The sequence below is a fragment of the Peromyscus eremicus genome, chromosome 1 (assembly GCF_949786415.1).
Source record: "Peromyscus eremicus chromosome 1, PerEre_H2_v1, whole genome shotgun sequence".
NCBI lineage: Eukaryota > Metazoa > Chordata > Mammalia > Rodentia > Cricetidae > Peromyscus > Peromyscus eremicus.
In genome coordinates this window covers 17,301,838-17,373,716 of record NC_081416.1, presented here as the reverse complement: position 1 = coordinate 17,373,716, position 71,879 = coordinate 17,301,838, and the positions used below count along the sequence as shown (strand labels likewise).

The 71,879-nt window shown below is 42.1% G+C and overlaps 1 protein-coding gene, 1 long non-coding RNA gene and 1 other non-coding gene across 3 annotated transcripts; 2 read left to right on the top strand and 1 right to left on the bottom strand.

Annotated features, from left to right (window-relative positions):
• Positions 1–12,225: 12,225 nt before the first annotated feature.
• Positions 12,226–65,736, top strand: Slf2 (SMC5-SMC6 complex localization factor 2). Its single transcript, XM_059257482.1, has 20 exons — positions 12,226–12,713; positions 15,569–15,612; positions 16,190–16,926; positions 18,439–18,493; positions 22,721–23,688; positions 24,672–24,742; positions 30,185–30,307; positions 30,897–31,064; positions 33,626–33,728; positions 39,549–39,624; positions 40,894–41,035; positions 48,030–48,132; positions 48,511–48,687; positions 50,592–50,689; positions 51,788–51,875; positions 53,671–53,802; positions 54,153–54,230; positions 56,900–56,986; positions 61,411–61,479; positions 63,318–65,736. Exons 1-20 carry the CDS (start codon positions 12,574–12,576, stop codon positions 63,351–63,353), a joined length of 3,495 nt encoding a protein of 1,164 aa, XP_059113465.1. The 5' UTR covers positions 12,226–12,573; the 3' UTR covers positions 63,354–65,736.
• Positions 26,588–26,690, top strand: LOC131902851 (U6 spliceosomal RNA). Its single transcript, XR_009377135.1, has one exon. It is a non-coding gene; the product is annotated as a U6 spliceosomal RNA (small nuclear RNA).
• LOC131906749 (uncharacterized) lies at positions 63,219–66,797 on the bottom strand. The gene is made up of 2 exons (XR_009378191.1): positions 66,698–66,797; positions 63,219–63,524 (listed from the first exon to the last, which is right to left on the bottom strand). It is a non-coding gene; the product is annotated as an uncharacterized LOC131906749 (long non-coding RNA).
• Positions 66,798–71,879: the final 5,082 nt, after the last annotated feature.

The following is a 71,879-nucleotide window of genomic DNA, read 5'->3' as shown; positions in this document are numbered from 1 at the left end:
CGGCACACCGTGCTTCCCCCCTCCCTTTATCTCAAGGTATCTTTTTTGTAACAGCACACTTATATCTTCTCCAGTGTTTAATGGTTGTATAGTATTCCACGAAAAAGTTGTTCTGTGGGGTACTTAATTGTCATTTGATGGATACTTGAATTATTTCCAGTTTTGAAGTTAAGAATAATAATGTGCTGGGAGGCGGTGGCACACGCCTTTAATCTCAGCACTAGGGAGGCAGAGGCAGGTGGATGGATCTCTGTGAGTTCGAGGCCAGCCTGGTCTACAGAGCGAGATCCAGGACAGGCACCAAAGCTACACAGAAAAACCCTGTCTCGAAAAACCAAAAAAAAAAAAAAAAAAAAAAAAAAGAATAATAATGCTATCGGCATTTTCTTCCACATGAACTTTGTGGCTGTCCACCTAGTCTTTTCAGCTGCCTTCTACAGTGACCCTCATCCAAACTTTCTTCTTTCCCTCTGCGGCAGACCCAGGTATTCTACCTGCTTCCTTCCCTTTGGTGGCTGCCATTTGTCCTTTGAGTTTGTCTGCCTCTAAGCCTCACTAAAGAGCAACCTTCTGTTCCTAAGCTCTCCCGCCTGGTGATCCACACGGGAACATTTCAGTTTTAAGTGGGTTTTGCCATCACTCCATAATGTAAGAGGGGATAGCAAAAACTCATCAAGTGTGATTTACTGGCTCTCACTCCTGTCCACCTTAGGCAAGAGGAAGGGAAATACCCATTTGACAGAGTTCTCCAACCCAATTCTAACTCCAGTACTGGGAGGTCAGATTAACCCTTCCTCCCATAGAACGCCTGCTTGTCAAACTTGAGAGTGCCATATTTTCAGAGAAATCTTAGCGACTCTGAGCCCCTAGGTTTGGGATCCCCATTCAATGGGCTGATGTCCTGTCATTTCTGTTGGTACTAACCATGTGCTCAAACCAACAAGTCCCTCTTAATTACTATGCAAGTAGACCACTGCTGTGTTCTATGACCAACAGCCTAAACATCTCAGAATGTCTAGCAGTAATCCTGAGGGAATCACACCTAACCTCAAAGTACCTGTAACCAAGGCTGGCAGAAGTCCTCAGCATGCAGAATTTCTAGAGCCCCATGGACAACCAGTGTGTGTTGGGGAGGGTGTCACAAAGGGACCGATTTCATGAGAATTCAATCTTGAAGTGAGCTGTGGTGCAGTGTCTTCCTGGGTCGGAGCATCTGCAGACACCTGTTGTTCCCCCATTTGCTCTGCTGAACCAGAGCCACTCCGAATTCCCCAGGCTGATCCCTTGACTTTCACACCTGTCCACATCTAAGTGCTTCACTGTGATCGAAGCCAGCAGCTGGGGCCTCTAGAAAATCAGGCGGAGCACTTCCTGGCTCTGCTCTATCACACAAAAACCCAGCTAATTTTTCTGCTCAGAAGGGCTGCTTTCTGCTTAGGTCCTAAGAAGAACACAAAGTAAATATTTTGTGCTTGGAAGAGTTCAGAAAGAGAACATGATGGTGAGGGACCTGTGAGCCCCGGACACGGGAAACTGGATTCTGGAGGAATTCTGGCCCAGAGGCTGGGAGCTTGCCACTTACTGAGAGCTCAGACTTGAAGCCTACCTACTTCAAGAGTGAAGGCAGACTTGGTGAGTGGGACGGGGAAGACTGGGGTGGTGGCAGCCCAGGGTTTGACAAATGGAAACAATGTTCCCAGGCTCCTTTGATACAATGTGCTTTTTTCTACCTCTAGCTGTTTCTGGTTAGAGTGACTGGGATGGAGGGTCAAGGGACATAGGCAAGAACAAAAACATCCCTGTCAGGGACCCCAGCCAGGAGTAAGTGACTGCTGGGTGACTCCTGGACCTTCAGCTGGGGATGTCCAGGTGTTACCTATGCTAGCACTGCTTCTGCCTTGGGTACATCTTCCTGCCAAGTGTCATCCATAATGATATAAATAAATGATAGCTATTAGTAACTAGTTAATAACAGTGATCATCAGAATGAAGATTTATTGAGCACTAACTAGATGCTGCCAGACACTATTACGAGCTCTTTATATGTATTAACTCAATTAATACAAACCAATTGAGACTAACACTACTGCTCTGTCCATTTCCCAAATGAGAACTCTGGAGCATGGAGGGGTTAAGTAACTTCCCTAAGAGTGAAAAAGGCAATTCAAACCCAGGTAGGCTGGCTTCAGAATGTACACTCCTAGATAACCTGCTGTTCTGCCTCTTGAGACCAGCAGTCAGAGCTCTGTCCACCTGAAGCTTTTAATCTAGAGAAAAGATAAAGACAAAGTAAGTTATTTCAGTGTAAGGCCACACATCACAGTGAACCCAGTGCTTGTGAGGCTTGAGCAAGGAGCAAGCAGGTCTCTTTAGGGACATCGGGGAAACGTTTACAAGGACAAGTTGCACCACAAATGCTTGTACAAAAGCCCAGAAGCAGGAGTGAGGCTGACATGCTCAAAGATGTTCACCGGCCATCCATTCCTATGACTGGCTCAGTCTAGGGAGCACCAGGAAGGATGACGGTGTTCACAGAAAATAGCGATGGGCCAGAGGTGTCACATCTGGCACGGCAAATCCTAAAAGTTGGTGGAGGGTGAAGGGGTGGGGGTGGTCATGTCTTACATGATACTTCATTTAGGTTTCTTGTATGTGATGAATTTAGGAATGGCATGGTCAGAGTGGCTTATTCGAGATAGTGGGGGCTTCGATGTGGAAATGGATTAAAGCAAAGCAAAGTGGAAGACAAGGAGGCCACCATGGAAGCAAGAAACTCTGAGGACTGCTGGCCTCTGTCAGGGTGCAGCTGAGAGACAGAAAGGATTTTGGGGTATTCAAAATATGGATTCTTCTAGCCTGGCAGTAATAGTACAGGCCTTTAATTCCAGCACTTGGGAGGCAGAGGCAGGCAGATCTTTATGCATTTGAGACCAGCCTGGTCTACAGAGCAAGTTCCAGGACAGCCAAGACTACACAGAGAAACCCCATGTTAAACCCCCTCACAAAAAAAGGAATATGGGTAAAATATAGAAATATGCAATTAACAAAAGATATTCAAGTTGCCCCTTAAATATAGAAATATATATTAAACCAAATAATTAGGGTTAATGTAAAATAAAACAATGAAATATTGGAGGCCACACTAGGAAAAGTGATATTCTCATATGTTGATGGGGGAAAGTAAATTAATTCAGCCATTTATGGAAGGTAATTTGGAAGCATACAGTAAACTTGATAATGAAACTATCCCATAGCCCAGTAATTTCTCTTCTGATTATACAACCCATAGAGGCTCTTGCACACAGACACAAAGACTTGTGGACAAAGATGTCCATGGCAGCATGGTCTGTCATGGGCAAATAAGAATGCAGACTATTAACACATAAATAAAATACACATGTGCATACTTTTAGAATATATGGTGGTGAAAAATATATATATATGGTGGTGATATTGTTTTTCCCCAAAATATTGTGCACCCTAATAAACTTATCTGGGGTCAGAGAACAGAACAGCTACTAGATATAGAGGCCAGAAAATGGTGGCACACACGCCTTTAATCCTCTCACTTGGGAGGCAGAGATCCATCTGGATCTCTGTGAGTTTAAAGCCACACTGGAAACACAGGCATGGTGACTCACTCCTTTAATCCCGGGAAGTGATGGCAGAAAGCAGAAAGGTATATAAGGTGTGAGGACCAGGAACTAGAGCTGGTTAAGCTTTTAGGCTTTTGAGCAGCAGTTCAGCTGAGAGCCATTTGGATGACTCAGAGGCTTCCAGTCTGAGGAAACAGAATCAGCTGAGGAACTGGTGAGGTGAGGTGGCTGTGGCTTGTTCTGCTTCTCTGATCTTCTAGCATTCACCCCAAAAACTGGCTCCAGGTTTGATTTTATTAATAAGAATTTTTAAGATTCATGCTACAATATATAGAATATATATTGACTAAATATGCATGAGAGAGACCCTTTCATTTGACTTCAAAACCACAATAATGGGAATTAGGAGGTGGTAGTTTCAAAAACAAACAAAAAGACCAGAAAAGAAGTAACTAGATAAGAGATTAAGAGTTGGGAATGTGCTGGGCGGTGGTGGCGCACGCCTTTAATCTCAGCACTCGGGAGGCAGAGCCAGGTGGATCTCTGTGAGTTCGAGGCCAGCCTGGGCTACCAAGTGAGTTCCAGGAGAGGCACAAAGCTACACAGAGAAACCCTGTCTCAAAAAAACCAAAAAAAAAAAAAAAAAAAAGAGTTGGGAATGCAAACTAGTGGATGTGTGCTTATATTATTCTTTGTATGCATCGCTATATTTTACATTTGTAAAAAATGAGAGGGGTTTACAAAGGTACTTGAGGCGCAAAACCAGTAAGATCTGCAACTGGTAACACAATATGGCTGAGGGTGAGCAAGGCAGGCCAGGCAGTCGGGTGGATGTTAACCACAGCACCCCCTGCCTGTATCACCCCCTGCCTGTATCAGCCTCTGCCTATATCAGTCTCTGCCTGTATCACCCCCTGCCTGTATCACCCTCTGCCTGTATCACCCCCTGCCTGTATCACCCTCTGCCTGTATCACCCCCTGCCTGTACCACCCTCTGTTGTATCACCCTCTGCCTGTACCACCCTCTGCCTGTATCACCATCTGCCTGTATCAGCCCCTGCCTAGTAGTGGACTGTGTGGTTCTATCACCATTTGTTTACCCAGTCAGTTCCCTTTCAATGTTTTGCCACTGATATTTTGGCAAGAAAGGCCTTCATACCTTTATGAATGTCCACGTCTGTCTGTAAGATGTGTAAGGACATGTACGTTTTACATTTTTCATAGATATTGGTCATTGGTTCCTGTAGATGACCATAGGTGTTGGTACTTGTGGTACTTTCTTGACGAACTAAAGAATGAGGATGTAGTCAGTTGGTAGAGTGCTTGCCTAGCACAGAGGAAACCCTGGATTTGATCCTGAGTACAAACCTGGTGTGGGGATACACCCTTATCACCTTGGCACTCCCTAAGTGGAGGCGGGAGAATCCAAACTTCAAGGTCACCTTTGGCTACGTACAGAGTTCAAGGCCAGACTGGGATATGCTAGAGCTTGTCTTAAAGAAAAATCATTCAGTAAGAATCTTGCCTACTCTCTGGAGTATTCCTCCAGGCACCGGTGCACTCATTACTTCTTTTGGCTCCAGGAGACATTTGGATGGACTGAGCTAAACAGTGGTGTATATGTTGGGGGCGGGGAGGATATGATCTCATAGTGCTGTAGAAATAAACAAGTGTTGGGGTATGGGAAACCATTGCTAACTGCCTGCTTTGACAGCAGGCCTGTCATGTCTCACTCACAGTTCCCAGGGGTTTGGTGCTGAGGGCAGAGGCAACAGACCCACATTCCCATATGGAAATTCTGGTCTCAAGACACTGCCCCCATTTAGTCAGGAATGTGCCCTCCCATGTTCCCAGTCCTACCCCCTTCCACACTGAGGCTGAGTACCAGGTACCATTTATCATCACGCTGATATGGACACTGGACCAGGCCACCTTTTCTAATTTGTAGGAATGTGGTGATTAAGTGGGTCAGAATCCAGAAACCGCTTAGAACAGGGTCTGACCCGCAACATGTCCAAGGAGTGCTTGTTGTGGACATCATTAGTGTTAAGAAATATTCTGTGACTTCATGTCTCTATAAGAGGTAGGAAAATGGAGCTGATTTTATTTTAATTTCATTTATTTATTTATTTATTGAGACAGGGTATAGTTCTGTATAGCTCTGTCTGTCCTAGAACTCTCTATGTAGACCAGGCTGGCCTCAAACTCACAAAGCACTGCCTGCCTCTGCCTCCCCAATACTGAGACTAAAGGTAGCTTCCTGGCTACTAAATATTTCTTTATTACCTACCTAGTCCCTGTAGGGTTAAGTGTGAGAACCTTGATTGTGCTACTTAAAACAAAACAAAAATATCTAGAAGTTTGTATAGAAACCCTTGAATTTTAAATATTGTTTTGTGCCTTTAAAAAAATTATTTGGGGCTTAATGTGATCATGAGTTTAAGGCCAGTCTGGTCTACATAATATGTTCCAGGTTAGCCAGGCTACATAAGCAAGACAGTATCTCACAAAATCTAAACAAAAGAATAAAACAAGCAAAAAGCCTCTTTGGGGCTAAAATGCACACCTTCCCAGGAGGCCATCTGATGAATGACAGAGACGCAGCACTATGGTGTTCCTGAAGTCTAAAGTTGATAAAGTTGAAGATAAAGGAATTCGTTAAAGAAAGATCGGGGGGGGGGGGGGGGTACTCAGTGGTAGCATGAATGTGCACGCACGTGTGTGTGTGTGTGTGTGTGTGTGTGTGTGTGTGTGTGTGTGTGCAAAATACCAAAATAAAAATAAGTCTAAACAGACACACACCACGGTATGTTGAATTCTGCTAGGAGTATTGCAAAGGTCTGAGATCAAATTATTACCCCAAAAGACTCTCTACAGTTCCAGGGAAGTCAAGTTCTTCATGAAGGGCAGTGTAAACAGGGGATATAAGATCTCTTTCTGTGTGTCATTATCCCTTCTCACACATAGCCTTCTTGGAGTCACCAGATTACTGAGGACCCAAGAGAGGTTACATCAGCCTCGTCTCTATCTAGAAGCTGTTACAGTACAGGAAGGAAAAGACACACTAATTTAAAAAATTAAAAAGACAATCAGTGTCTCCTACTATATTCAGTGAAATGTATAGTGATCTCTCCCTGTCAGCAAGTTAACATTCAAGTCTTCAGGAAAGACAACCTGTAATTCAAATCAGTTCTGAGCTCACATACCATGTGGACTGCACCAGTATTCTTTGTGCCCCCAACCTGGGGCAGTCTTTATTGTTTTAGTGTGGCTGTGACTCGTTACTCAGCTGCAAAACCTTCTAATGGCTCACTAACCATGTGTGAGAAATGCCTGGCTGCAGGCTGGAGTCTCTAAAACCAGTAATTCCCAAAACTTTCCTTCCATTTTTAGACAGGTAAGTCTACCACCCCTGTAGAAACTTGTACCTCAGCCTCTCCTCCTTCCTCCTGTTGTCTACACATCGACACAGGTGTATGTCACAAAGAAGAAAAGTCCACAGACAAATGTGTGTACTATCTATGTTTAACGTCAGCTGTGATGGCACATGCTTATAATCCCTGTTCTTAGGAGGCAGAGGCAGGAGAACTGTGGAGAAGATGAGCCTGAGCTACACAGTGAGGGCTTGTCTCAAAACAGCAAGGGTCAGGGATGTAGCTGGATGGCGGAACACTTGCCTAGCACGGACAAGGTTCTGGATTTGATCCCCAGCAAAGATGACAAAGAATGAAGAAACTAAGCAGTAGGATAGGAAATTGTTACCCATGTCAAAAAATCACATACATATTTCTAGTGTGTCCGTGTGGGAAACTGTCTTGAAACATTCCATGGGGAAATAACATGAAGTAGGTATCCTGAGCTGTGGTTTTTGCAGTTTTACTACTTACTCCTAGGCCACTTGGATTGCGTGACATTATATTAAACTTGGCATCTCACAGGCAGTCCTTGAAGCTAAACTGGTGCTTTTCCCAAGCATTTGCTCACTTAGCCCTGTTGAGTTCAACATCTGTTTGCAAAGGTAGTGTGTGTGTGTGTGTGTGTGTGTGTGTGTGTGTGTCTGCAAAGGTGGTGTGTGTGTGTGTGTGTCTGCAAAGGTGGTGTGTGTGTGTCTGCAAAGGTGGTGTGTGTGTGTGTGTGTGTGTCTGCAAAGGTGGTGTGTGTGTGTGTGTGTGTCTGCAAAGGTGGTGTGTGTGTGTGTGTGTGTGTGTGTGTCTGCAAAGGTGGTGTGTGTATCTGCAAAGGTGGTGTGTGTGTGTGTATCTGCAAAGGTGGTGTGTATGTGTGTGTCTGCAAAGGTGGTGTGTGTGTGTGTCTGCAAAGGTAGTGTGTGTGTCTGCAAATGTGGTGTGTGTGTGTGTGTGTGTGTGTGTGTCTGCAAAGGTGGTGTGTGTGTGTGTCTGCAAATGTGGTGTGTATGTGTGTGTGTGTGTATCTGCAAAGGTGGTGTGTGTGTGTGTGTGTATCTGCAAAGGTGGTGTGTGTGTGTCTGCAAAGGTGGTGTGTGTGTGTGTGTGTATCTGCAAAGGTGGTGTATATGTGTGTGTGTGTCTGCAAAGGTGGTGTGTGTGTGTGTGTCTGCAAAGGTGGTGTGTGTGTGTCTGGAAATGTGGTGTGTATGTGTGTGTGTGTGTCTGCAAAGGTGGTGTGTGTGTGTGTCTGGAAATGTGGGGTGTGTGTGTGTGTGTGTCTGCAAAGGTGGTGTGTGTGTGTCTGGAAATGTGGGGTGTGTGTGTGTGTGTGTGTCTGCAAAGGTGGTGTGTATGTGTGTATCTGCAAAGGTGGTGTGTGTGTGTGTGTGTGTGTGTGTGTGTGTCTGCAAAGGTGGTGTGTGCACACGTGTATGTGTGTGCACGCACATGCACGTGTACAAGTTCACCTTCCTTTCTTGAGACCCTCATGTGGTCTGTCTTTCTGTCAGGCTTTCAAGTTAATTGTTTCCTGTTTCTCTGAATCTGTTCCTTATCCCACCTCTCAGACCACCCTCTACACACTCCTACCCCCACTCTCTCCCCAGCCCTCGGACAACCTCGGAGAGGCTTGGAGTTAATTTCCAAGTAAAGCAATCTCAACCCCAAAACATGCCATTCTTGTAAAGCCAGAAGTTGCTTTCCAGGTCTCCGGCTTTTTAGTGAGTCTTTGTTATGTGCAGATAGTCTCTTGATTCTCTTAATACCAGAGTGCTGAGGCTCTCTGTGTGATCATTTGCCCACAATGTTTAGCAAGTCTTTGTGACTGCTTGGGATCTCTGGCGTCCCTTAGACAGTCACTCCTCCCAGGACTCCCACCCGGAGCTTGCCTTTCCTAGCAAACTTGCTCCATTGTTCACGTAATGGTTTTTCCCTAGCTATCTCTCCCATCCCTTCTCATCAGTATCAGAGCCTGTGGACTTCCTGAGTTGCTGCTAAAGTGGACTGAGTTTTATATATATTTTATATACAGAAGCCATGGGTGGGCTGGGCTAGAGACAGGGCTCAGTGGTTCAGAGCACTGGCTATTCTTCCAGAGGACCCAGAGTTTAATTCCGAGCACCCACATAGTGGCTAACAACTGTCTGTAACTCCAGTTCTGGGGTTATTCAGTGCTGCCTTCTGACCTCTGTGAGCAGCAGGCATGCAAATGGTGCACAGACATGCATGTAGACAGAATACTCACACACATTAAAAATAAATAATTTAGCCTTTAATCCCAGCAGTCAGGAGGCAGAGGCAGGTGAATATGTGAGTCCAAGACCAGCCTGGTCTACAGATCAAGTTTGAGGACAGCTGGGTACACAAAGAAACCCCATCTGGAAAATCAATAAATTTAATTAATAATCTGGAAAAACTAATAAATAATTAAGTAAACAAACAAACAATTTTTTAAAAGCCACTCCAGGTCCTGGGCCCTTGCTTCCTTATCCTCATGCTCAGAAATCTTACCAAACTAGCCATTTACAGTCCAGCCTTCCTTTCTCCAAATCTTTTGTCAACACTGCCTGGAGATTTGTTTTGACTCTCTTCCCTAGTCTCGCTGACATTGTTCATCATCATTCCCCATCCACACCTCAGTTTTCCTCCCCTGTCTTGTCACCCCATGAGAGCACACACATGAGAGCTTTTTTGACAGCTTTTACAGTCTGTAGTTCCCTGGCCATCTATTTTCAGTCCACTAGAAAGTAAAAGAGGAAAAAAATCAAAAAGCTCTCACAAAACTGGGAATAGCTTAGTGGCAGTGGCAGTGTGCTTGCCTCCTAAGCATGAGACCCTGAATTCCATCCTCAGTACCTCAAAGAGGTGGGAAGTCCTTAGGTTGGAATCTATATGTTTGTGCATGGTGTATGTGTACATATTTAAAGCAAAAAATGAGTATACACACGAGACAGAGGCTCAGTTCTCACTGGAGGAAAGGAGCCTCTCAGGCTCTAGACACTTGTTAGTATGTTGAATGCACCTCACTCTGCGACCGAAATCTGTTTCTTTTTCCTGTGCGGCTTAAACAAAGAAAAGCCTTGATGTTTATTGAGGGTTTAGGTAACTACTTCCCAGTTAAGGAGAGATTTTTTTAAATTGTGCTTTCATTATGACTCCATCTCCATTTATTGATCAAGGGATTTCTTGCCTCACTTAACTTCATAATCTGCTGATCAGATTAAGAAAATGTGAAAACTATTGTTTGGCAGCATGAGTAGACTTTAAAGTGATAGTTTGGAGGCTGGATGATTCAAATACTATAATCCAAGAAAAGCGGCTAATTGATCATGCAGAATGTGTTTTTATGCTTTATTCTTTTTATGGACTGAGCGTGCAATGAAACAAATCGGCTTAAAAGTTTAGTGGATGCGCTGTTCTAGAAGCGGGGACTTCCTAGTGTCGAAATAGCCAACAGAAAGTACTAAATCAAGGAAGGGACAGGAAATAATGCACAGAAAAAGGCATAAACAAACGAACGTCATTATTCAACATATTTTCAGCACCTATTGTGCTATTTTTTAATGTATGGATTAATACATATAAGCAGCACAGTAAATTCTCAGTCATAAGAAGCAGAAAAGGTGTTATTTAATGCCCTTGATTTTGGTATTTCTCCTCTTACACCTTTAGTACCTAGTCTATAGCTGCGCACTGGGAAGACCCGCGTTTACACTTTACCTCCTACTTTGCCCACTTACTGGTCACCTTATTCTCATTAATTCCCCCTCTTGAGGGCTACCAGGGAAGAGAAAAGAGGTGAACTTCAGGTCAGTCCAGTGTGCTTAGAAACAGAAGCAATTCAATCTCAGTACAATAAATTTAGAAGACCTGTTCAAATTTTTTTTGCGTGTGTCATTTAGGAATTTGTTCTAGCCAACTGAAGGAACATTCCTCTTAATTAAACCCTGGACATCTTTGAGATTGATATTTTGTTTATTAACAAGCATTATAATAGGAATTTTTTCAGTCTCTGGAAGATTTTATTTAGACCTTTTGAGACAGGATTTTGCTACATAGTTAAGACTAGCCTCAATCTCTCTCTCTCTTTTATTTCTTTTCAGACAAGGCTTCTTTGTGTAGCCCTGGCTGTCCTGGAACTAGCTCTGTAGACCAGGCTGGCCTTGAACTCACAGAGATCTGCCTGCCTCTGTCTCCTGGGTGCTGGGATTAAAGGCGTGGGCCACTAGCACCCTGCTATTTCCCTCTCTCTTAAAAAAAAAAAAAAAGTGTCTTTTATTACATTTCCTTCACGTGTGTGCATGCTGACAAGAGTCACAGGTTAACTCGCTGGAGGGAATCAGTCCTCTCCTTCTGCCATGTGGTCCTGGGTCATAAAAGCAAGTTCCTTTATGCCCTGAACTATCACCACAGCCATGGCCTCAATCTCTTGACCCTTCTACTTCAGTCTCCCAAGAGCTAGGATTCAGGCCTTCCCTACAGCTGGCCTGTTACTGCAGGAGTCTGTCTCAAGGACAAAGGAAAGGAAATCGTGTGTTTGTACCAATTACATGATACAATCTAAACCCGTTCACACTGCTGGGTTTTACTGCTTAAAATTACCCAGAGTGATTTTACCCAGAAGTAATGCGCCCATCCTATACACAGGGAAAGTGAGGCTCAGAAATACTGTCTGACCAGTCCCTCAGTTCGCAAAGAAAACCCAGCCTAACAGCCTTCAAAGCACAAGCCCTTTGCAGATGAGGACTGGTCCGTCCCCAAAAAAACCTCCATGGGAAACCCATTACAGACAAAACGCTTTTACAGAATAAAAAATGTCTAATTCAGTGGCTGGGTGTCCTCCCTACCCCGGCCCTTGCGCGGGTGGGGGGGTGGGAGGGAACCATATTACGGTCTACAAGACCCTTCACAGAACGGTCAACTCACAATGGACAGAGCAGACTGCTGAGGAAATGGTGACAGCATTCCGGCACGTTGGCCTAAGACGCTAAAATGACTGTGTAGTATTAGCGCAGCTGTGCACTTCTGTAGCACGATCGTGACAACTGCTGGCCGTCCCCGCTGCAGACAGCTGCAGGCTCGGTTTACTTCTGCACAGCTCACCCCCAGCCCTCGATCAGGGGGTGTCGCCAGCTGTCGGAGCACCCGCCACAGCCTCCGCTTTCCCACTCCCACGCACCCGCCAAGGCGGACGCGGCCCCGACGCGGAGGCGCGCGCCCCAGGCGCACGTGACGGGTCTGGGGAGGGCAGTTTTCATTCTCCCCTCCCCCTTCCAGAAACCCCCGCCTTCTCCTCACAGGCCGAGGCTTTCGATTGCGCCACCACCAGAGTGACCCCCAGGTCAGCCAATCGAGACGCGGCACCTCAAGTAAGGCCCGCCCCCTGGTGGTCCTCAGGTTCCTTCCCGCTCACACCGGAGTCACTTCCGAAGAGAGAACCGCCATGAAGAGAGTAGGGGGTGCCGCCCACCTCTGCACCGACAGCCTCCCCGAGTCCCAGCAGCAAGACGGCAACCACGCACCCAGCTTCTCCAGCCACAGCTCATGCCGCCGTCGTCAGCGGCGCCGACATGACAAGGCGCTGCATGCCCGCTAGGCCAGGTTTCCCCTCATCCCCAGCCCCGGGGTCGTCGCCCCCGCGCTGCCATCTGAGACCCGGTAGTACCGCCCCTGCTGCAGCGGGAAAAAGAACAGAGAGTCCTGGGGACAGGTACCGTGCAGAGGGCTTGAGAAGGGGCCGGGTCGCGGGGGCACGGGTAGAAGGGAGGACTGCGGACGGCTGCTCTTCAGTTCCCGCCATCCTCAGCGAGCTCAGGCCTTGATGTTCTGGGGCCTGCAAGCCCTTGCCCCGCCTCCGCGCGGGGGCTTCTGGGAGTTGGAGTCTCCTTTTCTGTAGTTGGGGTGTTGCTTTGGGTCTAGTGCTATGGAGAGCTCGCCTTAGGTAGAAGGTTATTTTTATTCTTTCGAGAGCTTGACCTGGGACCCTCCCTACTCGATGCATCTATTTAGATCGTTCGGATGCTGGTGGTTTCTACACTGTGAGTGAAATTATGTAAGATGTGATAAGGAAAACCCACTAATTACTCTATAGTACAGTGTACACGATCATTCATACTAACACCATTTTTGGAATGCGCCTATTTTCCCTGTGAGTAACTTTCTGCCTCTCCTTTTCCTTTTTCATTTTTTTTCTTTTTCTTTTTTTTTTTTTTTGTAAAGATTTTCTGGGAGCTATGTAATGATGGAGAATTTCATCAAATGACATCCTCTAACAATAAAACATGTTTAAATTATCTACGAACTTGGTACTGTCTTTTTTATTTTAATTTTTTAAAGTGGTAACATGTTTAAAAGTAGATTTATGCTTTAATATTGTGACACAGACTCGCAGTCCTTTATCTTAATTCAGAAAGCTATGAAAAGCAAACGTTCTCATTAAGTTTCCTACCACAGCTTATTTAGCAGCTGAGCCAGGCTGGCCAGAGCTAATACGAGGTTGTGGATGGTCTTTATTCTACTGAGTGTCATAAGCTTTGCTGGAGAAATATTAGTATATTTGACTTACAGATTACACCAGATCCTGCTGGGGACTGTGCATAATACATTCAAGTTATTTCCTTCCCAAAATCCAGAGTCCCTAAACTTTCAGATAAAGGTTTGTGAGGCTGTCATAATTTTTTAAAAACGAGTTATAGATAAGTAATGGGCATTTCTGTGCATTTGAACTTAGGAAGCAATTATTTTTACCTCTAGAAAGTTTCATTTATGGTTACATGGTTTACCCAAAGCCATTTTTTTTTGTTGTTGTTGTTGTCTTTCTGGTGCATTGAAGAGGAATATTAGGGTTAATACTTTAGGGAAGAGATGCGGTGTTGTATTTAACAAAGAGATATTAGTATATCTTGATTTGAATTAGCTGCTTCTGGGTTCTTTTGCACCAATAATAGGACATCATTTGCCTCCCCTTTGCAGACTTTAGAGTTAATTTACCTAATGTAAGTTACTTCTTGTAAACAAATGCATGTATTCTCCTTTAACCTGTCACTTGCTGTCACTCGGAGCCATTTAGGTTCTATCAGCATACCTGTAGAATCTAGATAAACCAGGAAAGATGTACATTACTCTTCTGATGTGACCAGTAAAATGTACAAACTAGAAAAGGAGATCAGCCTTGGGTTTGGATTGCTCAGGCTTTTCACTGAGTACTCCATCCTCAGAAGAGACATGTTTAGAGACACTGGTAGCTTACTGCTTACTCGCTTTCAGCAAAATGGATACATTTCAGTAAATTATTTTATTTACTCAGTTTTTCTCTACATATAACAGCTCCGCTTTCACAGCTGACAACTCAACATGCATTAACAAATCAGAGTATAGGTTCTGGTAATAATCATGCCCATGTTAGGGCACAGTAACCCATAAAATTTATTAAACCAATTTGTTTTTTTTTTTTAAACTTAACTTTTATATCAACATTTTTTCATTTTACTTGGGTAGTATGCTGCTTTTTAAAGATTTCTTAAGAGTTTGTTTTTGTAGTATTTTACTTATTTTTATTATATGTGTATGAGTGTTGTGGCTGCGTGTATGTCTGCACCGTGTGTGTGCCTGGTGCCTGAGACCAGAAGAGGGTATCACATATCCTGGAACTGGAGTTAGACATTGTGAACAGCCAAATCTACTTCTCTGCAAGAGCAGCAAGTGCTCTTAAACATGGAGCCTCTCTTCAGCCCCCTGAACGCTTTTTTGTAGTTTTCTTTCTTTTTTTTTGTGTGTGTGGTGTCCCCCCTGAGACAAGGTCTCACTATGTAGCCCTGACTGGCCTAGAATTCACTACATAGACCAGCCTAGTCTCAAACTCACACAGATCCACCTGCCTCTGTCTCCTGAGTGCTGGGATTAAAGATGTGTGCCACTGCTCCTGGCTAATCTTAAGGAATCTTAGATTAAAAAAAACATTTGAAACCCAAGTTGTGGCTCATTCTAGTTTTTGCTGTTACTTAGTTTAGCATCTTAGAAACATAAAGAGATACTGTGAGACTCATACATGATCCCTTCTGCTTTTGTGCACCTTCCTTTCAACTACCTCCCCAGATCAACCTGATTGTTCATCCTCCCGTCTGTCACTCTCCTCCTGTTGCAAGAGTCTGTTAAGGGTTGTGATCACCATTACTCATCAGGTTTCTATTGAATCACTGCCAGTCACTGGAGATAACAACAAACGGAATCAGAGACTTCTCCCCAAAGTCTTACCCTAGCATGTAGATGTGAGCATTCCCAAACTAAACAACACTCATCATTTCCCTAGATTCACACTTTAGTTTTGCCATTTAGTACTCTAGATTTCATTGTCTCAGTTGTATTTATAAACTTAGAGAAAATTGGTTATATTTTCAACTTTCTTGTGGCTTAGCAAAGTATGATTGCCATTGTCAGAACTTAGTTAAATCAGATAGTGGAATCCAGCCTGTATTATATAAATCTAACATTCACCACCTGATCTAAAATATGGAGGTTTTAATACTTGCTTTTGTGATGCTATATTAGTTGTGCTTTTATTTTCAGGAAACAGTCAATCATAGATTTCTTCAAGCCAGCTTCAAAACCAGGTATGCGTATTGTTAATGTATTTTTGATCGGTTGTTTTAGAGGTGAAGAGGGCCTCCAGAATTTGATTATACTGTTCAGAATTGAAAATTGTACAGTTAGAATGAAGATGTGGTAAACATTAAGCCATCTGTTCTACATTCTAACAATTAAAATAATATACAGTTGATAGTGCTGATTTTTTTCTTTCTTTTTTTCTAAGACAGGGTTACTCTGTGTAGCCCTGGCTGTCCTGGAACTCACTCTGTAGCCCTGGCTGGCCTCAAACTCAGAAATCTGCCTGCCTCTGCCTCCGAATGTTTATTTTACTTTCTAGCACAGTAGCTCACAAATATAGCCATAGGGAGGTTAGATGATGTAGTAGGAGGGAGTCATGAATATAAACTTCATAAAAGGTAAACAAACCCATTTCTTAATTTCTCTCTCTTCCAAAATGTATTTTATTACCCAAATATTAATTGGCTTGAATTCTTTAATAGCTTCAATATAGTTATAAATTGATAGTTACATAGGAATAGAAACATTAATTTATTTTTAATAACATACAATTTGTATGTGTTTTAATTGTGACTGTTTTAGACAAACATATGTTGGATTCTCCACAAAAATCAAACATCAAATATGGAGGAAATGGAGTATCCATCAGTGGGACAGAGCAATTTGAAAGGAAATTATCTTCACCAAAAAAACCTAAACCCAAAAGAATGTCATCAGAAGAAAGTCCTATTTTAGAAGCTTTCATGAAAGGTGGTAAAGAGCACCACAAAGATCATGGTGTACATGAGTCACGGCGGCCTTGTATGTCAGTAGGCTCTAAATATTTACTCAAAGGATCAGGTATCTATGCTCCTTCTTCTTATCGATTGCCCAAAGAGATGAAGACACGGAAGAAAAAACACCGGTCTCCAGAGAGAAGGAAGTCACTGTTCATTCATGAAAGTAACAGAGAGAAGAATGACAGAGATCGAGGCAAGACTAGTGAAGACTCCAGAAAGCAGGCCCCAGCGACAGAAGGTGATATCTTCAAGAACAGCTCCAGAAGTGTTAGTAGCAGAAGCAGCCTATCCCGGCACCACCCAGGAGAAAGCCCACTGGGAGCTAGGTTCAAGTTGTCATTAGCTTCTTACTGCCGAGAACGAGAACAGAAGAAGTTGAGAAAGGAACAAATGGAGCAGAGAATCAACTCGGAAAATTCTTTCTCAGAAACAAGCAATCTTTCCTTAAAATCCTCTAGTGTAGGGAAAAAATGTAAACCAAGGCATGAACACAGTAAACAGAATGATGCTATCCCTGGAAAGAGTAATCTTTCAAATCTGGTATGTACAAGAATTACTGGGTTAATTTTACCACTACTGTACCATGGTTAGAGCCTAAGTCTAAAGATATTATTAATCCATAACATTTCAGGAAATACGGGTGCATGATTTGGGCTGACACTGGTTTCATTAGGTTTCCTCCAACTACCCTTCATTGAATTCAGTAAATTTCTGTACCTTAATTTTTTCAGACCAGGATCAAAGATCTTTTCTAATGGAAAATAAACATTCTTTCAGGCAAGTAGAGTCATTTTTTTAAAGTTTTAGTTAAGTTTTCCAAAAAGAGGTACTTAAAGAATGGCAAATATAAAAGAACAGGAAACAACTTAGAGCAGTGGTTCTTAAAATGTCCTCAGAGCAGCAGGAGCATCTGCAGCACTTGGGAATTTGTCCGAAATGCAGTCTCTGCCTAGTGAGAAACAGTGGAGTTGGAGCTCAGCAGTCTTTGGTTGTAAGTCCTCTAGATAACTGATGCACTCCAAAAGTTCAGGAATCACTGTTTCAGATATATATAAATCTTTGACTTATTTATTTTATTTGAACTTGTATGTAGAGGTGTCTTTAGAGGCCAAAAGAAGCCATCAGATCTCCTGGAGTTGGAGTTACAGATGGCTGTGAGCTGCCTGATGTGGGTGCTAAGAACTCAAGTCCTCCAAGAGCACAAGAACTCTTAACTGCTGAGCTGTTTCTTCAGCCCATATATAAACCTTAGATAATTGATTGGGTATGGGTCTTAGAAACATACCTGATGACGTAGTCCTATCATTTTTCTTTTGAGAATACAGACTCAGGTTAACATCAAATCTTTTCCTCTTCCCTAGAAAGTCAGCTGTGCTGGTCTACATAACCTAATCCTGTCTCAGAAACAAAAAACAGTATAGAACTGGGAATGTAGCTCTGTGGTGGAATGCCTGACCATTGTGTGAGAAGCCCTGGGTTGAGACCCCAACACTGCAAAGAAATGCAGTGTTGATAAGCTACTGTGAAAAATTCAAATCAGATAAACCAAAAATAACTATAATGTTCTAGGAGTGAATGAAAAGAAATCTTGGCATTGTGTATTCCTAGAAGATATTTGTAAATTCAGAGGCCTCTTTGCAATAAGATTGTGCCTTTACTACTAATATTGCTAATGATCAATAGACATAATATTTGGTCCATAGAAAAATAGTCTTCAGCTATTATATTAGTTTTTGAGTTATGAATATAAATTACTGTTAGCTTATAAAACATGGACTTTATTTTGTGATTTTTATTTTTATTTTACATATTTTATGATACAGATGGCTGTGTGTGTGTTTCCCTAGTGCTAGGTATTGCATTCGGGCCTTGTGTGTCTGGACGAGCACTGTACCACTGAGCTACATCTCCAGCCCATATTCTTCATTTTAAGATATTTAAAGTTTTTTTTGTTTGTTTATTTGTTTAAAAACTACCTCTGAATATAGGTATTTGCTTTATTGGTCTAGAAGTCTATTCAAATGTAAGTTCATATTCTTTACTTCCTCATAGGAAAATGGACATCTCTCAAGAAAAAGATCGTCTTCAGACTCATGGGAACTTTCAGGTAGGTAGCATGAGACCTAAACATACAGTTTCTAAGTAAGTTTGCATCTTCATATCACTTTTTAAAATAAATTTATTCAAATATTTAGTTCCCTTCCTAGAATTAAATGTCTCAGATAATATGAGTTTGATAAAATTACATTTCTAAAGACTAATATTTAGAGCTAGGTACAATGGCACACATCTTTAATCTCAAATACTCAAGAGGCTGAGACAGGAGGATCTAGAGTTTGAAGTCAGCCTGAACTACATTGAATAAGACCTGACCTCAAAAAAAAGTGCTTGATAATCTGTTGTCTTGATAGTTCCTGATAGTGCGTTTTAACAGTGTTCTTTATATTGGTATTGAGTGTTTTCACTTCTGAATCCTTGGCTACATCAAGAAACATCATTTTGATGTTAGGCATGATGGTGCATACCTGTGATTCCAGCACTCAGTAGGCTGAGAGAAGAGGATACAAGTTTGGGACTGGCTTGGGCTACAGTGGGATGCTGTCCCAGAACAAATGAGCAGCAGCATACTCTTGTATTCCTGGTGTCCTATTAAAAAATGCTTTGTATGAAGTTAAAACAAGATCCAAATATTCCAAATACAAAGATGTCTTTCTAATGTAACATCTCAAGGACATCTACAAGATATTAATTAATACTTTAATTTCTGTTCATTGAGAAGATACATCACTACTGTTAACTCAGGAATTCTTTTGTTTGTTTATTTGTTTTTGTTTTGTTTTAGTTTTTGGTTTTTTTGAGACATGGTCTCTCTCTATAACCTTGGCTGTCCTGGAACCCTATGTAGACCAGGCTGGCCTCAAACTCACAGAGATGCACCTGCCTCTGCCTCTCCAGTTCTGGGATGAAAGGCATGCGCCACCACAACCACCTAACTCAGGAATTCTTTTAAGTATCATTTTTTAACAGTAGAAAAATTAGTACATGAAAATTTAAATACTGAAAGTGAGCCCGATAGAACCGTCTTAGTATTGGTCAGGGGTCTGGGAAGCATTCATGTTAAATCTCCTGCAGAAAGAGTTGAAGCAACTTGAGATGATACCATGTATACAAAGATTTAAAGTAGGGATCCAGAATTACAGTATTAAAAACTTTAACACTGCAAAAACTTATTACTGAGAAAATGAAAGGCCTGTAGAAATAATTTTACTCATCTTGTGTGTCAGCTTTTTCGGCTGTAACTTCAAACTTTGAAAAATGAACTGTATGGATTCTTCCTACATTCAGGAAGATATAGTTAACAGAAATAGCTTACATTTATTGAAAACTTACTGTGTTCCTTGTGTCATTGTATGTGATATTAAAAATGGAGCTGTACATGGTAATTCATGCCTATAATCACAGCACCTAGAATGTTGAAGCAGTTTATTTCAAGTTTTAGGCTGCGTAGCAAGGCCCTGTCTCAGAAAACCAAAACGAGGGGCTAGAGAGACGCTTACTTGATAAAGTGCTTGTTGCCCAAGGACCACAGTTCAGATCCCTAGTGTCTGTGTATAAAAGCCTGACATGCAGTGTTCACCTATAATCCCAGTGTTGGGAGGATCCCTGGGGCTTGCCAGCCAGCTAGTTTTGCTGAATTGAGGAGCTCCAGGTCCAGTGAGAGACCTTGTCCAAAAAAGAAAGTTAAGATTGATTGAGGACACCCAGTGTTGACCTGTGAGAGCCTCCACATACTTGGGCATATACATGCATACACATCCACAGAAAGACTTGTACTTGAGTGCATGCATAGTTTGCATATGCAGACATACACACATACAATGCAAATGGTAAGTCTGCTATCACACTCAAGTGTGATAATGAGATTTTATATATATATATATTATACTATACTATTATTGGTTGCTACAAGTTTAAGAATTTTTTAAATGTTGGTAGAGTAGACATATGGATTTGGCCTTCCAAAGCCGCCTTTTGGCTGCATCCTGAAGTCAAATTTAATTAGTCCTGGTACATTTTATAGTTTAATGACTAGTCTCCTTAATTAATCAACATTGGACATCTTTTACTTTTTTTCTTTTTTTTTTGACATTTTACAAGCTCAACCCATTTCTTATCTAAATATTTTATTTAATAAATAATCAAAGTACTGTGAAACAAACATCCAGCCTATAGACTAAGAAGTACAAAAAGAACTGAAAAATTTTCAATTTCTCTACTTCCTAGAAAGTTTAGAAAAGAGTGCTTCAGATTTGGGGAAGACAGCTACCTGGGTCTGCTATGTAGCCTTGCAAACATAGAAACTTGAGTCTGGATCCCCAGCACCGTGTAAAAGCTGAGGTCAGTGAGACAGGCCTGTGATCCATTGCTCAGGGCACAGAGAAAGATGTCCAGGAGCCCACTGGTCAGCCAGTCTAGTCAAAATGATGATCTCCAGCTTCAGGAAGACTGCCTTAGAAACAAGGTAGACAAACGGTACTGGTCCACCTCTGCTTCCACATGGACACACACACACAAAGGTGGGTCCTACCTAGACTGTCAACCAGTTCAGTCCCTCTCAATTCTAGATACTGTATAGTCTAGGCTGGCCTCAAATTCAAGATCTTTCTGCATTGCTTCCAGAGTATTCTGCTCATAGGCAGAAATAGTAAAAATTCTTAGTAATCTGACTTGTCCTAAACTATTTTTATAAACAATTTTTGTTTGTTTCTAGATGCTTCTGACCAAATCAAGACTTTGTCATTTCTGTCTGTATGTTAATGATCTGGCTTCCTAGTATACGGGAACAAAATCCAGCTCTGTAGTTATTATCTTTGTAACATCATACTTAAGATAATCTGCTTAACTCAACCTTGTCTTTAGTCATTTGATTTCTCTTCCTGCATTGTTTTTGTTGTTGTTTTGTTTTCTAGACAGGGTTTCTCTGTATAGTCCTGGATGTCCTGGAACATGCTATGTAGACCAGGCTGGCCTCAAACTTAGAGAGATCCGCCTGCCTCTGCCTCCTGAGTGCTGGGATTAAAGGTGTGCACCACCAACACTGGGCAAATATATAGTTATTAAAGTGTTTCTAGTTGTTAGTGAACACAGGCATCTATAACAAAGTACCCAAGCTAGAGTAGCTTAGAACAACAGAAATTATTACCTCATAGTTCTAGAAAGTTGGAAGTCCGAAATGAATACATTAGTAAGGCCCTCTGATTGCTACTCTAGGGGAGACTACTTCTTTACATCTTACAGCTTCTGGTGTTTGCTTGCGATCTTTAGCAGTCCTGGATTTTAACGGCGTCACTCAGTTGCATGATATCTTGTGTCTTCCTCTGGCATACCTTGTTTTAGTTTGGGTTTGTCTGTGAAGACCCTATTCCCAGTTAAGTTCTCATTCTGTAGTGATGACGGTCATGACCATATCTGGGGAGACACAGCACGGTGTTTCAACCTGTAATAGCTGAAAACTAGAAGGACATGCGAATTGGTGGTAATCACTAGGTGGAAATACTTGGATGCATCTATTTATTGGTTTAGTGTTTGTTTTGGTGTTTTGTTTTTGTTTTGTTTTATTGAGACAGGGTTTTCCAATTCCCCCACCCCATTCTAGCCCAGACTGGCCTTTTATATTCATGATCCTCTTGCCTCAGACTCCTGACTGCTGGGATTATAGGGATGCACCACAATGCAAGGTAGAATTTATTTCTTGCTTTTTTTTTTTTTTTTTTGAGACAGGGGGTCTCTGTGTAGCTTTGACTGTCCTGGAACTCTGTGTAGACCAAGCTGACCTCAAACTCACAGAGCTTCCCCCTTGCCTCTGCCTCCCAAGTGCTAGGATTAAAGATGTGTACCACAACACCCAGTCAAGTTTATTTTTAAATAAGTTACTTAGCTGCCTTTTTGTCCTGTAGTTGCTTATAATCTAAAACCACCACACCTTTAGATGTAGAAGTATTTCATTCTAGAACCAGGTGGGTGGGACTTGAAAAGAATATCCACTTTAAGCAGAAGTAGTCTAGAATCCCTCATTAGTGCCAATATACAAGGTCTTATGTTTTAGGGAGTGGTGCCTTTGGTAAGATAGTAACTTAATAGACTAGCAGTAAACATGAGCATATGTTGTTAGCTCTAAATCTTCGCTGCCAGTTCTCTTTCTTCGTTACATATATATATAGTGAATAATGTCAGCCTAAACTGAGAGTTTAAACATTTCATCAGTGTTCTGTGAATAAGCTTCAGCCAGACAGAACAGTATACTTTTCACTGATGTGACAAAAATTAATTTTAGGCTCTAAGCAGAATAAACTCTCGGAGAAAAGAAAAAGGAACTCTGTGGACTCTGATCTGAAAAGCACAAAAGAATCTATCATACCAAAAGCAAAAGAGTCCTTCCTAGAGAAGCGTCCAGACACATCACATCAGAGAGAAAAGTTTATAAGACACATTGCACTGAAGACACCAGGTGGCGTTCTGCGCTTGGAAGATATAGCCAAGGAACCTGATGATGAAACAGATCGTTCTTCTGCAGACTTGGCACCTTCAAATTCTGGCCACCATTCTTCCAGGAATAGTGACCAAGTCCACGCAGCAAGTACCAAAGAGACTAAAACACAGAAGCCCCACTTCCCTTTACCTCAGGAAAAATCTGCAATTAAAAGAGCCAGCAACCTTCAGAAAAGTAAAACGGCTGGCTCTGTGACATCAAAGGAGACGAAACTACCTTTGCTTTCCCATGTTCCAAGTGCTGTTTCCTCTCGAGTACCGTTAAATGCTAAAAATTGCACTCTTCCAGTTCCTAAAAAAGATAAAGAGCGTTCCTCCTCTAAAGAACGTTCTGGGCATTCTGCAGAATCCTCCAAACACAAGGAACACAAAGCAAAGACTATTAAGGCTGTTTCTAATGAATCTTCAGGGAAAAGTTCGGGGGGATCTTTGCATTCAGAGCACAGCCCTCCTACAGAGTCTCCCCCAGCTGCCTTGGAAGTTGTGCCGCGTGTCCCAAGCCCTGCAGCACCTTCAGATAAAGAGAGTTCAGGAAATTCCAATGCAGGTAGCAGTGCACTGAAAAGGAAATTCAGGGGTGATTTTGATAGTGATGAAGAAAGTTTAGGTTACAACTTAGAGAGTGATGAGGAAGAGGAAACATTAAAATCACTGGAAGAAATAATGGCTTTGAACTTCAACCAGACTTCTACAGCTTCAGGAAAGCCTCCTGCCTTTTCCAAGGGGCTTAGATCCCAGTCATCAGACTACATAGTAAGTAGTTCTGTGGTAATTTGTCTTCACTTGATGGGGAAAAGATGGATTAATTAAAGAAGATAGATTGTTAACTTACTTTAAAATTCAGTGTTTACTACTACATCTCATCATTAGACTGACATGGGTGTGAATTTCTCTTTTGGTAAATGAGTTCCCCGTATCTTCAATTTTATTATTGTAAATCAGTGGTCTCCAAAATTTTTTGATCACATGTACTTTTTTATTGAAAGGAAACTTTAAGCATGTTCCCCAATATATATGTACCTCATAGATTCTATATATGTACCACTATAATACTGTGTACTTTTGAAATAAAGTATATACAAAAGCAGAATTTAGAAGAAAAAAGAAAAGTATTTTCCTGTGGCAGTTACATAGAAGTTACTGTAGATTAAGTTCTACTGGAGTTTCTATAGAAGTTCCATATAAATAGAAGTTCTATTATTTTCTTCCTGCACCCCAATGGATCACCTTGCACACCCCCTGCTTTGGAGACCACTGCTGTAAATGAAGGTAGAGTGTAGAAATGTTGTTAATTGTGGTGTGCAATTTTATTTATAAAGTGCTTCATTCTATCTTGGGAGTAAACTGTATTAATTTTAAGGTTTCTGTAAAGTTTGGTGGGGAAGGTATAGTAGTCCATGGTAACACCTAAAACTTAGTGGTAGTGTGATTTCACTGAAGTAGAATGCAGAAGAAAAGATAGGGATGCCACAGAGCCCTTGGGTGTTGCATTCAGATCCTGAGGTTAGCAGGGTGTTACAGGCAGTGTCCCTCCTAATGGATGCTGGAATCCAGTTGCCTGCAGTATAGAATACTAGATTTAAAGCATGATGGTGAAATTTTTCCTTTAAGAAGGGTATCATCCAGACCCAGGTTACTGACAGAAAATAGTCATTAGTACTCTGAATAACTTAATATCCCAGTTCTTCTACTAAGATGAGTTATAAAGTATTTTTTAAACTTTCTTTTTGTTTTAGGAATATGCTCAGAGTGGAACTTATACAAATACTTTAGAGCGTCTTGTAAAGGAGATGGAAGACACACAAAGGTTGGTTAAAATTATAATCTGTTAAATTTAACAAACTGCTTTGCCTACGTGGTTGGCTTTTAATTTAACTTAGAGTGATAAATTAGTATATGTGGGGCTGGGGATTTAGCCCAGTGGTAAAAGGATTGCCAAGCAACTGCAAAGCCCTGACTTCAGTCTCCAGCACCATAAATCCCAAGGGAGCTAGAAATTAACATGCATTTTGTAGGAGTGCCATTGTTACAGTTCTCTTGTCAACTGTTGTGGAAATAAGATGTACTCTCTTATTAGTGAGATATCAAAAGATACAGGTTTTACAGTGTACTTTTATTGCATTATTATAAATTCCTTTTTGCTTGTTATAACAGTATCTTAACTGATATCCTTGAGGAAAAGCATGGGTAGAACTTACTTTAGTGTGTGTGCACAGTTCATGCATGAGAGTGCTAGTGCGTGTTTGCTGTAGCATGCATGTGAAGCTCTGAGGACAGCCTTGGGTGTCAGTCCCCACCTTCCGTCGTGTTGAAGCAGTCTCCTCAGTGTTGTGTATGCCAGGCTAGCTGACCCATGAGCTTCAGGGAGTCTCCTGGCTCTGCCTCCTGTCGCCCTGTAGGAGCACTGGGATCACAGGCACTTATGCTATGCTTCCATTGCCCTTTTTTTTGAGATAAGAGTCACTGTGTAGCCGTGGCTGGCCTCAGATTTAGACTTCTGCCTGCTGGGTTCTGGGTTTAAGTTAAGTGTGCACTACCACACCTGGCATACACATCCAGCTTTTATGTGGGTTCTGAGAATTGAAACTTGGGTCCTGAGGCTTGTGCAGTGAGGGCTTTTCCCAGAGCCATCACCACAGCCCTAGATTTTATTTTGAACAGTTCAGTTTAGGTTAGTACAGTAACATCCGTGTAGCTGTCATCACCACCACCTAGCTCCAGAACATTCTTCATCTTCTCAAACGAAACTCCACACCAGGTACCATTCTGCTCTTCCTCCCTGCCTTAGACAAACCACCATTTTTATTTTTCTTCCTGTTTCTATGAAGCTGACTACTCTGGATATGTCACGTGAGATCATTTAGTAGTTTATTTGTTAGATCAGGGGGGTTGTACGTAGCATAATGTCTTGTTTGTAGTGAAGATTGTGGAGAATTTCCTTTTGAAGGTTGACTATTCTGTCTTACATACATGCCGCATTTTGTTCATTTATCCATTAATGGCCACTTGGGCAGGGCCCACTTACTGACTATTCTGGAAAAAAACGATATGAAGATGTGTGTACATATATCTTCAGGCCCCTTTCGGGTATTCTGGGTATACGCCCACACACAGCCTTAGTGAGTCATGAAGTGATTGTTGCTTTGGGAGAACCACCACAGTCTCCTGCAGCAGCTACAGCATTTTCCATAACTCCCAGCAAGGAAAAAGGATTTCTTTTCTCCACATCTTCTCCAGCACTTGATATTTTCTCTCACACTTTTTTTTTCTTTTTGTAATAGCCATCTTAAAGGGCATGGAATGGTTCTCATCATGATTTTGATTGGCATCTTAAATATATTTTTGTGTGGTATTAGGCTTTTTCATAATTGTGTCTGTTCAGAGCCTTTGCCTGTTGTTTGTTTGTTTGTTTGTTTGTTTGTTTGTTTTTGGGACAGGGTTTCTCTGTGAAACAGTCCAGGCTGTCCTGGAACTCGCTCTGTAGACCAGGCTAGCCTCGAACTCACAGAGATCCGTCTGCCACTACCTCCCAAGTGCTGGATTAAAGGCGTGCGCCACCACTGCCCGGCTGTCTTTGCCTGCTTTTAATCAATGAGTTTTTATTATTGGCACAAAGATAGGGCCTTTTCTTAGAATATTTTTATGTTTGTACATGCTTCAGCAGCACATAGACTAAAATTGGAACACTACAGAGAAGATTAGCATGGTTCCTGTGCAAGGATGACATGCGGATTTATGAAGCTTTCCATATTTTCTTTAAATTAGCAACATTTAACCCTGAGAAAACTCAGTTTTCGTGTAATATGGATATAAACTACTCTGAGTAAGGAACCATTGTTATTTATTCTTTGTTATAAATAAATTTATTCTGCTTAGGAAAATAAGCATTTTATTTATATTTTTGGGTTTTTTGTTTTGTTTTGTTTTCATGAGACAGAGTTTCTCTGTAGCTCTGGCTGTCCTGAAACTCACTTTGTAGACCAAGCTGGTCTCAAACTCACAGAGATCCCCTGCCTCTGCTTCCTGAGTGCTGGGATTAATGGTGTGTGCCACCACCACATGGCAGAAATATTTTTAAAAACAAAAAAATTTTTCATGTTTACCAATTTCAAGCATTTTGTTACTGTTTTCTTGGGCTGGGGGAAGGGTGATTTGCTTAGTTAGGCATGATCTCACTATGTTGCCACGGCTGGCCACAAAGTTCAGATTCTTCTGCCCCTAGTGTCCCCAAATTCTGGGATTACAGGTGTGTACCACCATGCCCGACATCAAGTACAAGTTTTGAAACCAAGATGGACATACATGTATTCCTGTATCATGTTACTCTGTGGAAGAATAGTTCAAAATGATGATAAGCAGCCCGTTTTATACATGTCTAAAAATTTAGGGTCATAATTTCCCTAATGAAATGTATGTGACTCACTGAAAATAGTGGCAGTTGTTGTAATTCAGGAACTTGGGATACTGAGGCAGGAAGAGTGCCTTAAGTTCAGTGTCTATCTCAGTAAATAAATGGGGGGTGAGATGGTTCAGTGGGTAAAAGCACTTGCTGCCCAGCTTGACATCCAGAGTTCAATCGCTAAGACTCAGATGGGGAAAGTAGAACTGACTCTTGAGTTATCCTCCGACCTACACACACACCTAGTATGCATGCACACACACACATACACACATACAAATCAATGTAATTTTGTTTGTTTGGTTTTGGTTTTTTGAGATAGGGTCTCACTATGTAGCTCTGGCTATCCTGGAACTCACTATGTACATTAGGCTGGCCTCAAACTCACAAAGATCTGCCTGCCTCAGCCTCCTGAATGCTGGGATTAAAGACATGTACCTGGCTTAAATATAATTTTAAAAAGTAAAAAAATAAATAAAAATATTAAACAGTGGGGCCTGGAGACATGGCTCACTGGCTAAGAACACTTGCTGCTCTTCCAAAGGGTCTGATTTTGTTTCCCAAAACCTATGTCTGGTAGTTCACAACCACCTCCGGGAGCTTCAACACCCTCTTCTGGCCTTTGTGGAAACACACATACATGTATGTGGCACACACATATAAATTAAACTTTAAATTAAAAAATTATGTGACTGGTTACAGACTTATTACTAATGAGAACAGCATGCCTTATTTATTCAAAGACTACCCATGAAACTAGCCCAGAAAACTTCATTTAAAGTTTAGCTAACTGGAGTAGGTAAGATGCTCAGTGGCTTCAAACTCAGAGATCCAAGTGCTGGGATTAAGGGCAAGTGCCTCCACTCCCAGTTTCAAAATCAATTTTAAGTTACTTTAAAAGTAAGTTTAGCCGGGCGGTGGTGGCGCACGCCTTTAATCCCAGCACTCAGGAGGCAGAGCCAGGCGGATCTCTGTGAGTTCGAGGCCAGCCTGGGCTACCAAGTGAGTTCCAGGAAAAGGCGCAAAGCTACACAGAGAAACCCTGTCTCGAAAAAAACCAAAAAAAAAAAAAAAAAAAAAAGTAAGTTTAGCTGACTGGATTGTGGAAAAGTTAGTATATACAGGACTGGAGAGATAGCTCAGAGGTTAAGAGCACTGACTGCTCTTCCAGAGAGAGGTCCTGAGTTCAATTCCCAGCAACCACATGGTGACTCACAACCATCTGTAATGAGATCTGGTGCCCTCTTCTGGCCTGCAGTCATATATGCTGTATACATAATAAATAAATAAAACTAAAAAAAAAAGATGTTTATAAAAAAAAAGTTAGTATATACAAATCTCAAACTTGTTAAACATTACTAACTATAGGAAATTTTCAGACATTTACGTTAAAAGTTTTTCCCTATGAATTTAGTTAGAGAAATTGTTTTAAATTGAGCATTGTTACATGTGGTGATACGCATCAGTAATGTCAACACATAAGTGGAGGCAGGAAGATCTCAAGTGTGAGGCCAGCCTAGGATACATCACAAGAGCTATTTCAGTGCACGCGCGCACACACACACACACACACACACAAGCAAATGGTAATAGGAATAATATCTTTCTCAGACCAAAGACGGAAGTAACATTTGGTGTAATGATTGACCCATCAGTAGTAATAGAACAGTGAGATTATTGATGGCTTATTTTCCTCTAGTCTCACCAAGAGTTCATGGTTGGGTGTTCCATAGTAAGTGCTCAGTGTTAGGTGTGGTGATGATGATGATAATAATTGGATGACCATGATGAAAACAAAAACCTAATATTATCAGGATGTTGGTCTACAAGATGTCAATGAGTATTAAACATTAGAGAAGATAATCAAATTTGATCATTATTTCTGTTCTCTGGTTTGGACAGATCATTCTTAAATTTCTAGCTGTAAAGAAATATTCAAGGGGCTAGAAAGATGGCTCAGTGACTAAGAGTACTAGTACTGGTTGCTCTTCCAGAGGACCCAGGTTTGATTCCCAGCACCCACGTGTGACTTCATTGCTAGGAGATCCATCCCCTCTTCTGGCCTCTGGACACTGCATGCACATGGTTCACAGACATGCATGTAGGCAAAACACATACCCATAAAATAGATTTTTTTTTTAAGTAGTGTAATGTATTGTGGAGATATGATTTACCCTGTATTCTAACAGAATTTCTTTAAAATAGAGTATATAGTAAGAGTTTTGCTTGGGGCTGCTTTTAGATAACAGCTGAAGTTGTCTGGGTTTCTTTTGTTTGTTTGTGGGGGGATTATTTGTTTTTTGGTTGGTTGGTTGGTTGGTTTTTCAAGACAGGGTTTCTCTGTGTACCCTTGGCTGTCCTGGAACTCGCTCTGTAGAAAAAGCTCCTGGCTCTAGTTGTCTGTTTTTAAATAAATTACAAGCCTAGCCTGGTGTGCATGCTTTTACTCCCAACACTCGGGAGGCAGAGGCAGTTGGATCTGTGTTGAATTTGAGACCAGGCTGATCTACCTAGAGAGTTCTAAGACTACATGGAGAGAACCAGTCTCAAAAATAAATAAATAGGGGCTGGAGAGATGGCTCAGAGGTTAAGAGCACTGACTGCTCTTCCAAAGGTCCTGAGTTCAATTCCCAGCACCCACATGGTGGTTTACAACCATCTGTAATGACATCTGGTGCCCTCTTCTGGCCTGCAGTCATACATGCTGTATACGTAATAAATAAATCTTTTAAAAAAAAAAAAAAAAAAAAAAAAAAGAGCATACACACACACAAAAAAAAAAAAAAAAAATAAATAAATAAATAAATAAATAAATATCGATCATTTATTAGGAGTTCTTTCCATTTCCAGGCTAGATGAGCTACAGAAGCAGTTACAGGAAGACATACGACAAGGCCGAGGCATTAAATCTCCTATCAGAACTGGTGACCAGGACAGTACAGATGATGAGGATGGCCTCTTGGAAGAACACAGGTAGTGTCTTTTCACACCAGCTAGAAGCTTCTAGTACTGTTTACCATGTTTTCATGTTTCAGTCCACTGAGGACTGGCTGCCGAATGACTGGTTTCAACACTTGGGTTTTGTTCAAAGGCAAACATTAAAACCAAGGTATGCAGGGCAGTGGTGGCACAAGCCTTCGATCCCAGCACTGAGGAGGCAGAGGCAGGCAGATCTCTGAGTTCTAAGTTAGAGGTCTACAAATGGAGTTCCAGGACAGCCAGACATACACAGAGAAACCCTGTCTTGAAAAGAAAAAAAACAAGGTACATGATAAGTCTTCACACTGAGAGACTCAGTGGTTTTCACTACAAGCTTTAAGGAAGGCAAAACATTGTTTTCGAGACAGTGTTTCTTTCTCTGTGTTGCCTTGACTGTCCTGGAATTTGATTTGTAGGACAGGCTGGCCTTGAACTCACAAAGATTCACCTGTCTGTGCCTCTGCTTCCTGAATACTGGGGTCATAGGCCTGCGCCACCGCCTCCTGGATGACTGCCCTTGTCTTTTAAGTACAAAACCGTTTGTATCCTAATTCTTTGTTATTCAATGGTCTTTGTGTTTCAGAGAATTTCTAAAGAAGTTTTCAGTTACAATTGATGCTATTCCTGATCATCATCCAGGTGAAGAAATATTTAATTTCCTCAATTCTGGAAAAATTTTCAATCAATATACCTTAGATTTAAGAGACTCTGGTTTTATCGGAGAAAGTGCTGTGGAAAAGCTTATTCTCAAGTAAGTAAATCATAAATGTGGGTTTTTTCTGTATAAAAAATTGTTCTAAGGGCTGGAGAGATGGCTCATTGGTTAATTACATTTACTGTGGGGTGGAGTCAGTACATGTCTTTAATCCCAGCACTCAGGAGGCAGGTGGATTCCTGAGTTTGAAGTAGCAACAAAAGTAATTTTATGGTTGGGACCACCACAACATGGGGATCTGTATTAAAGGGTCACAGCATTAGGAAGGTTGAGAAGCACTGCTCTAGAGGTTTATAGAATGTATAGAATTTTCTGTATATATAGAAAGGGGACTTTTCAGAATGGTTTACAGGCTGTGATCCAGCCAGTTCAGCAATGGCTGTCCACCAAGGGAAGGTCCAAAATTCCAGTACTTCAATCCACGAGGTTGGATATATCTGCTGGTCTTCAGTGTGTACTGGAATCCTGAAGAAGTAGCCTCTAATGCCAGTGCATGAATGAACTTGCTAGGGAGATCAAGAGCCAGAGCAAGCAGGCAGAGAAAGCCGTCCTCCTCCTTCCACGTCCTTTATCTAGACTGCCAGCAGAAGGTGTGGCCCAGATTAAAGGTGTGTCTTCCCACCTCAGAGATCCAGGTGAGAAATGAGTCTTCCTAAGCTAGTCAGTGGTGGTGCACACCTTTGATCTCAGCATTCAGGAGGCAGAGGCAGGTGGATCTCTGTGAGTTTGAGGACAGCCTGGTCTACAGAGCTAGTTCTAGGACAGCCAGGGCTACACAGAGAAACTCTGTCTCAAAAAGGGGGGTGGGGGGGGGCCCGGTCTTCACACTTAAAATGATTTAATTAAAAAAAAAATCCATCACATGTGTGCCTACACATTTGTGTTTTAATGAATTCTGGGTGTAGTCAAGTTGACAGCCAAGAATAACCATCAAAGAGGCAAAACACCCATACACATAAACTAAAATCTTTTTTTTAAAGTTGCTCTTAAAAGCTTCTAATTGGGGACTAGCAAAAGAGCCTGCCTCTGCCTCCTGCGTGCTTGTAGCTGAAAGTTTTTTTCTGGTCCTGCCCAGCCTCACAGACCCACAGCTGCTTATAAAGTAATCACTCAGAAGCTTATATTAATTATAACTGCATGGCCATTAGCTCAGGCCTACCACTGACTAGCTCTTACATTTAAACTCAGCCCATTTCTGTTAATCTATATGTTGCCACATGTTCCATGGCTTTACCTGTATGCTGTTGTATGCTGTTACATGCAGCTCCCTGCACAGCAGGCTGGTGTCTCCCCTGACTCAGCCTTCCTCTTCCCAGAATTCTCCTCTCTACTTGTCCTGCCTATGTCCTGCCTGGCTACTGGCCAATCAGCATTGTATTTATCAACCAATCAGAGCAACACATTCACAGCACACAGAACATCCCACAGCAGGTGCTGGTATTAACTGCATCAACATGGAGTTTTGTTTTTGTTTACAGTGCTAGAATTAAAACCGAAAGCTTCAAGCATGGTACATCTCTTTTTTTTTTCATCAGCTAGGATTAAGATTAATGTGTAATGGCTGGGGACGTAGCTCATTTGGTAGAGTGACTATGTAACATATACAGGGCCCTGGGTTTGGTCTTCAGCACCACATAAATGAGAAGCTTGTAGTCCCAGCACTTGGTAGGTAAAGGTGAAAAGTCAGAAGGTCCAAGTGGTCTTCAACTACTTGCAAGTTAGCAGCCTGCCTGGGCTACAGGAGGTACTATCTCAGAGGGAGGAAGTGAGTATGTAAAATGCAGCCATGACAGTTTGCAACTGTAATCCTAGAGTTGTTGCTGCAGGAAGATGACACGTTTGGAGTCACCCTGAGCTACAGAGCAAGACTTTGTCTCCAAAACATATTCCCAGTACCACAAAAGAAAGGATCAGCGGTGACAACAGTAATAACAGTGGCTGTCAGAACAGCAGGGACTTAACCGGATTTGTTTTACTTCATGCCTAGGAAGTCCTGGCTCTGGTGTATTGTTTTTGCCATGTTTTTTTCTCCACTCATAGTCTCTTAGCGCTTAATAGTGCTGGCTCTCTGTTCACATTCCCAGAAAGCACATACAGTCTGTGCTTGATTTCTGCTGATTGAGTGAACTGCAGTCAGCAGTGCCACACACAGCAAGTGATTTTGCTCAGCTAAAATTCAGAACAGGTACCATTGAGAAACACAAAACACAGGTACTGAGATGGACAGCCCTGCAGTCAACCCAGTGCCTACACTAGGATGATTATTCTCAGGGTGTGGCATTTCAGGTCTAGAAAAACCATGTGGATTCTGGTGCTGATTTAGGAAGTTCATCCCTAAACTGACAAGCCCATGTCCTGAGAGTGGGTAGACTCTAAGCACTACGTACAAATGTAGCTTTGTCCACAGAGAAATGTGAGCCCATCGACTGAGTCAGCTAGGCCATCAGTTGAACTTTTATGTGTAAATCTGTTCCATGTTAGTATGGAATCTACCTCCATTGACTGAGGTTTGCTTCCTCGTTTCTCTGATTATGTCAAATGTGTTTGTGCTAGAAGTGTTTTGCCATGGGTAACAATCGTTGATCTTCTGTTTTCAGATCAGGAAAAACAGATCAGATTTTTTTGACAACACAAGGCTTCCTTACCTCTGCATATCACTACGTCCAGTGTCCTGTACCTGTGTTAAAGTGGCTGTTTCGGGTAAGAGAAATGTTTGGGGTTTATAGTGGGTTCCTACTGTATTTCCTACTCAGTAAACTTCTTGGATCTAGCAGGATGCCTGAAGGGCAAAGGTGCTTGCCATCAAGCCTGACAACCTGAGTTTAATTCCTAGGGCCCACATGGTGGAAGGAAAGAACCACCTTATAAAAGGTGTGCTCTGGCCTCCACGTGGACCATGTACACACACCCCACATACACACTAAATAAATGAATGAATAAATAAAATTTTTTCTTAATTTTGTTTTTCACTTTAAGCAGAAAAAAATTAGTGCATTACACCCATGATTTCTGGGGGACTAAAATGAGGCAGGGAAGAGTGATGTTCTCTGTTCATATATTTGTCTGTGTGTGGACAAATGCATGTGAGTGCAGGTGCCTGTGGAGGCCAGAGGTGTTGGATCCCTTGGAGCTGAGCTGGTATTACAGGTGACTGTGAGTCACCAAACTGGATGCTGGGAACTGAATTCCAGTTCTCTACAAGACAGTCCAGGCTCTTACTCTTAACCACGAAGCCATGCCGGCAGCCCCCATGGACTGATTGATTTATGCAAACCTAACTGTTGCTCTTGTCTGTCCAGATTTAACAAATCCATTTATACTTCCTTTTTTCTGGTTCTTTGAGACAGGGTTTCTTTGTTTTTCTGTGTAGCTCTGGCTGTCCTGGAACTAGCTCTATAGACCAGGCTGGCCTCGAACTCACAGAGATCTGACTGCCTCTGCCTCCTGAGTGCAGGGATTAAAGAAGTGCAACACCATGCCTGGCTATATCTTCTTATATTTTTGTTTTATTTAAGTGGTGTTGATTTTATATATTGCTTTGATGTCCCTCTAGATATGTTGGGCGCAAATGTAGATGTTTATTACTCTTGACATATCAAGAAGACAGTAATTTAGGATTTAATACAGTATATTTTGACAGCTGGGAGGCCATGGAGAGGGCTTTCAATGCTGCAGTAGGTTCTCTGTTTATGATGATGCCCAGTTAAAGGAAAAATTACTCTCCTACCAAGGACAAGATTCATGTCAGGTTTTTCTCAGGCTACTGGAGTGTTCTATTTTTTAAAAATTCTGAGTGTATAGAAAATAATAGGAGTAAACAGTTTTTAAGTATAAAAGTATATTTTTACACTATGCAAAAGTTTGCCTTACTGGCAGGGGAAATGTCTCAATACTTAAAATCTTCCTGCACAAGCACAAGGGACCTAAGTTCAGATTCTTAGGACCAGTCTGCAAGCCAGGAGTGGCAACACACCTCGGCAACCTGAGAGCTGAAGTGGATACAGGGAGATCCTGGGGGCTCACTGGCCAGCTATTCTAGCTGAATCAATAAGTTCCAGGTTCAACAATAGACCCTTTCTCAAAAAGTAAGATGAAATGGGCTGGGCAAGAAGTCTCATTCAGTAAGGGTGCTTGCCTCCAAGCCTGACAACCTGGACTCAGTCTCTGGAACCCACGTGGTAGGAGACAACAGGCTCCGGAAGTTGTCTTCTGACTTCCGCTGGCTTTCCATGGCTTACATTTGTTTCCCCTGCCCCCAGTAAGTTAAGGTCAGAGTCATACAGGAAGTCAGTGTTAACCTTTGTCTTAATGGGCCCTGTGTGGATGAGTATGCCTTCATGTACGTACACACACAAGTCTTGTCTTAGAAATCCTGTCTTCTCTTAAAGACAGTCTTACTATGTAGCCCTCACTGGCCTGGAACTCACTATGTAGACCAGGCCTCCAACTCACAAAGATCTACCTTACCTCTTATTGGATGGACTGGGGAGGATGAGTCAGCATTTAAGAGCACTGGCTGCTTTTGCAGAGGAACCAGGTATTTATTGGTATCAGAAAACTCCATTAGACTTAGTTAGGGTTTCTATTGCTGTGAAGAGACACCATGACCATGGCAACTCTTACTAAGGAACATATTTAATTGGGGCTGGCTTACAGTTCAGAGGTTCAGCCCATTATTGTCATGGTGGGGAGTGTGGCAGCGTGCAGTCAGACATGGTGCTGGAGAGGGAGTTGAGAGTGTTACATCTGGATTGGCAGATCCTGGCTTGATCATCTGGACCCTCCAAGCCCACCCCCAGTGACACACTTCTTCCAACAGGCCACACCTCCTCCAACAAGAGCACACCTCATAAGAGTGCTACCCCCTATGAGGCTATGGGGGCCATTTTCATTCAAACAACCATACATATGATCTAAGATGTAGGAGAAAATATAGCATTTCTACTTAAGGAATCTGGTGTTTGTCAAGAATTAGACATTCTAGCATATTCTTCTTTCAGTTTTTCCATGTGGTTGGCATTTTTTAGTATCAGCTGTGCCAGGTACTGGATTAAACACAAATGAAGCCCACATTCTAACATGGAAGAGATGGGGGTGGGGGGTGGGGTTTGTGTGAGTGGATGTCATTTTGTTGTTATTTTTAGAGTCAAGTACTGTGAAAAAAAATTTAATAGGCTAAGATAGCTATGCAAAGTATAAGAAGAAAGGTTTTTTGTTGTTTTTTAATGGAAGGTGGTTAATAAGGTTTCTGGTTTTGGTTGTTTGAGACAGGGTTTCTCTGTGTAGCCCTGGCTATCCTGGGACTTGCTCTGTAGACTATGCCAGCCTTGGACTCAGAGATGCACCTGTCTCTGCCTCCCAAGTTCGTGGTTTTAAAGGCATGCACCACCACCACCCAGCTGTCCTGTCCTTGAAGGCAGCTAATCACTAGTTACTGTTCTTTCTTGTGTCTCTGGTGACAACTGAACATCTTTTTAAAGGTGCCTTAGTTGGGCCTGGGGAGATGGCTTAGTGGGTAAAGTGCCTATGAACCTAAAGTTCAGATCTCAGCAGTCACATAACAGCTGTTCACAGTTGTGCACATCTGTAATCACAGCAGTGCCATGGGCCGGGTAGAGGCCAGTAAGTTGTGGGAGGGGGATTACTGCTACCCAATCTAGGGGAAATAGTACACTCCAGGTTCAGTGAGAGACCCTGTGGTCTCTCTTTAGGATAATTTGAGCCTGAACAACATGAGACTCTGTCTCAAAAATATGAGTGAATGCTGTTGCATGAGTGTAGGTGCAGTGTGACCACCCAGCTGTCCTGCCTCCATGCCTTCTCTACTGTAAAAAGGTGATCCCTTAAAACTGTAAGCAAGGAGAATCCTTCCTCCTTAAAAAGAACAGTTAGTGCCTAGGTGTGATAGTGCCCCCCGTAAACCTAACACTTGGGAGATAGAAACAAGAGGATCAAGAGTTCAGGTCAATTTTAGATGCATAGCTAGTTTGAGTACAGCTAGGGCTGCTTAAGACCCTGACTCAAGTCCTTTCCCCTAATTAAAAATGTATGGGTCTATTATTTATTTGTAACTTCAATTACTAACCTGTGATTTGACTTTCCTGTGTCTGGGCTTAAATGTAGAGGCCAGGGGTCTACTTGGGATGTTGTTCCTTTTCTCTTTTTTTTTTTTTTTTACAGTTTTTTGAGACAGGGTTTCTCTGTGTAGCTTTGCGCCTTTCCTGGAACTCACTTGGTAATCCAGGCTGGCCTGGAACTCACAGAGATCCGCCTGGCTCTGCCTCCCGAGTGCTGGGATTAAAGGCGTGCGCCACCACCGACCGGCTGGGATGTTGTTCCTTAAGCGCCATCCACTTTGTTCTTTGAGAACAAGACTCTGAAACATGAATCTAATTAGTCTTAGCAATGAACAACCAAGAGTCAAATATCAGGGTAATAACCTGAAAGATCAGAGAATCAGAGCAGCAGCCACTAGAGACATCTTACCTCTCTGGATCCTCAGCCCAAAAGGGGGCTGAGATCCTGTCTCCACCTGCCTTATGTTCCTGTCTCCACCTCCCAGTGCTGGGATGAAAGGCATGAGCCTCCCAAGTGCTGGGAGTAAAGGTGTGTGCCACCACCCTGGCCTCTATGATTAACTAGTGCCTAGCTCCGCCCTCTAATCTCCAGGCAAGCTTTATTTGTCAGAACACAAACAAAATATCATACAACAGGTCTCTTATTGGCCTAGACTTGCTGGCTAGACTAGGCTACATGGCTAATGTCTTCCTTAGGGTTTTATTGCTGTGAAGAGACACCATGGTCACAACAACTCTTATAAAAGAAACATTTAATTAGGGCTGCCTTACAGTTCAGAGGTGCAGTCCTTTATCATCATGGCAGGAGGCATGGCCACACAAAGGAGGAGCTGGGAGTTCTATATCTGGATCAGCAAGTAGCAGGAAGGGAGAGACACTGGGCCTGGCTCACTTCTGAAACCTCATAGCCCACCCCAGTGTCACACTTTCTCCAACAAGGCCATACCTTCTAATAGTGCCACTCCCTATGAACCTATGGGGGCCATTTTTATTCAAACCATCATATCCAGCAAGCCTCAGGAATTCACCTCTCTGCCTCACTAGCACTGTGATAAAATGCATATAACACAGCACTGGCACTCGCTTGTTTTTTTTTGTTTTTTTTTTTGGTTTTTTTTATACACAGGTTCTAGTGATTGACTCAGGCCCTCTTCTTGCACAGGAAACATTTTAACAAATAAACTATCTTCCCAGCCCTGTGTGATTTCTGCCTATGTCTTTTTCTTTATAGTTTGAGGGGTGGGAGTTAGAGGAAGTGTATGTGGGGGGGGGGTGCCCACACGTGCTCATGTGTTGGCTAGGGGTTGACGTGAGGGTCCTCAGTTGCTCTCTACTTGATTTTTTTGAGACAGAGTCTTCCACTGAACCTGGAGCTGACTTATTGGCTAGTCTATGTTGACCAGTGAGCTCCAAGGATCCTTTGTGTCTATTTCCCCAAAGCTGGGAATTGCAAATGCTTGTCATCCTGCTGGAGAGATGGCTCAATGGTTAAAAGCAGTAGTTTGTCCTTCTAGGGAATCCAGATTAAATTCTCAGCACCTACATGGCAGCTAACAACTATCTAAACTCCAGTCCCAGGGGATCTGATGCCCTCTTTTAGCCTCCATGGGACTTGTATGCGTGTGGTGCACAGACATAAAATCAGGCAAAACACTCATACACATAAAAGTAACAATAAAGTTAAAAAGAAAAAAAAAATGTACAACACCATGCTTGGGTTTATTTGTATTTTGAAATGAGGTCTCACTACATGACCATAGATGGTATGGAACTCTATGTAGACCGGGCTGACTTCAGACTCAGAAGAGATCCGCCTGCCTTTGCTTCCCACATTCTGGAATTAAAAGTGTGCACGACCACACCCAGCCATGCTTTGGTTTTATGTGTGTACAAAGGATAGAACTCAGGTCGTCACACTTGTTCACCAACATTTTAACAACTAAGTCATCTTCCCAGCCCTTTCTTTATGTTTAGTTTGGAATGGTGCTACATCCTAGAAAAGTAGCTTTTTATGATTTCAAATGTTATTTACCTAATTACAAGTAGAAGTTGTAAAAATTATGAACAAACTCTAGAAACCAGGTAGCCTGTTAGAATGCAAAGAGGCCTGACCTGAGACTAGACCTGTGTTTGGTCCCACCTCTTATGGATCTGTTAATGAACATATGCCCCATTGGTAAGGTATTGGTCTGTCTGTTTATACATATAATGAAAACCCTTCTTAGATGATTGTGTTAAGTAAAGTGCACATGAAACTATTTTGGAAGTGGGATGTTACTGCTTTGCTTGGGCTAGACTCAGTCACAATTTTCTTGTATTAGCCTCCTAAGGAGCTAGTATTAAGAACATTCTCCATATTACTAAACTTCAATAGCTTAATATGAGCCTAGCAAATACTAAACTCACGTTTTCTTTCTAACAATTATTTGTCTGTTTTTGACAGATGATGTCAGTTCACACAAATTGTATTGTGTCTGTACAAATTTTAAGTACATTGATGGAAATAACCATTAGAAATGGTGAGTATATAAATTGGTTTGTAGTAGGTGCTGTTGCTTATTACACGATCACTTTCATATTGCTTAATGTTAGAATTGTGTTTTTGTTTTGATTTTTGCTGGTACTGGAAGTTAAATATGGGACCTCATGAATGTTAAACAAGCACTCTACCTGAACTATATATCCTAGCTCTAAAATTACTTTTGGGAATCACACTTTTTTTATTTATTTATTTTTATTTTATGTGCATTGGTGTTTTGCCATAGGTGTCAAGTCCCCTGGAATTGGAATTATAGTTGTGAGCTGCCATGTGGGTGCTCTTAACCACTGAGCCATCTCTCTAACCCTGTAATCACACATCTTCAAAAAAGGAATGAAATACCACTCAAAAATAAGTGTCTGATTTTCTATGTTCTTTGAGGGAAAAAAAAATCTCAGATCTTACAGGTGACAACCCTTAATATTTAACATGTGAGTTATTTTATAGGGTCAGTAGAAATATTTGGAAGCTTATGTGCTAAATCACCCAATTAAAAATTATTATTTAGTGTTAGTTATTGTTACTGTTTGACACAGTCTCTTGTGGCTGAGGCTATCTCAAACTAACTTTGTAACCTGGGCTGGCCTTGAACTCTAAATCCTGTCTCAACCTTCTGAGTACTAAGATTACAAGTATACACCTCTGGGCTTAGATTTAAACAACTGATTTTAATTTGATTATGAATTAACAGCAGGGTTGTGTTAATAGTGCGTTGAGGCAGATTGAAGCCATCTAAGTGTGAGTGTTGGTTTCTCACCTTTGAAAGCCCTTTTAATACAAGAAAGATGGTGATTTCACCAATCACTTATTTGAGGGATGAAGACTATGAGGCCACTGAAGATGATAAAGACTTCCAGTGTTAATGGTAGTTAGGATTTTAACCAGCGTTGTGTCTAATCGTTTCAAAACATGTTACTTCATTATGACTTACACTCTAATGGATCACTCAGATATTTTCTTTGTATTATTTAGTTCACACAATCTGGTAAGTTATACTTTCTATGATGTACCTTAACTATATTGTTAACATTCCATAAGCAGCTATCATTTCTGTGAAGTCATTGTGATGAAAATCAAGTATGGTGGCATATGCCTATAACCCCAGCATAGACTGTATAGTGAAACTTGTCTCAAAAAAAGTGAAAGAAGAAAAAAATTACAATAATCTGCTTCACAGGTGGACTGTCACTTTGCAATGTGCCTTTGTGCATGAGTGGTTTGAATTAAAATAATTTCTTGTGTTCACCAGATACTTTCAGTGACTCACCAGTTTGGCCCTGGATCCCATCACTGTCCGATATAGCAGCTGTGTTTTTAAACATGGGTGTTGGTTTTGGATCTTTGTTTCCTCTGGAGACCCTTCAGCCAGACTTTAATGAAGACAATCTAATGTAAGTTTTCTTCTCATAGTAAACACCAAACAGATCTTTTGGGTTTTTTGTTTGGTTTGGTTTGGGGTTTTTTTTTGTTTTTTTACATAGTATCTTACTTTGTAACCCTACCTGGCCTGGAACTTGCTATGTAGAACATGCTGACTGGCCTTGAACTAACAGAAATTCACCTTTCCTCTGCCGCCCAAGTGCTGAGGTTAAAGGCATGTGCCACCACACTGGGCTCAAAAGAAGATTTTTTTAATAATATCCTTTCATTGTCATTATAATTGATTAATAAAATCAGTATTCATTATTGACTTAAATTCAAAGTTGGAATCAGTCTAGAAATACATTCTAAATATCTGCCCTAATCTAGAGGTTGTCATAATGTTTAAAGGGGAAATAATAGAAACATTCCTGTAAAGAGTTTTAAAGACTTCTCAGCCGGCGGTGGTGGCGCACGCCTTTAATCCCAGCACTCGGGAGGCAGAGCCAGGCGGATCTCTGTGAGTTCAAGGCCAGCCTGGGCTACCAAGTGAGTTCCAGGAAAGGCGCAAAGCTACACAGAGAAACCCTGTCTCGAAAAAACCAAAAAAAAAAAAAAAAGAGTTTTAAATACTTCTCATTGTTATTTAACATTGGTTTACGAGGCCAGCAAGATAGCTAATCAAGTAAAAGCATTTCCCGTGCAAGCCAGATAACTTCACCTCAGTTCTGTCTTTGGGACAACACATGGCAGAAGGAAATCATTTGACTCCCCAAAGTTGTCCTCTGACCTCTATACTAGGACCTTGGCACACACACACCCAAACTCACACACCATCTACCCACCTATATACCCAACCCCAACCCTCAATAAATTTAAGTTTTAGAAAACATTATGCAGACATTTATTGGGCAAAGCAGTTAGACAAGAGGTGGGGGAAACCATAAAAATTGGTTTGATAAAAAATAATTTGATAAATGATTCAGTCTGTGCATCAAGGCCTAAGAATCGACTAAAAGACTCTGATAAGTAGATTTGGTATGGACACTGGGGAGTAAAATTTATAAAGAGAAGCCAATGACCTTCAGGTATTTGATTATTAACTAGTTAAAAGTATGCCAAAAGAAAGAATTTAGTGATGGGGTGGGGGGAAGAATCTAGAAAATAAACCTAACTAGAAATGTGTGTATATAAATTACTAAAGAAAAAAAGACTGTAAGTGGAAAGGCTACTGTGTGCTCTAACGTGGAATTCTAGCCTAGGTGTTCAGATACAGGACTAAATGTCAGCACAATTAGGGGATAGGAAGGAGCTGGACCATACAACTGAGTCAAAATTTATAAAAATCGGAAATATGTGGCAAAACTGGCCTTAATTATAGGAGAAGATGGTTTTATGTGTAAAGTAAAGCCTCCATGAGAGGAAATGTGAATTTGATCACATTTTTGATGTTTTTATTTTATGTGCATTGGTGTTTTGCCTGAATGTATGTCTATGTGAGGATGTCAGGTCCCCTGGAAATGGAGTTCAGACAGTTGTGAGCTGCCATGAGGGTGCAGGGAATTTGCACTTAACTGCTAAGACATCTCTCTAGCCCTGCATTGTTGAAGTCTTGATGGCAATGGTTTTTTGTTTGTTTTTTTAAGTGCTCTATCTGAATGTATGACTTTATGCCAGAAGAGGGCATCAGACCCCACTATAGATGGTTGTGAGTCACCATGTGGTTGCTGGGAATTGAACTCAGGACCTCTGGAAGAGGAGCCAGTGCTCGTAACTGCTGAGCCATCTCTCCAGCCCCAGCAATGATTATTTTAAGTAATGTCAAAGAAAACCTTCAAAGTGGAGGGGAAGAAAAAGCAGGGTGGGAGCACAGGTGAGAGAAGAGCACAGCTTGGACTTCAAGTGTGCAAGACACACATCAACAGCACACCACAAGTGGGCAGAGGAGAGGACGAAAGAAGTCAGAGCAGTCCTTACAGTGGAGCACACACTCATGTTGGCTCACTCATAAGAAAATGCAGGTTTGGTCCAAAACCAAGTTTACTTCTTCCGTTCTCTCTCTCTTCACTGTGGCTTGACTCTCGTTTCCTAGGCTCACTTCAATCAGAAAGTAACATTGAGTAGCAAAATGGTAGACATGCTCTAATGCTGCTTTAAATAGAGGAAACAATGCCTTCCCAGCCTATCCAAAATCCCCTTCTATTATTAGAACATTCTGTTTGTGTTTTGAAACAGTAACTCTGGCTGTCCTAAACTTGACTCCTGCCTCTGCCTCCTAAGTTAGGGGATTGCAGGTATGTGCCACCACACCCAGACAACTAAATAACCTCTTCCCACCACCCCCTAAACAGGGTTTCGCTATGCGGGCCCTGACTGGCCTGGAACTTGTGTAGACTAGCTGGCCTTGAAGTCACAAGAATTCACCTGCCTCTGCTTCCCAAGTGCTGGGATCAAAGACATGCACCATTACCACACCCAGCCATAATATACCCATTTAAAAATACCTCCTACTTCTGGATGATATAAACAGTGTAGGAGCTAGAGAGGTGGCTTAGCAATAAAGAGTTTGTGCTGCTCTTGTAGAAGATCCAAGTTTGGTTCCTAGCACCCATGTTCCTTGATTCACAACTGCTTGTAACTCCAGCTCTAGAGGATCCAATCTCTCTCATCCCTATGACATATCTACACAGGGAAACACACAACTAACAATAAACAAATACATAGATATAAACATTTAAAATATCAACTACATTATTTTTGGTAAACTCAATAGTACTTACTAATTTTGTATGTTGTATATACATTGAGTTTTTAATTGATTTTAGTAAGCATGCAAACTGGTGGAATCAAATAATTGCATTAATACAAAAATGTTAGTAATATTTGTCAATATAATTTGAAGGGTTTTCTGGAGATAAGGTTCCGTGATTAAGAGCACTTGTTGTGGCGCTGGAGAGATGGCTCAGCAGTTTAGAGCACTGGCTGCTCTTCTAGAGGACCGTGGTTCAATTCCCAGCACCCACACTGTAGCTCATAACTGTCTGTAACTCCAGTTCCAGGGGATCCAACACCCTCATACCAATGCACATAAAATAAAGTTAAATTAACATTTAAAAAAAAAAAAGCACTTTCTGCTCTTCCAGAGAGCCTAAATTGGGTCACCATCACCCCTGTCAGGCTGCTCACAACTGCCTGTAATTCCAGTGCAGTGTGCAGGGGTGACATGTGTTCAGGGGGGAGTACCTACCGAGTGCAGTGTGCAGGGGTGACGTGTGTTCAGGGGGGAGTACCTACCGAGTGCAGTGTGCAGGGGTGACGTGTGTTCAGGGGGGAGTACCTACCGAGTGCAGTGTGAAGGGGTGACGTGTGTTCACAGGGGAGTGCAGTGTGCAGGGGTGACGTGTGTTCAGAGAGGAGTGCAGTGTGCAGGGGTGACGTGTGTTCACAGGGGAGTACCGAGTGCGGTGTGCAGGGGTGACGTGTGTTCACAGAGGAGTACCGAGTGCGGTGTGCAGGGGTGACATGTGTTCACAGGGGAGTACCGAGTGCGGTGTGCAGGGGTGACATGTGTTCAGGGGGGAGCTGTCAGAGACTGGCGCGGTCTCAGCTGACGTCTAGATACACTGACTTAAAATGTGAGTCCTGAGAACATTCTACCATTTTTAGTCAACACGCCAGTGTTTTCTTCCTTTGCCTGTCTCATAGCTATTTCTTCCTTTATATGTTTAGTATCAATTTTAAGTCAGATCCTCTCTCCATGCCTAGCCTGCCAAACACCTTTTTTTCTAGCATTTCTTTGTCCAAGACTCTTCACCATTAGAAGAAATCTCTGCACTTTTATATAGTATATTGAGTTTATAATTTTACTTACCTATTTTCTATTTTTCCTATTTTTCTCCCCACTGGAGACAAGGGTCACTATGTTACCTCAGTCTAGGCTCAAACTGAGATCTTCCAGCTTAAACCTAAGAGCTGTGAAATACTGGGCCTCAGACCAATTTTCTGTTTTGTTCTTTAGCCTTTTGTTCTTACCAAATTGATCTGTCTGTTATTTTTGCACATCATTACATCACAGTTAGAAGCCTTTATTTAGTACTTGCTGTGTACCAGACACAGTTAAGGGTGTGACATAGTATCTTAATATAGTTAACTACAAATATTACTAGTAATTCATTCCCATTTTATAAGTGAGTTGAGCACAGAAAGATGAAGAAATTTGCTGAAAGTTATGCAGAGAGGGGACTAAGACCCACCAAGAAGCTACTTATAAAAAGAAAAAAATGGCTGGCTGTGGTGGCTCATACCTGTGATCTCAGCACTTGGGAGGCTGAGGCAGGAGGAATGCTATAAGTTCTCAAGTCTTGCTGATGATAAATAAATAGTAATTTCTAGACCAGCCATGGCTATAGTTACCCTGTTTTCTTTTCTTTCTTTTGATTTGGTGTTGTTTTTTTGTTTTGTTTTTTTTTTGTTTGTTTGTTTGTTTGTTTTTTTTTTTGGTTTTGTTTTTTGGTTTTGGTTTCGAGGCAAGGTTTCTCTCTGTGTAGCCCTGGGTGTCCTGGAACGTGCTCTGTAGACCAGGCTGGCCTCAAACTTAGAGATCTACTTGATTCCCAAGTGCTGGGATTGAAGGTGTGCACCACCACCACCCAGCTCTTTTTTGTTGTTGTTGTTAGCTTTTTGATTTTGGTTTTGGTTTTTGAGACAAGGTTTCTCTGTGTAGCCCTGGCTGTCCCGGAACTCATTTTGTAGATGAGGCTGGCCTTGAACTCACAGAGGTCCTAGTGCTGGGATTAAAGGTGAGTGCCACCCAGCTCTTTTTTTCTTTTTAAAGTAACTCTGGTGCCTTATATTTGTAACCCCAACATGTGAGAGGCTAAAGCAGGAGGATCACCATAAATTAGAGGCTAGATTGGGCATAGTTCCAGGCTAGCCTGGACTACAGAGTGAGACCATCTCAAAAACAAAAAATGCTCCAGAGCCCAGAGAATACATCACAGAAGGGAGGACAGAAAGAGTGTGCAAGTTGAAGGTTGGGAAGGAGAGCTGTGAAATCCTGTCTTCTGGGCATGACGTGGCTGTTGTACCTATAAACTTAGCAGTGGTTACCTGCACGAGACTCATGATGACCTGCCCCTCGAGAAGCTGTAAGCAGTATATATATGATTACAAGGAGAGCAGGATCATCTTACTCTTTGCTATGACCACTAGTAACAGCCTTGCCCAGAAATAAACCCCATCATGCTCATGCAAGAGCTCCCATCAAAGGTAATGGGGCACAAAAGAAAAAAGGAATTCCACATGCAGGTGTGGAGGGATCTTCTAGGTACATTGCTAAGAGAAAACGGGAAGCTAGAGAACAGTACACACTATGGCACTGTTTGTAGTAAAGTGGGTGCAGAGGGCCATTGTGAAAGGTGGAAAACATTCTGTTCTGACACCAAATACATGGGTTTCCCACCGAAGCATCAAAATGGGGGAGTTGTCTTTAACCACCAAGCCATGTCTCCAGATAGAGGTTCCATTTCACAAGGATGGTAGATGAAACTGTTGGCCATTTGATGATCAATTTGTTCTCTAGCCCCTCTGGGTAGAGCTTAATTTCTAACCCTCTAATCATAGGTTAGTTACTGTGGTCTTCATGAGTCACCTTATCTGCATGAAAGGAGTTTCAGCAGTTGTTAGCTCTTGCTGGGACCTGGAAACAAAGACCAAATGTCCTGTGTTCATGCTTGCTCCTGATGTGGAAGATGCTTGTGGAAGGAAGGACTAAAACAATAGCAACTGTGGGAGGAGGAAGGAGTCGGGGAAGAGTCCAGTTGGGAAGGCAAAGAGAATTATATACAATCATTTGATACATTGTGTTTTCTTGGTTTTGTTTTGCCAAATGAATATTGTTGGGTTTTTGTTGTTTTAAGTAAAAATATGTCTCAAAAGTCAAAACCAGAGGCTGCAGAGATTGCTCAGTGGTTAAGAGTACATACTACTCTTATAGAAGACCTGAGTTTAGTTCCCCATAATCTGTAATTTTAGGTTCAGGGGTTCCCATACCTTCTTTTTGGTTTTTTTCGAGACAGGGTTTCTCTGTGTAGCTTTGCGCCTTTTCCTGGAACTCACTTGGTAGCCCAGGCTGGCCTCGAACTCACAGAGATCCGCCTGGCTCTGCCTCCTGAGTGCTGGGATTAAAGGCGTGCGCCACCACCGCCCGGCCCCATACCTTCTTCTGGCCTCCATTGGCACTACACTCATGTGCACAAACCCATAAATACACACATAATTAAAAAATAAAAAGGCCAAGTTCTTGCATCTTTTTTCAAATGCTTAGAATTGGGGTGTGTTTGTGTGTGAGTGTGTGTGTTTGTGGTGCACACACATAAGTATACCTGTACCTACTCCTCTGTGCATGCACATGCAGAGACCAGAGCAGGAGGTTGAGTATCTTCCTAGATGATTTCCCACCCAATTACCTTGAGACAAGGTCTTCTCACTGAACCAGAAACTTACCCTTCACCTTGGCTGGCTGGTGAGCTCATGGTATATTCCTGTTTCCATCTCTCAGTGCTAGAATTTCAGACACTTACAGGCATGCCTGGAATTGTGTGTGGTTGTTAGAGATTAGAACTCAGGTCTTCATGCTTGCATAGCACTGAGCCATCTCCTTAGCCTCTATAATTCTCTATATTAGTTTGGCAGTTTCTTTAGGTCACTCATAGGGCCTATAACAGTCATCAGCCATTATTATTGTATCAACCCTGTCTTACATAGCTTTCTCTGACATGGGAGCATTAAGGAAAGTAACCGTTTCAAATGGAAACTAAGCTGGGTACAGTGGCATGCACCTGTAAGCCCAGCTTCTTAGGAGGCTGAGGCAGGTGAGTGTAAGTTTGGGGCTTGCCTGTGCAGCAGAGTGAGACCCTGACTTAATAAAGTAGTTGTTCAGAATTTCCCACTGTGAGTATTTTATGCCTGATTCCATACTGCTTTCTCAATGCTTCTGAAATACATGCTTTATTCCCTTTTCAATAGTTTGGAAACACAGAAAACACTAGGGGGAAGAGGAAGCGAAGATTCATCTTGTAATCCCGTTTTTTCAACTCTTCCTGAGACCAACATTTTAAATGTAGTTAAGGTATGAAAGACTTTGTATATCTGTAGCAAAGAGTCAGAACCAGTTTTGTGGTTAATTGGTTAAAATTCCACTGGTTTCTTACCAAGTGAAAGGTCTTAGCAATTGTATTTCCATTATAAATGCATTTTTCTTTTAATATTAAGAACAAAAGGGAACTTCAGGTCAGAATTTCACTGTTAAGTGTTACAGTATAATTTAATTTTAGTTGCTGAAGCCAATCACTAATACTGAAAATGAAGAAAGAAATACTTACCTTTCATTCCACTACTTGTGTTGCATTTCTTGCCTTTTCTAGACATCTGATACTTGTTAATCTTTTGTCAAGAGTATAATTTAAACTCTTGAAGTAATTTTTTTTTCTTTGTGCATTTCTGGCAGTTCCTGGGCTTGTGTACATCTATACATCCAGAAGGTTACCAAGATCGAGAAATAATGTTGCTGATTTTAATGCTATTTAAAATGAGTTTGGAAAAAGAGCTGAAACAGATTCCATTAGTAGACTTTCAAAGCCTCCTGATAAATCTCATGAAAAACATCAGAGATTGGAACACAAAGGTAACATTTCTTAAAATTTAGGTGTTGCGCCAAGGATGGCTGTGTATACCTGTAATTCTAGCACTTATGAGTAAAGGCAGGAAGTTGAAGAGCTAATAATGTCATCTTCAGCTACGCAGTGGCTACAGGAGACCAGTCTACAGATAAATAAAGTTCTAGGTGTTGTACAGCATCACATTGTTTCATGTGCACTCAGAATTCAAAGATTCTATGCTCCATTAAGAAGTTTAACCATGGAAAATAGCTGAGGAAGGTACTATTTGCTGGAACTCAGTAGCTGTCTTTTCAACATTTTATTGGAGATTTACTATGTCTGAGCATTTACATCTTTGCCTTTGCTGGGCCTCCTTACCACTCATGCAATTAGTGGATGAGCAAAGGAATACAGATGTGGTAAAGTGACATTTCTGTAAGACGAGTTGCTAAACGGTCTTATTAATAAAAAACCCACAGCCAGATATTGGGGTAAAATCTGAGATCAGAAAAGCAGAAAGAAGCCAGCCATGTTCTTACCACTTGGAAATCCTCTGCCAAAAAGACCTACCTCCTGTATACCCACTCATATATGCCTTTCTGTTCTGCATCTCACTTCCTCTTTCCACCCAGCTACATCACTTCCTGTCTCTACAGACCTCTATGGTTAGTGCTGGGATTAAAGGCACCATGCCTGGCTTTGTTTGCCAGTGTGGCCTTGAACTTACATCAATCCAGGTGCTAGGATTAAATCCCGAATGCTAAGATTAAAGACATCTGCTACCATTGCCTGACTTCTATGTTTAATATAGTTGCTGGCTTTTTCCTCTGATCCTCAGATAAGCTTTATTAGGGTACACAATATTTTGGGGGACACATTATATCACCACACATTTCAGGTTGTTATCAAGTGTTACAGATTATAAAGGGTGACCAGTGTGGCAAGATTAGCACAGCAGGGCTGCAGTGATGTCATCTGAGGCCTTCAAGGATAGTCTTTCTGAAATGACCTCTGAGCGTAAATGACATGATAGTTATGCCTGCAGCTGGGATTGAGTTGAACTTAAATAGCTATGGGGACGGCTGAGCATGGGTAATTTTTTTAGGCTTTTTCCCATTTTTGATAGAAGTTTTTAAACTAGAGCCAGGAGGAGCATAATAAACTCCTGAGTGCTAGGTCATGATGGCCCATGCCTTTAACCCCAGCAGAAACAGGCAAATCTCTGTGAGTTTGAGGCCAGATTTGTCTACAGAGTGAGTTTTAGGACAGCTAAGGCTATCCAGAGAAACCCTATCTTGAAAACAATAACAAAAATAACTAAACTGAGTAACTGTCACCAAGCTCCAAAAATTATCAAAAAGTAATTCGTCTTGTCTGATCATACTGCATTCTTCCCATGCTCATCAGCTTATTTTGAAGCAGCTGTCAATTTTTAATATGATAGCTAGAGAGCTAAAGGATAGTTCAGGTGTTTTGTACATGCCTAGCAAGTACAAGGCTGAGCTCCATAGCCAGAAGAAAACAAAAATATTGTAATAGGATCCAAGCGTGCAAGAATTTTCAGATCTGGAATATATATGATCTCGTGTGTGTGTGTGTGTGTGTGTGTGTGTGTGTGTGTGTGTGTGTGTTGTTGTACACACTTAGGGAAACTGGTATTTGAATACTTTATTCTTTCAAGAAAGACCAAGTTGCTTTCAAGTGTAGCAACAACATGAGAGTGACATGAAATGCTAGTGTAAATATATAAATCAAATGCTAGTATGTGACCATTCTAGGGTACTTTAAGAAAAAACAGAATTTGTGTTATATGCATTCTAGTATGCTCTAAATGGCATGCGTTTTCAAAACTTCAGAGTTCTGTTTTAGTGACTTCCATCAAGGCAAGAAGGTCTGTAGCTCTGATCCTGGGCTTGTTCTCTTTTTTCAGGTACATGAACTCTGTGTGGGCATAAATGAACTCTCTAGTCATCCCCACAACCTTCTGTGGTTGGTACAGCTGGTCCCTAACTGGACATCTCGTGGAAGGTATTGTAAAGTGAAATAAACATCAAGATGTTTTATAATGCTGATGCTAGGTAAACGCTTTGGAGTTCTTACTGTGAAACAGGGTCTTACTATGTAGCCTCTACTGGCCTCAAACTCACGGTTTTCCTGCCTTAGCCTCTCTTGAGGGTTAAGTTTACAGGACTAGGCCACCACACCCAACTTGGAACTTTTGTTTCTATTCATCATTTTTTGAATGTTCTTTTATTTGTTTGTTTGTTTGTTTATGGGGGGGTGCGAGCCTGATTATGTTAATTAATTCAGAACATGACTGACTATTCTTGGTTTTTATTTTTAGCTTATCAGATAAGTCAGTATAAGTATAGCTCAGTGGTTCTCAACCTTCCTAATGCTATGACACTTTAATACAGTTCCTCATATTGTGGTGACCCCCAACCATAAAATTATTTTTTTGCTACTTCACAACTAAATGGTTATGAATTATAAGGTAACTATCTGTTGTGCAGGATATCTGATATATAACCCCTGTGAAAGGGTCATTCGAACCACCACCACCCTGCTGCTAGGGGTTGAGAACAGCTGGTATAGATGATATATAGCAAAAGTTAATATCCTTTTGAGGGGGGGGGGCCGTGAGACAGGGTTTCTCTGTGTATCCCTGTCTGTTCTGGACCTCTCTGTAGACCAGGCTGACCTTGAATTCAGAGATCTGTTTGTCTCCGCCTCCCAAGTGCTGGGATTAAAGGCGTGCACCACCACAATCAGCTTTCTTTTCTACTTTTATGAGATAAGTTCTTAGGAGCCCAAGCAGAGTCTGGAGCTCACTGTATAGGAGAGGATGATCTTGAACTTCTGATCTTCCTGCTGAGCGCTAGGATTACAGGCATGCATGGCCACACCAGGGCTTAGTGTATGCTAGGTAAGCATTCTACCAACTGAACTACCCCAGCTCTAGGCAATTCTAACCTGATGTGCACATATTTTACATTAACACCACTGCTCTGTAACAGTTGGTTTTGAAACAACCCCAAGAGACTAAGGTTCCATTTGGCTCATTTGCTTGCTTGTCAAGTAGTATTGTTTAAACACATTGTAAAAACTTTTCATTTCTAATTCCAGGCAACTGAGGCAGTGCCTCAGTCTAGTGATTATTTCAAAGCTTTTGGATGAAAAACACGAAGATATCCCTAATGCCAATAATCTTCAGGTATAAATACACTTTTGTTTCTAATAAATGAGAGAGTTGGTGAGATGTTGGGAGATTTGATGAATCCTAAATCAGAAGTCCTGACTTGTCAGACATGGTGGCTCATTCCTTTAGTCCCAGCACTGCGAAGGCAAGAAACCCTGTCTCAAAAAAACAAAACAAAGTCTTGAGTAAACTAAGCTTTCAAGCATGATACTGTTGATGTAGTCTTTTGCATTGTACCTAATAAAAGAAGAACCAGGTTAATCCATTGTAAAATGGAGATGGTATAGCCTCTACCCTGTAGGACAAGTATAGACAGATGAATTAATCTGTAAATAAACTTTTGAGAAAATCTTAATGTGCTGTTAGCAGCTGTTACTTTGAGAATTTATTCAATTTCCCAAGATTAACAGCATCAGAAATTGTGGTCACAGGATTAGAAATGACAAAGCTATTAACCACATCTTATACCTATTTTAATAAAGTGGTCTTTATGGATCATAGAACTTAATGTGGTTTGCCTCCAGTACTTGTTCAGTAGAGGGTATACTGGTAGATATACATGAATATGTGTAAAATAGGAACACCACTCTGAGTTCTGATGACTTTGCAAACATTGATAACACTAATAGGGCTGTGGTGGTTTGAGTGTAACTGGCCCCCATAATCTCATGGAGTGTGGGTGGCACTATCAGGAGGTGTGGCTTTGTTGGAGTGGGTATGGCCTTGTTAGTCAAAGTTTGTCATCGTGGAGGCAGGCTTTGAGGTTTCTCTGATCACGATACCACCCAGTGTCTCAGTCAACTTCCTGTTGTCTTCTGATCAAGATGTAGCTAGCACCATGTCTGCCATGCTCCCTGCCATGGTAACAGTGAGCTAAACCTCAGAAACTAAGCAAGCCACCCCAATTAAATTTTTCCCTTATAAGAGTTGCTGTGGTTATGATGTCTCTTCACAGCAATAGAAACCTGAACTAAGATAAGGGCTGTCCTTAATTGGATTTAAAAATTCACAGAACTTTGTCTTGGGTGTCCCTGTATTGTTCTTGTTTGAATTGCAGTTCACTATAAGTTACTAGGTTATGTCCTAGAAATAAATAAAAAATGAGACTGTTCTCTGGAAGACATAATCTAGTAGTATGAACCATTAAATGTAAGAGCAGTATTAGAATATGCACAAGATACTATGCATATTATCTGACAGAACTGACTGCCACCCTAGTCCAGTAGAAGTGGATTTGATTGCAGATACGTGGGCACCATTCCTGAGCCACTAAGATAATTAAAAGTCCTCAGTCCATTCAGCAATATTTATAGCCACCAAGGGATCCAGGATAGGATTTCTGCAGTTGGCCTTACTGATGTTTGTCTTGCCTATCGCCTTTTCCTTATATCTATAGAAAAGAGAACTGCATGAATAATTAACCATCAGGCTGACTGCTTGATGTCAGCCAGACCTGCCACTCTCTGATAGCCCAGTCAGCCTTAAACTCCCAGTGATCATCCTGCTTCAGCATCAAGTGTTGGGATTGCAAGCATGAGCCACCACATTGGATAGATAGTGCTTCTTTTTTAGAATTCAGTGACCTCTATTATAATATCATTTGATCTTGTTCTAAGCATTTAACCTAAATTACAAATACTAAATCTTAACGTAAAACACCTTAAGCAATTGAGGACTTTGAAGTAAACAGAAAAATGGGTTTCAGAATTATCAAGCCAGGAAAAGGAGCCAGAGTGACTGAGGGCACACTGGAATTAGCTCAAGAAAGAGCACTGCACTAGAATTGACTGAGTCTCTCTTCCCTTGATAGATCTCAGTCCTACATCGCTATCTAGTGCAGATGAAGCCTTCTGATTTGTTGAAGAAAATGGTCTTGAAGAAAAGGGCTGAACAACCAAATGGAACTATTGATGACAGTCTTCATTTAGAACTTGAAAAGCAGGTATCCAGAGCCAGAGCTCAGAGAATGCATCAGGCATACAGTAAACAATGTTTTAGAGTTTATTCCTCTTGGGAAATTCTCCAGAGTAGAGCTGAAAGTTGGGGTGAAAGAGCAGTTGTTGATAATTTAATGTGTTCTATTGTGGCCCTGCACTGCGTACAGCAGTAGTAAGGGGTAAAAAGGAAGCACTTAGTTCAGAAATCAGAAAGTCTGGTTGAAGTGCATGGCTTTTCGTTCCTCACCAAGTTAGTTAAGTCCTGGCTTTCCTGGGCATCCTTGCTAATCAGTAGACTGGGGTGGTATTTATTTAGCTTTTTCATGGGTAGTAATTTTCTTTGTCTCTCTAACAGGCATATTACCTGACCTACGTTCTTCTTCATTTAGTTGGAGAAGTTAGTTGTTCTCATTCTTTTTCTTCTGGACAACGGGTAGGTAATGTTCAGTGTTGTTATAAATAGGTGTTTCCATTGGTGAAGTGAATGAGCGTGTGTGTGTGTGTGTGTGTGTGTGTGTGTGTGTGTGTGTGTGTGTGTTAGAAGAAAACTTGAAAGTTGCCTGGTTTTGCTATAGAAATCCGGGAGTTATAGTAACCTGCAACCATATCATACTGACAAGAATTATTTCTCAACAGTGGTTTGCTGGAGTAGAGCTTAGTGACCATAACCTGGCAATAGTAGAATATACTCATAGGATACAAGGGTCACCACATGGACTAGCTTTTAGCTGGTTTCTTCTCACTTTCTTCCTTTGAACCTCCACTCACTTTTGTTTTCCTTTAGAAAAACTAAAATGCCTTTAAAAATGGTTATTTAGTGGAATCTGGGAGATGGCTTAGTGGTGTAAAGGTCCTTATTGCCAGGTTGAGTTCATTCTCCAGGCCCCACAGGATGGAAAGAGAAAGCCAACTTACAAATTCTCTGCCACATGTACACACACAAAATTAAAATTTTTAATGTTATTTAGAAATGTTTGCCTTCCAAGGTAAATTAAACTACTGTTCTGCTTCACATGTGCATGTCTGAATTCTCTCTCCATACTAAGAATTTCATTTTTGGGCTGGAGAAATGGCTCATCGGTCAAGAGCACTGGCTGCTCTATCAGAGGTCCTGAGTTCCAATTCCCAGCACCCACATGGTGGCTCACAACCATCTCTATTGGGATCTGATGTCCTCTTCTGGTATAAAGGCATACATGCATTCATATACATTAAATAAAAAAATTTTTTAAGAAGAATTTCATTTATGTGGTTTGGTTTGGTTTGGTTTTTCAAGACAGGATTTCTCTGTGTATCCCTGGCTGTACTGAAACTAGCTCTGTCTGTACAGGCTGTCTTCGAACTCAAAGAGATCTGCCTATCTCTGCCTCCCAGGCCTTGTGATTAAAGGAAATCTGATATGTGTGATCCCCAAAGGAGTCTTGACTCACAGCTTGAAAACCACTGCTGTATAGTGAGATGAGACCTTGTCTCAGAAGTAGGAAAAACAAAAAACAAAAAAACCCACACCAAACCTTATTGCTGATCTTTAATCCCAGCAGAGATAGGCAGATCTCTGTGAGTTTGAGGCCCGCCTGGTCTACATCATGAGTTCTAAGACAGTCAAGGCTATATAATGAGACCCTACCTCAAAAAAAATGCCAGATGTTGGCAGTACATGCCTATAATCTCAGCACTCAGGAGGCAGAGGCAGGCAGAGCTCTGAGTTCGAGGCCAACTTGGTCTACAGAGTTTTTCAGGATAACAAAGGCTATGCAGAGAAACCCTGTCTCAAAAAACTGGGGAAAAAACAAAAAATGGAAAAAAGCCCAAGTGGTACAGGCCTGTAATCCCATCTGCTCAGGAGGCTGAGGCAGGTAATCACAAATCCAAAGCCAGCCTGGACATCTTAGTGAGGAGAAGGCTGATCTTAGTGAGGAGAAGGCTGGGAATGTAGCTCAGCAGTGAGTGAAAGTGCTTTCACTTTCTATCTTGTTAGAGACACCATATTCAATCTCAAGTATTGGTGGGAGAGATTAGGCCAGATGTTTGGGCTCTTCCTGGCTACTCTGGAGAATAGGTAAGAGGATTGCTTGCACCCAAGGTTTCAAGGCCAGCCTGAACAATATAGCCAGACTACCTCTCAGAAAACTAGAAAAGAATGCAATTAAAAATCATGGAGAAGACTGGCAAGGTGTTTGAGCAGGTAAAGCGTTTCCGAAGCAAGCCTAGTAACCTGAGTACACTCCCAGAATTCCATGTAAAGGGAGGAGAGAATCAGCTCTACAGAGTTGTCTTCTGACCTCCACACATGCACAGTGACATGTGCACACCTATGCAGACACGTATACTTACACAATAATAAAAGTTTTATTTTCATGTAGGTGTATGTGCCTTCATGTAGGTGTGCACACATGAGTGCAGGTGCCCTTGGAGGCCAAAGACCTTGGATCCCTTGGAGCTACAGTTAACAAATAGCTGTGAGATGCCTAATGTGGATACTAGGAACCAAAATCTACTGAGCCATCTCTCCAAGCCCAATAAAGGGCAGGGAGGCAGGTTTTTTGGAGTTTTTTTTTTTTTTTTTTTTTTTTTTAAAGAGCCAAGAGTAATGTCACATGCCTATAAACTCAGTACCTTGCACTCAGAAGATGGAGAAAGTATTAGGGAAAGTATTAAATTGTGTGCAGATGAGCATGCCAAAGCCCACATGGCAGTCAGGGCTCTTTCCACCTTGTGGGTACTGAGGGCTGGACTCAGGTCAGGCCTGGCAGCAAGGACTTTACCCACCACATGATTCTAACAGGCCTGGTTTGGTTTGTTTTTTTTTTTTCCCCCCAAGAGAAAGGATCTCATTTTGTCATGATGATCTTCAGCTGGTCCTCCTGCCTCAGTCTACCTAATAGCTAGAACTATTAAGCATTTGCCCTGCCACACCTAGTTGTTGTGTATATCTTTTCTAATTAACAATGAGTCGTAATCATTATGTTCTTATGGAAGTCAACACCTTTCGCTGGTGGGATCAAGTACATTTTAAGTGATTTCGTTTTTTTAACTGCATAGTCTGTTATTTTGCAAGACTTCAGAATTGTTTTCATCTATTGCATTTGTTTGTTTACATAGAAACACTTCGTGCTGCTTTGTGGGGCTTTGGAAAAGCATGTTAAGTGTGATATTAGGGAAGACGCAAGGCTTTTCTACAGAACTAAAGTAAGTATATTATTTATGGTGGGTTTGGGGTATAAGCATGCGACATGGTGCACATGGGGATGCCTAAGGACAGTTATGAATGTCAGCCCTTGCCTTACACCTTGTTTAAAACAGAGACTAGTTGTCCTTGGAGCTTCCAGTTATTACAGATGTATACACCTGGCTTTACATTGATTCTGAGGATTTGAACTCCAGTCCTCAGGATTACACAGCAACCACTTCACTCACTGAGTGCCCTGCTTCCTATTTTTATGTATTGTTGGCAGTCACACCTGTAATCCTGGCACTTGGGAGGCTAAGACAGGAAAACCCAGGACCCAGGCTTTCTTGTGCAACAACACAGTAAGGCCCTGTTGGAAGAAAAAGAAAATGTAAGCAAGGGAAATATACAAGCCACTCTTTGGGGGGGGAAAAAAAGCATAAGGGCTTGTGAGTATAGCTCAGTGGTAGTGTGCTTGGCCACTTCATTGGATCCTCAATATATAGATATGCACGCATGCACGCTCACATACACACATAAATATATTTCAAAGAACATAAAGAGGACTTTTTTAAATGAAGACATTTTAATTATATAGCCCAGGCTTGCCTCAAACTCTTTTTGGTTTGCTGAAGCAGGATCTTACTGTGTAGCCCTGGCTGGACCTCATTGTGTAGACCAGGCTGTCCACTTACACAGATTCACCTGTCTTTGCCTTCCAAGTGTTGATCACAAGCATCCACTACTGTGCCTGGCTTTCTTCAAACTTTTAGGGTTTTTTTTAATATTCATTTATTTGTTGGTTGGGGATAGGGGTGCACATAATCTAGTGGATGTGCATTGTTTGGGATATATAGGTCAAGGAGAGCTTGTGGGAGTTGGTCCTTTCCTTCTACTGTGTGGCTCCTGAGGACCAAACTCAGGTTGTTAGGCTTGGTGGCAAGTGCCTTCACCTACTAAATTATCTCACTAGCCAATAGCACATTTTTGGTCCTCCTGCCTCAGCTTCTCTAGTACTTTGAATACTGGTGTTAATTACCACTCTGAGTTAGGACTTGGATAACAAATTAGCTTCTACTAAGTACTTTAGCTAGGTTGAAAGTACAAGTAAAAAACACTCTTCAAGCAAATACATTTTTCACTTTACTCTTTGTTCTGAAATTCCTGACACCCAAAGAGAAAATTTCTTTCAGCATCTTTGGGACATTTTGTTTTTTCCCATTGTACAGATTAAAGCACGTACTCAGGGTGTGGTAAAGTGCCTACTGCACACTAGTCTGGATCCCCAGTACCTGTGTAAATGGGAGTGGTCGCACACATCCCTAACCTTACTACTGAGGGAAGCAGAGACAAGTGGACCCCAGTGCTCACTGATCGGCCATCTAATTAGACAAGTGACCTTGTCTCAAAAAATAAGGTTGGTGATGGAGGAAGACACTGTCCTCCACACACAAACCTTATGTTTTCAAACCTTAGCTTCACAGATGGAGATATTGTCTAAATGTGTAGGTATATATAATTACAAAGCAAGGGTGTGAATTCCATGACAATGGAAAAGTCGTTGTATTTATAGAGAATAGACTAGCTGCTCCCCGTGATGCTCACTGAACTGTTCTAGGAAGACTCCATTCTGAGGTCTCTGTCACCGAACCCAGGTGTTGGATAGGATACCAAATTTATGAGAATGTACGAGAAAAGCAACTTTAATATTAATAGACTGAACTGACCTGAATTCCTCCTGAAACACACAAAAAATACTTTTAGAAATAGCTAAGCTTTTTTTTTTTTTTAATAACTGACTTATATTTTTGTTGTATGGAGTGGATTTCTTCTTGGCTTATGTGTGCATAGTAGATGATGGCTGTTTGGGGCTGTGTGTCTTTGTATCTTTACATAGGTCAGCTACAGAAGCTGATTATCTGAACTGTTCTCATTGGGTGTATGTGTTAGTCACTCTTTTTCCTTTTTTCTTTTTTGGTTTTTCAAGACAGGGTTTCTCTGTGTAGTTTTGGTGCCTGTCCTAGAACTCGCTCTATAGACCAGGCTAGCCTCAAACTCACAGACATCCGCCTGCCTCTGCCTCCTGAGTGCTGGAATTAAAGGCGTGTACCATCACCTCCCAGCTGTATGTTAGTCACTTTAAAGTAAATATGAAAACGAACAACTAATGAAGCTGAGTCAGATTTCTAGATACACTAGACAATAATAGTCCTTGGTCTCAGACACAAAGCCTTAGCCTCAGGAGTATACTCTAGAGTGTGACTAGTTACTGACCTATCCATGTGGGGTGTACTCTGCAGTGTGACTAGTTACTGACCTATCCATGTGTAGTTGTCATGAAAGACAGTTTGCTAAACTTTACAGAGTAGGGGAAAGTAGAGATTTTAATTCACTTTTTTGTTTGTTTTTGAGTCAGGGTCTTTCTGTGTAGCCCTAGCTGTCCTGGAACTTCTTTGTAGACTAGGCTGGCCTCTTCGAACTCAGAGATCTGCCTCTGCCTCCCGATGCCTGTTTCTTCCTGACTTAACGCCAGGATGGTGGATCACTTCCTTAATCCTAGCACTCAGGAGACAGAAATAAACAGATCTCAGTGAGTTCAAGGACAGCCTGGTCTACATAACCAGCTCTAGGCCACCAGAGCTACATAGTGAAAATATGTCTCCCCCAAAAAAATTGCTGACTTGTTTAAATATTTGTATTCTAGGTGTGGTGGAGCATGCCTTTATTTCCAGCACTTGATAGGTAGAGACAAGAACAACAGAAAAACCAAAGTCAGCTACAGCTACGTGAGGGATTTGAGGCCAGCCTGAAATACATTAAAGCCACACACACACACACACACACACACACACAGAGAGAGAGAGAGAGAGACAGAGACAGAGACAGAGAGATGTTTTTCTCAAGCAATAAAAGTCTAAGAGATAATCAAGAGTGGTAAATGGGCCTTCCCTTTGTTCATTTGGTATTGTGAAGCATAGTGGGGAGCTTCACTTTGTGGAGACCTTTGAGTTTGGCAGACTGGCTAAATCTCTGTTTGCAGCAGGTACCAGAGGTTTGTGTAGCATTTACAAAGCGAGTGGCAGCAAGTTGGGATCTTGTGATTCTGTGGAAGGAGCAAGTGGCACATTAAAAAATGTTTAGGCTTGTGTAATTTTATGTGTGAGAGTTTTTCCTTGAATGTATGCCTTTGTACTGTGTTTGTGCCTGGTACCCTCAGTGATCAGAAGAGGGCATTGAATTCCCTGGATCTGGGTTTATAAATGGTTGTGAGCTGCCATGTAGTTTCTGGGACTCAAACCTGTGTCCTCTGCAAGAGCAACAAGTGCTCTTAACTACTGAGCCATATCCTGAATTTTTTGTTGTCTTTCTGTTGAGCCTTTTAAAAGCAAGCTATGGTAAAGCTGGGAGCGGGCAATGCGCTGGGCCCTGTAAAATGGTATACCCTTCAGCTTCCCTAGCTGGGTGTTCGGAAGCCAGAGAGTAGAAAGTAGAAATTTCTTTGAAGGCAGAGTTGTGGGTCTCTGGACCATCTGGATTGTCTTCAGTAACAGGAAACCGGGCATGGTGATGCATTGTTGTAATCCCTGTACTTGGAAGGCAGAGGCAGGAAAATTGCATTAATCTTAGGGTTATCCAGGGCTAAATAGGGCAACTCTGTCTCATAGAGTAATAATTTTTAAAAAAGAAATTAAGGACGGGAGAGATGGCTTAGTGGATAAGAGAACTGACTGCTCTTCCAGAGGACCCAGATTGGATTTGCAGCACCCACATGGCAGCTCACACTGTCTGTATATAATTCCAGTTCCAGGGGATCTGAAGCCCTCTTCTGGCTTTGAGGGCAATGAACAGATATACACATGTAGGCAGAACACCCATACACGTAAAATAAAATCAAAGAAATTAAGACTGGGTGTTGTGGCTCACACCTAATCCCAGCACTCAGGAAGCAGGGACAGGTGGATCTCTGTGAGTTTGAGGACAGCCTGATGTACGTAGGGAGTTCCAGACAGCCAGGATTATATAAAGAGACCCTGTGTCAAAAAACAAACAAGAAAATTAAGTCTTAATCATTTGACATTTTAGATTGTGAAAAAAATAAATTACGGTAATAAAAGAAAACATGTCATTTGAAAGCCTCCCCAAAAGATAAGTAAGCTTTTCTTAACAGCAATCAAATATAATTGTTGGGGCCTGTGATAGCTATGAAATATATTTGACTTTTATACTTATTTTTGTTGTTACTGTTTTGTTTCAGTTTTTTGAAACAGGATCTCACACTATAGCTCACACTGGTCTTGGACTTTGAGCAGTCCTCCTGAGGGCTGGGAGTGCAGCCCTGCACCTCCATAGCAGCAACTCTGAGATGCTTTCTTTCCAATGTTAATTTGATTTTAAGTGAGGATACTCTGATCTGACATCTTTTCCTCTTTTTATTATTTTTAAGGTGAAAGACTTGGTTGCCAGAATACATGGAAAATGGCAGGAAATAATCCAGAACTGTCGGCCTACTCAGGTGTTGTTTTATTTATTATGAAACCCACTGCATGACGTATGGTTTGTGTCTAGTTTTTAGGGTTGGTTTGCACTCATTTAAAAGTGTCAGATTGCATCAAATGGAGGTTATTTCATGAGTACATCTAACAATTCTATTACGATAAAATGCATGTTGTCCATTTCACCACTTAGTCTCTGGGGACTAGTGTAGCCACAGAATCGAGCAGATCATCGCCACACTTGAACTTTGGCGGTCCCTCCTGTTCCTCCACCGCCTTCATGCCTCTCTTTACTTCCCTTAAGCCCTAGGCAGATGCCTGCCTGCTTTCTGTCAAGACTTTCCTTCTAGATTACGACACTCTGTGGCCTTTTGTGGCTAGCTTTTATCTACTAATGATAAAGAGATCCATGTTGTAATATGTATATCCTTTCTACTGCAAAATGATATTTGACTGTATGGGTATATAACATTTATTTATCCACTTAACAAGAAGAGCAAGAGTTGTTTCTACTTTCTGACTATTAAGAATATTTCGGGGCTGGAGAGGTGGCTCAGAGGTTAAGAGCACTGCTTGCTCTTCCAAAGGTCCTGAGTTCAATTCCCAGCAACCACATGGTGGCTCACAACCATATGTAATGGGATCTGGTGCCCTCTTCTGGCCTGCAGAGATACGTGCAGACAGAATACTGTATACATAATAAATAAATAAATCTTTAAAAAAAAAAGAATATTTCTCCGGGCGGTGGTGGCCTATGCCTTTAATCCCAGAACTTGGGAGGCAGAGGCAGATGGATCTCTGTGAGTTAGAGGCCAACCTGGTCTACAGAGCTAGTTCCAGGACAGCCAAGGCTACACAGAGAAACTTTGTCTCAAAAAATCTAAAATAAAATAAAATAAATATTTCCATGAACATTTATATACAAGTTTTTGAGTAAATATGTGTTCAAAGGAAAACATCTTGAGCATATTCTTGGGTGAAATCTCTGTCTCACAGTATTTCAGTGTTGGTGTGGGGCTCAGGCTGCCATTGAACTCTCTGTGAAGCCAAAGGTGACCTTGGGCTTCTGATCTTCTTCCCTCTTCCTCCACTGCTAGGATTGCAGGTATACACCACCACCTCCTGTTCATTCTGAGCTACTGAACAAATCCGGGTCCCTGTATATGCTGGGAAGACTTCTACCAAATGCAGTGTGGGGCTGTTGTTTTTTTGTTAATTATTATTTTGTTTTGTGTGTATGGGTGTTTTATCTTCATGTATGTCTATGTACCACTTGCATGCTGGATAACCTTAGAGACCAGAAAGTATCAGATCTCCTGGGACTGGAGTTACACAGTTGTGAGCTTCTATTTGGATGCTGAGAATCAAATCCAGGTCCTCTGGAAGAGTGGTCAGTGTGTTAACCACTGAGACATCTCTCCAGTTCCCTCAATAAAATGTTAAGGCTCTCTGCCAATGTGGCATTAATAGAAAAACTTTATAATCAGTTTAACACATTAATCTCTTTAAATATGTCCCTTTGTGAGTGTCCATGAGAAAAATGTCCTGTTTTTGTGTTATGCCTTTTCATTGCCAGAGCACAAAATGGAAAAGTTATAAAATCATAAGAAATTTTCAGCTGGGCATGGTGGCTTTGTGCCTTTAGTCCCAACACTTGAAAGGCAGAAGAAGCAGGCAGATCTCTGAAATTGAAGGCCAGTCAGGCTAATAGAAGACCCTGTCTCAAAACAAGAAAGATGTTTTCAGAGACGTGTATATATCATGATTTTTCTGCTTTCATTAATCAAAGACTGCTGTCCAATGATTAAAAGGATTAGTTCATAATCTGATTAATTTTTCCCTTTTCCCCCTTCTCCAGGGGCAGCTTCATGACTTCTGGGTGCCAGATTCTTAACAGGAGTTACAGCAGCAGAAATACAAAGCAAGAAGGGCCTTTCCAAGAGGGTTACTATGGATCCAGCAGATGCTAAGGAACACAGCTGTGTGCCACTCGAATATGCAGTGTGGGGCTGGTGATGAAGACTGCCGTTTCTGAAGCAGATATGAAATGCCATCTGCAGCTGACCTTAGAGGAAAGAAAGGGGCTTATAAAAGAAGGGTAGGGTAGACACAGCTGATAGAAGACCCCAGCCTGCTCTCCTTAGCACCTCTTGTTTTCAGCTGTTATCTTGTTAGGTGGCTTCATAGCACCTGGATCATCACAGCAAATAAGAAGGATAAGTGTGGACCAACTTGAGGATTTGGACATTGAAACAAAGGCCAAGGTCCAGCTGGTTTTCATTTCCCTCTTGGTTATTTTAGGATACAAAGGGAAAGTCTAGAATAGAGTTCTGTAATCAGAAGTGAAGTGTGGGTCTTTTCTGTAACTCCCTAAACCAGACAGTTTCAGTCCATACATTGTCCCTTTACTATTCAAGACTATAAATCTGAGGTTTTTAAATATATTTAAAGTCAAATAAGAAACAGACATACTGTCAGATTGCCCTTAGAGGAAGAGATAAAGCTACAAAGTAGTGGCTGTTTTTAAAATGCCAGAACATTCATAGGCAGTTTGTTTAGGATTTCTTGTAAATGCATATATTTTTAAAATACTGATTCAATCATAAAATCTTAGCTTAGCCAGAATTCTGGCCATTGGTAACTATATTACAGAAGTCTCTGTATAAAGGCTTAAAAATCTGGAAGTTTCCAAAAACCTTGTTCCCACAGTATATAATTTATCAGAGACCTTGATGATGTTTATTTTGGGGACACTGTGTGTATGTATGTGTGTGTGTGTGTGTGTGTGTGTGTGTGTGTTTGCTCGAGTGTTTATATCTTGAAGTTGTTGCACTTGAAAACCACAGCTGCTCTAAATTCTTTTAAACACTGGAAAGCCATCCTTTAGTTTAGATGGTAGAGGGTTAGCAGAGGTGCACCGCTAGATTGAGCCCGAGGCCCTCGGAAACCTTTGGTGTTAACACTCCTGCTGACCATTGTCTGTCTGGAGAGGGTTTGCTTCCTGAAAGGGATGCTTATTCTGTGAAAATTGGCTTGAGTGGCTTGCTCCCTCCTGAGCATGCTACTGTCTGTGTGGGTCCAGGTGGGGGTGGAAGAGGAGCTGGGCTCAATGGTTATGGTTTGAGAGGAGAAAATAAGTTCTGAGAGCTAACTTTCTACCTCTAAATTGAGGCTTAGGAATAAAAACCATTTTATCTTAAATTTATCATTTAAAATAACATTAGTAACTTGAGCTCATGTCAAGCATTGGGCAGTTAGAGATTTTATAGGGAAGACTAAACAAATCAAATTTATAAGAACTGAGGCTGATTGAGGCTCCAAGAGTCAGACCAACAAAAGTTTTCTTCTGTGTTGAGTTTACCGGTAAGAATAGTATATTGATGCTACCTCTCAAGGGTATTATTACAAAATGCCACTATGGTTACAGAGATAGATACAAAGAGTTATATTTGACAGAAGCTTGAAACTCTGGCATCTATCTGCCCAACAATGGGGGCTTTCACTCTGTAATTTAATACCTTGTAGATACATTATTTGTGTGTAATTTTATAAGTGTTCATATTTTTCTCATTTTGCATTGTGTAAAGTGTACAAAATCTCAAAGTATAAAATCTGCTTATATTGCTTGTAATTACAGTGTGTAAATATTTTCTATTGTGTACATTGACGGGGACAAGTGGGTTATTCAGGTTTTTAAGTGACCCTTTTATATTGCAGTTTCAACTGATAACCACCCATCAAATTTAAAACCACTTTGATACATTCTTATTTAGCAGTTCCAATAAGAGTAAAATCTCTATTTTCAATCGTCTTTCTCCATGAGAGAAAATACTTTATCCTTCCCTTTAAAATGAATGGCCAGATATCAGTTTCGGCCCGTGTATTTATGACTCTGGTAACAGTCTTCAGTCTCCAGGTCATAGTCCAGTCAGTATTTGCATTTGGGTTCTCATAGAAACTTTGTGATTCTATTTTAGCGCAGTATCTCATGATTTTTCTCCCAAATCAAGTATTTCCATCTCCTTCCGAGTCCCCATGCTTTATCTCCCTCCCTCCGGCTTTGTTGCCCAGAAAATGGGATGGTGGAGAGGGAGAAAATGCTCCTTGCACAAAGACTGTCAGGCCACATTTAGGACTTGGCAAACAAAGCTTGCACTGAGTGGTGGTGTGTTTGGCAATCTTACTGTGCCAAAAATCACCTTGTCTAATTTTCTGGATGTGTATGTCAAACTTATTACCCTTACTGCAAGCTGAAAATTAAAGTACTTGTGTTTATGCTTCTGTGTGTAACTGTTTGCCTTTTCTAACCTGCTTTTCTTGTTATCTGAAAATACAGTTCTGTAATAACGTTACGGGAAGAGGCTCCGTGCACAAATCATCTGTGTAGCACTGAAGTCGGCGTTTGTGCATTTTTTCGTCTTGTCTCCTCCTGATGGCAGTGGTGCCTTTGTCACCTTTTGGAAGGTTGACATTTTGTTTTTGTTTTCAGTGCAAGTAGTAGCTTGCTTTTGACTTCACAAAAATATATATATATATCCCCAGTAAAAGATAGATAACATAGTGTGTTACCATCCGGGCTCTATTGAAGCATTTGCTTCCCCCTCCCCCAATCAAAATAGATACAGTTGGTGGGGACTGGCCAGTAATAATGTGTGGAGTCTTTAAACCAAGAGTAATTTTTTACATTTAAAAATGACTCGTTGACAAGCAGCTGAGTTAAGTGAACTGACTTGGCTTGTCTCTCAGGAGGCAATAGGGTACAAGTGGTGGGCATGCGAATCAGTGCAGTCCCATCTCAGTGGGTGTGAGCACTCGATGGTGCCGGCACACCTCATCATCTGTGTGTCAGTTTCCCGGGGCATTGTGTCAGCCAGTTAATCTCCTAGCTCTTAGGCAGTAAATGCAATGTTTCCTCCTCATTTCCCCCCTTTCTTTAAGATTTTATACTATGTCTTGTTTAAAGGCCTCTGAATGTATGTGTATGTGTTATTAAAACTTTTTTCTCAGTTGAAACGTGTCTGGTGGTGTTTGATTGAGGAGTGAAGATGAGGAAGGATCTGGAATGGCCTGTCTTAAACTTCTTTCTTCCTTGCTTTGGATTCTCCAGGGGTTTTTTAGCTTAATGTCTCTTTCTCTGTGGAAAACAAAGCCACAGCTGTCCACAGTTCATGTTTACATCACCCAATTAATAACTTGCTGTATACTCTACAGTCAGGAATTTAATAATCTCATTCTTACCTCATTCTCCACATCCATTGGCTGCTGTTGAGTACCTACATGTTAGGGTTTGGTGGGGAGCAACACAAAACTCATGACTCTTACCTGCTGGTGTCTGAGGAAAACAAGTGGAAAAATCACCCTTGACCTGGGTGTTGTGTTCTAGACTCCAGGGTCAAGAAAGGTGATTTACAATGCAGAAGGGTTGAGACCCACCTGTGGCCTGATAGACAGCTACAGCCTATGCTGTGCCAGCAGTGTGAAAGCTGACACCTCAGAAGAGAAGCCTATGACCTCACAGGAGGCCTAGGCATTGTTGCCAGAGCCACAGTGTCACGGCCATGCAGGACTCCTCCCTTCTGGTAGACAAGGTGGAGAAGATGTGACAGCCCAGGTAGAAGCAGGTGTGGGCAGAAATACTAGGGGATGGGTCTGTAGTTTAAGGAAAAGACGTAGGCTTGGCCTCAGGCCTCAGATCACCATACTGGCCATTGCCTTTGTTGGCAAGTGCCTGAGTTTCTTCAGCCTGTTGAACAACTATTTGAGGTTTGTGAAGACTCAAATGCATGCATCGTAGTCGCTCAGTACAAAGCCTGGCGTGCAGCATGAACAGAGCAGACCTTAGCTACCCTCACTGAGCTGTGAGGAGGCTCTTGAAGAAAACAAAGGGTGCTGCACACCTTTAATCCAGCACTCAGGAGGCACAGGCAGCTGGATCTCTGAGTTTGAGGCTAGCCTGGGCTACAGAGTTCCAGGAGAGCTGGGGCTGTGATGCAGAGAAACCCTGTCTCAAAAGAAATTTGATGTCCCCAGAGAAGACAGATAGTTCAGTAGCTAATGTGGCTGCTCTTCCAGAGGATCTGGGTTCAGTTCCCATCACTTATCATGGCTAACAACTGTAACTCCTATGCCCACTTCTAACCTTTATGGGCACCAGGCATAAACTTAATGCCCAGTTAAACATGTAGGGAAAAAGGCCGGGCGGTGGTGGCGCACACCTTTAATCCCAGCACTTGGGAGGCAGAGGCAGGCGGATCTCTGTGGGTTCGAGGCCAGCCTGGGCTACAGAGTGAGTTTCAGGAAAGGCACAAAGCTACACAGAGAAACCCTGTCTCAAAAAACCAAAAAAAAAGGAAAAACACCCATGCACATAAAATATTAACTAATTAGTTAATTTTAAAAAGAAAATTGGCCAGAAGCAGGCACCTGTGGCTATGCTTCTAAATCAGACCTTAACTCCAGAAGTCACAGCTGGAGATGCTGCTTCTTCAGACTGGGAATTCTAGAGGCTTTCCATCCCTGTTCCTGCTGCCAGAAATAAGATTATGATTCCTTGTTAAATAAACCAAGCATGCTGGCCTGGTGTTATAACTCATGCCTGTAATCCTAGCACGTGGCAGGAGGCAGAGGCAGGAGGATCACAAATTTGAGGGCATCCTGGGCTACAGTGTGAGACCCAGTCTTAACCACCACCACCAAATATGCTGATGGTGGAGGGTGGTTCTCCAGCATCTGCAGACATGTCCTGACACACCCTTCTTGCTGACCAGGACTGGAGTCAAGGGAGACCAAACCAGAAGGCCCAGGTTTGGGTCTGAGTCCAGGACAAGTGGCTAGGATTCTGGAACACTTAACAGGCAAAAGTGGCTTCTGGGGCACAGTAAGACTACACAGCACTGTAGCACAGGTGGCAGTCAGTACTGAGGAAGTACCTTGGCTGTATGTGGCCATCAGATGGCACCCCCCCCCCAAGGAAAATGCCAGGCAACCAGGAGTAGAGAAGGCAGGGCAGGAGCAAAGGCACCACAGTGGGCAAGAGGCAGGACATCTTGACCAGGCCAGTGTCCTCATGCCTCGAGGAGCCTCTGTCTAAGGAGTTCCAGTTCATAGGCTGCATCTGACACAAGGTCCCTGACACAAGGAGTTCACTTCTATGTGCCAACCCTAGAGCCAAACCAGCCTGAGGTGTCGCTCAGGACACCAGCGCCACCAGCCTCGGTCACTTTATCTTACAGCAGAACTGGGGGAGGCAGTCTAGCCAAAGTTTGTGTTCTCCAAAGAATTCCAAATGTCATTATCTTCCCATAGCTGCCCTGTGAAGCGGCCAGCAGTGGCTTCAAGGATAAGTAACACCCCATTCAATAAATGACCTGCCTCGCGTGTCCCATGGTCTTAAAATTGTTATGTAGCTACGGATGACCTTGAACTGGTCCTCCTGCCTCCACTGCCAAGATCAAAGGTGTGTTCCAGCAAAACTGTTTCAATTAGTGCTTATTTATTTGTTTAGATTTCAACTCTTCTCTCTTCACGGTCAAGAATTTTACTCTTACCAGCTTGGTTTGCAGGGAGTGGGGTTGTCTGTTAAGGGAGTTTCCTCTGGAAAAGTGAGATGCTGAGCTCGAAGAGGGAACAGAACAGAAAGGAATGGATTGTGTACTGAATCTGTCTTGCCAGAAATACTGAAGTAAATGTCCAAGACAGTTTGTAAGTGCCATAGAACCTGGCTTTGAAACCACACATTTTACTCATTTAAGACAGTGCAAGAGCTGAGCAGTGGTGGCACACACCTTTAATCCCAGCACTCTTTGGAGGCAGAGATAGGTGGATCTCTGAGTTTGAGGCCAGCCTGGTCTACAGAGTGAGTTCCAGGACAGCCAGGGCTGCACAGAGAAACCCTGTCTCAACAACAACAACAAAAGGGTGCAAGGTTATACATCAGCCATCACAACCACTCAGAAAATCTCGCCTCAGAGCTCAGTCCTGTGTCTAGCATGCCTTGGACCTGGAAACCTGACTGGGTCTCAGAGAGGGAATGAAGAAAAGATTCTTCAAAAATAATTGGGTGGTCTGTGCTCACTCTGATGGAGCAGCACCCCAGCCACCAAGAACTGGACCCTCAGTGAATTTATGATGTACAGGACAGGGAGGAGTAAACTCGTCTTGATAGGAGGTCTCTAATGGGCAGCAAACTCAGGTTACAGTCTCCAGGAGGAAGAAGGCGCAGTTGCTAGCTTTTGCACACACTGGTCAAACCTTCTTAAACACTCTTAGTTGTGGGATGTTCTGTATGGCAAATGTGTTGCTGATTAGTCAATAAATAAAACACTGATTGGCCAGTGGCTAGGCAGGAAGTATAGGTGGGACAAGGAGGAGAATAAAGCTGGGAAGTGGAAGGCTGAGTCAGAGAGACACTGCCAGCCGCCACGATGACAAACAGCATATGAAGATGCCGGTAAGCCACGAGCCATGTGGCAAAGTATAGATTTATAGAAATGGATTAATTTAAGCTGTAAGAACAGTTAGCAAGAAGCCTGCCACGGCCATACAGTTTGTAACCAATATAAGTCTCTGTGTTTACTTGGTTGGGTCTGAGTGGCTGTGGGACTGGCAGGTGAGAGAGATTTGTCCTGACTGTGGGCCAGGCAGGAAAACTTTAGCTACACTTAGTTGCACACACCATCATCTTGCACACACTATTGTACTTGCGCAAACTCCCAACATCTGCCCTGGACCTGCTGAAGGCTCAGACCACCCAGCAGCCTGAAATATTGGGTCCCTTGACTTGGCCATGCCCACACATTCACTCAAGACGTCATCTGTTCTGTACACATTCACTAAAGGCTTTCTCGGCTCTCTACAACTCAGGGAGCTACAGAACCTAGCACTCTGGCCTACGTGCTTCCTCCTGGGGGATGTGGAGTCAGCATTGCAAGTCTGTGAACTTGGAGAGCTAGGCTTCTTAGCCTACCGGTCACTGCAGTTTCTCCACAGAGTCAGATACTGGCTGGCAGTCTTCCGTCCTCTTCCTTCCAAACCCACTTTCCCACAAAGCCTACAGTCTTGACTCAGTCTGTACTGAATCTGTCAGCACGCCTAAAATCTTAGCTGACCTCTCCTCTATCTTGCACTAAGAACACTCCTGTCTCACCAAATCAAACCCACTAGCCTTTTGTACGTTCCTTCTCTTCTTCCTATCCACCCAACAAGCCCGTCTGTTTAGTCATTTCCCCAAGCTTGCCTGGCTAACCCTTCTTAGACTCCTCCAATCCTGTCCTCCATCAACTCAACATATTTCAAGGCAAGTTACAATCTGCTTAGAACCTGTTTTCCCAGCTATAAAACGAAGCTACTAACTCAGAATGGGACGAGGGCACAAAAAAAGAAGTGAATCCGGGCAGTCTAGAACGCGTGTGCTTGGCTTGGGCAGGTGAGATGATGGCCCAGCAGATAAAAGCTGTCTGTCACCAAGCCTGACAATCTCTGAGCTTGATACCCAGCCCTACATGATGGATAGAGAACAGACTCCCTGCAATTTATCCTCTGGACTGCTACACATAGGTGGTGACATACATGCATGCATGCACGAAAGAAAAATGTTTGAAGTGTGTGCACTTTTGAATATAAGCATATCTCCCAGCCTCCCCCGCTGCACCCCACACACAGTAAGTATCCTGTTTGCAGAGTGCCAGGAGACATTCTGACAGGGGGTGGAAGTGTGATCTGGGCCCTTCTGTCTAGCAGTCTGCAGTCACACACAGTCCAGACTCTGAGATTGTAAGGATTGAGTGCCAAACTGTATGAGCTTTGGGGAATCCTGGAAGGGGAATGAAGTTCCTCCTCCGGCTCTCATCAGGTTAACACGCCACTGAGCCTACTCAAACATCCAGGCACATGCAAGCCTGTTCTTTAGACTCTTGTTTTGGTCCTTTTTGCCCATCATAATGTTGTCATGGATTTTTTTTTTTTTTTTTTGTGGGGGTGGGTCATGGCCAGAGCTCAGGTTTCCCTAGGACTTAAGGCCGAAGTCATGGTTGATTTTGTTTTTGTTTTTCTGTGGTGCTGGGGATGGAGCCAGGGTGTCCTGCATGCTAGCCATGCACTGCACCCTTGAGCCACAACCCCAGCCCTATATTCATTCTAATAACCCTTGGGAAGGAGGAGAGCCTGAGTTTGCAACATCCTAAAGGAGTTGGGTAAGGAGATTGAAGCTGGGAAGCATAGGCTATTCGGTTGACTGGAACACGGAAAGTTTGGAGATAAGAATGACTATTCGGTTGACTGGAACACGGAAAGTTTGGAGATAAGAATGACTACGATTCGTTGAGTGAATCCGTGCGCGTGGTTGTGGCTTATTTTATGCATAAAGAGCATTTTCTCTGCTGTCCCTTCATCCTCCCAGCCCCCCCCCCCCCCCATCTCACCC

Coding starts and splice junctions, on each gene's coding strand:
- Slf2 (XM_059257482.1), top strand. CDS start 12,574: ATGACAAGGCGCTGCATGCCCGCTAGGCCAGGTTTCCCCTCATCCCCA. Junction 15,613..16,189: donor CAAGCCAGCTTCAAAACCAG/GTATGCGTATTG, acceptor TGACTGTTTTAG/ACAAACATATGTTGGATTCT. Junction 53,803..54,152: donor ATTTAGAACTTGAAAAGCAG/GTATCCAGAGCC, acceptor TCTCTCTAACAG/GCATATTACCTGACCTACGT.